Genomic DNA, 64,581 nt, shown 5'->3' with positions numbered 1-64,581 from the left:
GGGTCGCCGGGGTCGCCGGCGACCCCGCCGGGCCTGCGCCGCGCCCGCCGACCCCCCCCACCGGCGGTGGGCCGGCGGCCACAGGGGGAGGGGCGACCCTCCCGCTGTGTAAAGCCTTTTTTTTTTTAAATTATTTTTAATTATTATAAATCGGGAAAAAGAAAAAAAATAATAAAAAATTTTAAAATGTAAAATGACGAAAACACCCTTCAGGCCGGACCCTTTTTTGAAATTTAATAACCACTTCGGGCCCTCAATTGAAACGGATCATGTCACTTCGGGCCTTTTTTTAAAATAGTGTTCACTTTGGGCCCTTATTTGAGAAATTATGCAGACTTCGGGCCCTTTTTTGGATTTTTCCCAAAAAAAAGGGGGGGACAAAAACAGAAGAAAAACAAAAATAAGGTTGTCGTGTTTTTCTTTTCCTCTTTTGCACGAAATTTTTTCCTTGGAGGATTCCGAACTTTATATTGCCTTTTTCTAATCTAGTAACTGAATCTTGATCTCAATCACCTAATCAATAGAAATTTCATATATATATCATCCTATGTCAAAACAAATATGAAACAAACATTAACTATATCGTTTGAGGCACATCGCTTTCCTTGTGTTTTTGTATTATTTTAATTTTAGGATTTACTTGTTTGTCAAAAAATGAATGATGTGAAAAAATATCTTTTTTCAAAAGTTGATTATTTGCGTCACTTATAAAAATGAAAGAATGAAAAATATTTTCATCATATACAAAATTATTTTTGATAAACAAAAAATTTTACTTGGCTAATTAATAATTAATAAGTGGAAATCTAAAAAAATATACAAAAAAAAAAATGAAGATACAGCCCACCATCACCAGGAAGGGTCGACTACAATGGGGGAATGGTCTTTGGGGCCGACGACCCTCACCTGGAGCCAAGATCTAGACGAGTGTGGTAGCCCTCGACCGGATCAAGCAATGGTCATCGACTCTCAGCCAAGCCTAGGCGAGGACTATGAGCCCCTAGTTGGGGAGCAAGGGCCCCCGTGACTATTCCTACACTGTTGCTGGCCCTTCCAGGCTAGGGTGGGGCGCTTGTATCTTCCCCTTTTTTTAAAAACAAAAATTGCATATTTTGAAAATATTTAAATAAAATTTAGACTAAAAATTAGATTTTGACTAAAATGACGTTGTTTTAATGTTATGTTTCATGTTTCAACCACGTCAAATCACGTAGTATATATAAAATAAATAAATAAAAAGCCACTTCACCCAAATTGGACGGAGTTAATCGATGAGCTCAATTGCACTAATTTGACAAGTTTTAGAATTGGATTACATTTTTTACAAGTTTTAGGACTCATTTACACTTACGTAATGAATTTTAGGACTTTCAAGATATTTATCCCAAATTTAAATGATTTAAGAAATTTTTTCTTAAAAAGAATTATCACTTCTAACACTTGCAATAGCTAGTCAATAGAATATGTTTCCATTACCAACAATAATTTATATTTAATCATTTTTGTGAATTATAATAATATTATTATTTTATTTATTTTCGTGAACGATACAAACGGTCATTTTTCAAAAAATGTATTCCAAATCTTTTTTTTTTTCAGCTAAAACAATCGCACCCCTTATTTATCGATAGTTTTTTCTTTTTTACAATTTAATTTGAAGCTTTGTTTGTTTCACGAAAAATGAATAAGTTGAAAAATATTTTCCTAAAAATGATGGTTTGTATGCTTGAAATAATTAATTAAATTAAAAATATTTTCATTATTCAATAATAATTTATGTTTAAACATTTTCCCCAATGATGAAAACATTTTTCATTCATTCATTTTTGCAAGTGAAGCCATAATTTTTGAAATAATTTTTTCAAATTATTCATTTTCACAAAACAAACAAAGTCTCAAAACTTGCAGCTTTCACACATTGACTTTTCATTAATTCAAAATCACTTGAAACTTTCATTATATATAAGATTTCAGATTTTGGCTGAAAGTTTTCTATTTCCTGAAAAAACATAAACAAATATGTTATAATATGTCTGAGCCGTAAAAATTGATAAAAAAAAATTAAAACTTGAAAGTAATTCGAGACACACGCTACCAATTTACAGAAAAGAAGATGATAACTAGCATACTAACATTATGTAAATAGAGTCAAAAGTTGTCCGCATGGTACTACTACTAGCCTTCAAGGCGGATGAATGAATAAGTCATATGCAATTAGATCGAATTAAGTCGTAAAATACATCTAGCTCCATTTATTTCTCGAAAAATAAATAATTAAAAAATATTTTCCAAATATGATCATATGTATCACTTGAAATAATGAAGACATTTTCATTGTCGACAATAATTTAAGACAAAATATTTTCATGGACAGTAAAATATTTGTCGTTCACTCATTTTCATCAAGAATACACATATTTATTTCTAGATAAATATTTTTCCAATTCATTAATTATGTACGAAAAAAATGGGGTTTAATTATGATGGTCACTAATTAAATATTTAAGCGTGGCAACTTTAGCAGTAAAGATGACATTCGATTGTAATCAAACTGTAAATGTGCTAGCCTTAAATTTTTCGACATGCAGTTATTTATTCTTGAAGTTATTGAGCTCGGTGGTAGGTGGAGACTTGGCATAGTGAGTGAATCTGAAAATTTTTCAAAATGTCGGTAGGCTTTAAAAAACCGTGACTGTGAGAATGACATATGCCTATTGCTAATTTTCTTTCTTTATTCGCATCTCTACGTTGTTCCCATTTGAAATTTCACAAATGAAACATTACGATCGAAAAGAGATGATTGGGTTATAATTATCCAATCAACTCCAAACATTAGACGGCTGTCAATTTAGTCATAAATATTTATTAGAAATTTCAATCTAGTCATTTCGATAAATTTTCGTCGAAAATCGCTGACGTGGCGATGTACCATGTAGGACGGCTAATGATTAATGGACTTCCGCCAGCGGATTTTGGGATAAATTTATCAGAAGAACTATATTTCAATGCGTCATAATACTACTAAGGTAGAGAAATACTATCTTTTAATATTTATGTCAAAAAATAAAATACTATCTAAATATTTTTTAAAAATTAAAGAATAATATATATGTGAATCTATTGTCAATGTTTACATTTTGTGAAAGTTTCAAACAACTGAGATTTGAGAATGTCAAAGTTGCGAGATTTGGATCAAGTCAATATCTACATTTTGGGAAAAAATAGATATCTTACGAAATAAATAATACTTGTCTTACCAAAAAAGATAAGAGAGAATGTAAATTTAAAACGGTTAAATACCACGAAAAATCCGAAACTGGTATATATGTAATAAATTTACTTCAACTTATTTTTTTACCACAAAAAGAATCCAAACCGGTACACGTGACAAATTTACTCAAAACTATTTTTTTTTATCAAAATAAACTTCAAACTGGTATACATGTGATAATTTTACCCGAAACATCAAACCGGTACACATGTGATAAATTTATCCCAAACTAATTTTTTCGCCACAAAAAATCATAAAATGATAAACTTGTAGTAAATTTACCCTTTATTAGTACCCATTAAATTGGGTTAATATAACGAAAACCCCAAACCGATACACATGACAAATAGTGGGTGAAAAACGCAAATTGATACACCCATCAACTGTCACATGTTATCCATCTCGATAATTTAAAGGTAAAATTTAATGAAAACTAACGGAGGATAAATTTGTCATTAGTGTTTGAAATTTTTATGGTAAAAAAAAAATTTTAAATTTTTCACAAGTGTACTACTGTGAGATTTTTCGTGATATTAATCCAATTTAAAATTAAAAATTCATTAGAAATTCATACCATTTCCCGTCCATATTTTGGGCAGAAAGTTAACGGAGCTCCAGATATATCACTTTCATTTATTTTAATAAACATGTGACGCCTCGTGTCTTAATTAATACTCTGTTTGTTTTGCGAAAAATGAATGATTTGAATAATATTTTATAAATATGATTGCTTAAATAAAATTTCTATTAAAAAAATTAGATTTAGATCAAAACGACGTCGTTTTGGCCACTTCAGCACCATGTAGGATAAAAGAAAAATAAGAACAAAGCCATGTAAGCATTTTTCGCTAATTAAATTGGATAGAATTAATAGAAGGACTCGATTGTATCAATTTGATAAGTTTTAGAATTTGATTGTATTTTTGACAGAGGGTCAATTGTATTTCCATGATAAGTTTTAGCACTTTCGGTGCACATATTTTTTATTTTTTTGCAAAATAGACACGTAAGCTTTATTTGCTTTATGGTAAGATATTTTATGGCAATTCCTCCTTGGTTCCAAAAGTTGACGATGAATTAGGCGCAAAGAGTCGAGCTGTCCTTTGGCGTGGACCCCCACAAAAGCTTGTGGGGCATGCTATTGGTGAAATGTTTGACTTGGTTGCATGCATTTCGCTATTCGCACCTGCAACTGCGGATTGTGATTGAGATCCAATCAAATTGAAAAAAAAAAATTTCCCGACAAATATTTATAATTAGAATAGAAAGAGAAATACAAATAAAAAGTAAGAAATCTTCCTACTTTATGTGGACAGCTGAGATTTTTTTTTTTTTGAATTGCTACAAATCGAGAAATTTTGTGTATCGCGATCTTAAGATCTTTGAATTCAATTTTTGGAGGCCCGTTTGAGGTCTAAAATCTCGATTATATCTAAAATTGTGTATATTATACATATAGATGTGATTTACAAAGAGTGGCGCTATTTTCACTAACATTTTTAGTTAAAACTAAGACACTCATTTTTTTCAATTAAACGATCAAAATACCATCTTCTCTTTTCAATTTATTGTTTCTTTTTATATTAAACTAATCGACAAAACTCCATTTATTTCTATCGTTTCGCTTGTCAATTTCACAATACAAATACTCAATTATACTCAGCGAGATATCATCTTATCTTGCATTTCGTTATCACTTTTTCTAGAGAGGGTTGTTAAATTTCATAAATAATCTCATATATTTAATCAAAAAGCGACATAAATTATTCTAAATTTCTATTTATGATGACTATATGACTTATCAACACACGATTAATGGCATATTTTTTCATCAAACAATTTGAGCAAAGATTAAATTAAAATTCAATCTATTTATCTAACCAATCTTGACCTTGTAGCTGTTTTTCCTCAATAAATTCGTCAATTTTTAAAGTTAAACATTGTTTTTGTTGTGCTTTATTTTGAGTTGCTTGCATTTTTATTTGAATTGAAAGAAGGGGGTTGAGAATCTTGTTACACATTCTGCACCTTTCAAGCTAACATCAAATTATTCCAAAGGAAAGTTTTAAGCATATTTTAACGTTTTGATCCACTTCCTATGAGGTCGAATCTACGATATTAATAACTTTCTTCATGGTAGGAGCAGAACCACAAGACCCTTTTTTTTTTTTTTGCCCTTTTTGCGCTTATGTTTTGTTTGTATGTAGATATGATCAAATCTTAAACATATTTGACATTTGATTATGTTTCTAACAAATTAACCTTTTGATATTTTGATCAATTTTTCTTTTCCATTGTTGATCAAGATTGGCTCAATAATTAGATTGAATTTTAATCTTCAACTTTGAAATATAGTCCCAAAATATTTGATGAAAAAATAAAATAATTGTGTTCTTGCAAGCCATCATATATAGAAAATTCTAATATTCTATGTTGCTTTTGGGATTAAAAAGATGAAAACATAAATTAAATTTAACAAGTTTCACTAGGCAAAGTGATAGCATGATGCATGATAAGATGATGTCTCGTTGAGTACAATGGAGCATTTGTATGGTGAAACTAACGAGAAATAATATAGAAATAAAGGTAATTTTTTGGTTAGCTGGATGAAAAAAAAAAAAGAAACAATAAATTGACGAAAGAAATGATGGTATTTCGATCATTTAACTAAAAAAAAGGAGTGTTTTAACCAAAATATGAGTGAAAATCGCGCCGCCCATTTACAAATGAACTGTTATACGTTTTTGAAAGGTTCTAGGTTTTTTGTCGCGGAATAAAGGTCAAAAAGTGTGTTTGCAAGATTTAGGAAGAGAATAAAAAGAAAAGAAGTCGATTATTGCCTTCTATTTTGTTCAATCAAATAAGCTATTACATGCCCAAGGAGTATTTATCCATACTTCTCTGTTTTTTTTAATTATTATTTACTTGATGACTGTTTGATTTCGACTTTGTTTTTTTTTTTTTGGTAAATCTATAGGGATGTAAAAATGACTTTGTTAATGCTTTGCTTCTTTAACAATTGGCATCTACTTGCAAAGCATATGCCACTTGATCCTTTCATTGAGCACATAGTAATATACCAAACCTACTATCTCTTTCGATTCTAACTAAGCAATAATTTGATATTATCCTCCACCAAGGAGAGATGCATTATGATTGGACCCTTCTTTATTTTATTTTATTTATTTTTCCAGCTTTATGAGCTTGATTATTAAGATATCAAACTTATTAGAATATTCACAAATTGTTAAAGGGGCACGCCCGAGCATGTTCTAGTGGGGAAAAGTCAAATGGTCCCCAACTTGACATGGACTTCACAATTCGAAATTCTTCTTTTTGCATTTCTTTCTTCTTCTTCTTCTTTTTATTGATTCCTCGAAAGATGAGTTGCCCTCGTTGCAAACCTGCCCTTTGTTAGTGGGACAACTCACGCATCTGGATGCAGAAGCGTGGCCCCCGGTTAATGTGCCAATCGATCAAACATGTGCACCAATTTCAATAATAGCACTAATGTATGAATAAGCTCCTAGTTTAATTGATGCTTTGATTAATTGGAAATTGTGATTCGAAGTAATTTCCAGCTCAATGTTGAGAGTACGGAATTTTTCGACAATTTGGTTTTGCGACAAATATGAGTCCGGTATTGATATAGAGAATCCAAAATGATCTCTTTTTCTAACCGGGAAAAAACCCACCTCGCACGTGTGCTAGTAAAACCTCCAAGAATGTGTTAGAGTGGCGTAATCTTCGCACATCGATGAAATTAAAAGGTAGGCCTTTATAAGCCAACAACTAATAGATGCCAAGATTCATCTAACATCGCTAATGTCTGTCATTAAATAAGATATGAGAATCTGAAAAGGACTTATTAGCCGAGGTCTCACTTATATCAAATTAATTAATGAGTTCATTGCATTAAAATCGGTCTAAGGATGGGGTTTCGAGGGTTGGGACCGAGCAATGGTTTTGACACCTCATTTGGACAACCAAATAAATAGGAAATTGGATTTTTCACACGACTTTATTCTTGCTTTCCCTAATTTCTTTAGCAAATATGTGAAATCCGCTACATGTGACTCTTTATCGATACAGTAACTCCGATTTCAATGGAATATTTCTAGATCGACTTAAATTTGGTGCGTGAAAAAGGGAGTCTACAAGATCGACGTTATCGTACCAATCTATACAAATCAAAGCTTCCACTAGTCTTGGTCTCGATGTTGGCAAAATTGGATTTGCGTGCCAAAATTAGAGGGGGCCTCTCGTCCTCGTAGGCCTTTGATTTTTCTTCCTTGTTTTTTTAACATGCTACTTGCCTAACTTCTCGTTGACTCCAACTTTGTCCGGCTTCTCTCTCGCCTGCCTCAGTCAGCACCCTCCACATGCTTTGACTTTTTCCAAGCCAACCCATAAAAATCATGATTAAGTCCTAATCCAGTGGAAAAATGCCTAACTTGGATAACACACTCGAATATTGTTGTTTTCCTCCGGTGTTACTTGCCCTTCGTTTGCCAATTTCAATGTGGAATCTTTTTGTGGACACAGTGCTTCTTAAGGATAATACAATGTGAGGGTGGACTTGGTACTTTAAAGATCCCAGTGGGTATATAGTTAGGGCTTCTGCATATGGTGTTATGCAAGTCAAAGGACCATAAGTGGTAGAGGAATACTAGGGGAAGTTGTAAAAAAAAAAAAAAATCTTAAACTTATTGCACTTTCGTAAATTCAGTTATATACTTTTAGTTGTGGCTTTAAACCTTTTCACCTTTTAATTGTACTAGTTAAGTCCATCTGGTCAATTTCAGCTTGAAATCGTTGACGTGAACATCGGACATTCTACGTAGCACGGCTAAAGCCGACGTGTGCAATTTTTTTAAAAATTTTCTTTATTTATTTTTATTTTCTTCTCTCGTCCTTTTTTTTTAATGTGACAAGCAAGGGTTGCCAGTCCCTCGCTGGTCATAATAAAGAAAAAGTTAGGAAGGGAAAAAGAAACAAATGAAAAATTGTCCATGTCGTTGTCGGTCGTATCATGTAAGACTGCCGACGTTTACGCTAGTAATTTTCCAGCCAAAATTGACTAGACGGACTCAATTTGGCAAAAAGTGAAAAAGGTTTAGGACTCAATCGGCGTAATTAAAAGGCTTATGACTGAATTTGCAAAAGTGCAATAAATTTATGACTTTTTTTAACAATTTTCCTCAAAAGAGTTAGTGACCCGGTCCGTGTCATCATGGACCAATTCTTTAAAACTACAATAAGATGTTGGTTCGGAGCAATGAAGAACGAGTCCATGTAAAAATCAAATATGGAGGCAATAATTTGAGAACTAACATTTTTAATTTCCCTAAGAGCGCTGGCCAAATGTGAAAATTGTCAAGTTCGTAAATTTGATGTTTGTTGATATACTTTGTAGTCATCTAGTTTCAAACTAATCTTTGAAAAAAAAATGTAGTGACATGTGGTCAGTGATCCTTTAGGGAGGGAATTACAAAGTATATTCCTTTTTGTTTGTTTGAAAAGAGATCATAGTAGAACAAATTCAATGAATTGAGTCGATCAACATAATTTTCTCATTTCCCTTTTGTCTGAAAATACATCTAGATTCATTCACTCGGAGATTAAAATCCGCAAAACTTCTCTCTTTTTTTATACATACTTAATAGTTTTTTTTTTTGTTTTTTTGATAATTCAGACATCCGAACTTGAAAATTATGGTATTTGAAAGTTTATTATGTACCCGCAAACCGCATGAACTGATTAAGTCCAGACATTTAACCCGTAAGGATAATCGTGAACCAGAATAGCTTGTACGCAATGAGTGAATTTCGAACGGTCATCTCGGATTTCATTTTTTTTTTTTTTTTGGTGTGTGTGTGAATACACCTAACCTCCATGGCGGCCTAAAGTTTACCCTTGGAAAGATGTGGTTTTACACTTTACACGCGTACATTTAAGTTAGGAAGTTCCTCCCATCTTACCTGCCTGCTTTGTCTTAAAATGGACGGCTCTAGCAAGATCTTGTTACCTACCCAATTTTTTTTTCAGGTGTTCCAAGTGTACGTGAGCTCAATGCTTCTCGATCCCTAATTTTTGAAAGTCATACGTGGACCCCGCATGATTTAAAGGTCAAGATGCACCGAGATCATATATGGTCGGAGGTGCACCCACGAATATCTCCGTGCCCACCAAACATAACATGCCCATCACAAAGGAAGCAACTTTAATGCTTCATAGTACGAATCTGATTTTTATTGTCCCTTATAAGTCTTAACAAAGTAATCACTCATCACCTAACTTCATATCATGGGTAGGGTGAATCAAATTGCATGTCTTTTTCAGCCATAACCACAAGCCAAATTTACGGAAAAATTATCAAAAAAATTCTTGAATCTATTAAAATCGTGCCAATTCAATTTTAATTTTTTTTTCAATTAAGTCATAAATCTTTTACAATTATATCAATTTAGTCTATTTTGCCGGTTGGGTAGCACTGACTTTGGTAAAATTTTAATATTGTTCTGATTTTGTTATTTTTATTTTATTTTTTTCTTTTCTTTTTGGGTTAAGGCCAGTAGGTTGCAGTCGATCACCAATCGAGGGCTAGTGAGGACACGCGGCCCTAGCCTAGATCTAGGCGAGGGCCGCAAGCCCTCTCCCGGCGTGACGAGGGTCTTGAGTCCTTGCTCGCAGCTGGGTAAGGGTTGCGACCCTCACCAGCAACCGACGATGGTTTCAGGCCTTGACACCAAAAACAAAAATAAAACAAAAAAAGACCGAAAAAATAATAATAAAATGATTAAAAATTCGATAAAATATGAAAAGATTGTTAAAAATTTGACATGTTAGTGTTGACCGGCTAAATGAACTAAATTGAAACAATTGCGAAAAGTTTGGGATTTAATTGGCCAAAGAAAAAGTATATGACTGAATTGATACAATTACAATATGTTTACAACTTTTTTGGTTATTTTTTCCCCAAATTCACATTCTTGCAAACCCAACTTCTTTTGGGTACTGTGGATTCGACTTACGTTGATCAACTTCACACGGGTCGTTGACTCGGATGAAACTTACGACCGGGTTAGTATTGATCGCAACAGCATAATAATATTCCATCTCCGCAACCGTGTGAATCATGCCAGTCTCCACCGATCCTCAAAGCAGGTGGCGTTAGGAAAAACACGAGGCGAAATGTCAATGTCAAGGGTTGAGTTTTGGCATGTTCTAAATGTTCCGACGAAGGACCTTTCATTAGGTGCGAAACCATCCAGGATCGGCTAAATAAACTGAATTGAAACAAACGCAATTGAAAATTGAGGGTAGGTTCTTGAAACAAAAGGTAATGGAGAGAGGAGGCTTGATTAATTCTTGCAATTCAGCGGTGTCGGTGGACGATAATTTTCAGAGGGCGTCTTCTTCCATCAGTCCGGTCCAGTCCCAGTCCCGGTCCGATGTGTTCCGCCAATGGGGAAGAGAGCCTTTTATGAGCGCTTTGTCCCCACCAAGATGGACCAATGATTGGTCCCCACGTTTTTGTCCAAGCAGCTAGGCACGGCCAATGCCTAGAACAAGTCAATAATCGACATGTGGACCGGCATCATAAATTTTTGTTCTTGGATTGGTAATGGTACATATCACTTTAAATATGTTTTTAAATTTGTTGCCGTCCTAACATGGACCGATCGAGGCTCTAATTTCCTCTTTTTCTTCCTGTTTTTTTTCCTCGACAAAGAATTCAAACTCGATCATATTAACTCGATAAGTTCTAAAGCGACACCCTTTCTTTAGATTCGCCACAAATCCGATTTGCCTTACGGATCACTTTGATCCGACGACCCTCTTGAGCTCATCGCCGTCTGCCCGATTGACGAACATGTGCTCGTTATGCGTGCATGCTTTAGGCCTATCCGAAGGGCATTTTGGTTCAAAAGCCTTTTATTCGCTTTGTCGCGTACTTTTTGCACATAGGAAAGCGCCTTGTTGGGTTCTCTTCGTTCCACGACTATCTCATTACGGCTATCCTCCCACAACTTCAACGATTCTCCAATTATAACTTTTCAATCTATGTTAAAGTTCGACCAAAAAAAAAAAAACTCTATGCTAAAGAAACTCTAGCCCTTTCTTTTTTATCTCTAGAGTTGGGGACGTGCAACTACCGTTCATTGGTTTGCCGTTAATTGCTATGAGCTCATGAGGGCTATTGAGTCAAAGTGATCTCAAGAAGGGATGTTTAGAACTAAAGTCAATTCTCCCACATCGAAGGTAGAATACTTTGGTTTGAGATTTTTATATGAAAGATCCTTTTATTTCGTGAAAAATAAATGATTTGAAAAATATTTTAAAGCCAATGATCATTTGTATCTCTTGCAATGACTAGTCGACGAAATATATGGATTTCTAAATATTTTCGTGGAAGATTGAATTTTTTTCCTTTCGCTCGTTTTTTATTAATGATATAAGTGATTATTTTTTGAGTTTTTTTTTCAAGTCATTCAGTTTTGGAGAAACAAACACATTCAGGGTCTCCATTCTTGATAGGATAGCTAATATAATGGAGTGTGATTCTCTCAAGATCCAAACCAAAACACTCAAGAAAGTTACTGTAGTTGGGCCATTGACATTTTGCTCACCATAGACCATCATAGACTTCCTTATTGAATGTATACACAGTACAGGTGATCAAGCGGGGCAGCCCAATGGGCCTGGGAGGCCCGCTCATCATGAAGAGGGAAAGAGATCATCCCTTCTTTCCCCCCAAACATGAACTCCCATCCCAAAATCAAATGATGAAACGGAAATGAGTGGATCCGGATAATGTCCTACCGCAGTAAAGGAAAGTTACTTACATTCGGAGTCAGAGAAATGCAATCCCAGGATCTTTGGAAGAGAAATGCGGTATCGATTTGGAGTACGTGACCGATGCAGAATATCTGAAACAAGAAGAGACTCGGCTCTCGACGGTCCAGAAATCAATGTCTTATTAGATATCCACAAAATGTCGGCGACGAATTACAATCCTGATAGCATGCAATACGCTATGATCTAAACGGTTTGCACTGAGATGTGCTCAACCAGTTACCATTGAGAGCCCCCAACTTCAAAATTCAATGCTATTTACTTGGAATAAATCACTGTATATATAGAACATTATAGACTATAAAGCATTACTTTTTCCATCATTTTACCCTCAGAAATTCTTTACAAGACATCAGTAGAGTCTGCAAGACTACGCTTGACGAGTCCTCCGAGGCCAGATGAAGTGCAGCATCATGCATCAATCCCACAAGACTTTCCCCCCGTATCCTGTGAGCATTGTGCTTGAACAGCTTTAACCATGAAATCCTGGAGAATCCTTGCGATTCACTAGCTGCATGGTTGATGAGGCAAGAAAGAGCAGCAGGATAGTCGTCCTTCTCCAACATCAGGCAGAAGCGCTCTTTTATGAGAGGAAGAGGCAGCAACCGATCCGCCTGAACTAAGTGATTCCAAGTTGTTTCCAGTAGTCCATACTGCCAGCAAGCAATAAATAATTAGTGACGATTAGCTTTAGTTGAAAGGCGCTAGGACAAGTAGAAGCATCATCAATTATGTTACTATTTCAACTTGTAGTTTAGTCCTAGAAGTCTATTACAAGTCTTCTTATTTCATTTGAAAAAAGTTCATTGAATTGCAGCAAATTCTTTTATTTCAATTGTGACATGCAATTCTTCTCTAAGTGTGATGCTTAAGAAAGCCTTGGTGTGATGCTCAGGTAAATTTGAGCCTGATTTGATGAGAACTTGAAGAGAGGTCACAATACTCAAAACTAGTAAATTCCTCTGCATCAAACGTAAAGCTTGCTAAGCATCAAACTTGAGAAAAAGAACTGCATCTTGGAATTCAAAAGCAAAGACATATCGAAAATCAACCATCTCCATTCACTAGGAACGGAAAGGACTACACTCGTTATGAAGACTTTTCCAATAATCTACTCCAAGTTCATGTAGGAAACCTCAAGAGGAAACAAAATTGAAAAAAGAAGTCACCAAACAAGAATCATCATCAAAATAGGGCACCTGTAAACAAACACCATAATGTCCTACTCAGAATAGACAAATGAAACTTACTAGACTCCAGATTTAACAAAGAAAAAATTATATTCATTACCTGAGCCTTAATTCCTAATTCAAATGAATTAAGTCTTAAAACCATGTATCTGGGATTCTCATTGTTTTATCTGTCTCCTATTTCATTCCTTCAATTTTCTTTTCCTCTTCTATTATCCCAACATCAAACGAACATTTTGGAAGTATTACGCATAGAGCACATGAGAAACATTTATCTACTTGATGAATACCCAAATATATGTAAATCTCGTCAAGGAAGAATCTTCGACTAGGTTCTAGAATAAATATTCTGCCGACGCGATTTACGAATGGAACATCGACGGCGTTTCAGAAGCAAATCTGATTCAAGTTTTAAACCAAATGGTAATGTTAGCAACAACTTACAAAACCATTCCAGACACAACAGACCAGCAAATTGCTTTTATGATTATAGCCGGTTTTTCAGGAACTTTAAAAGGATGGTGGGATAATTATCTCACTTAAGACCAACGAAATCAGATTTTGAATGCTGTCAAAACAGAAGAAAACAGTCAAAATATTTTTGATGACCAAGGCCAAGTGGTCCAAGACGCTGTTTCAACTTTGATTTATTCTATTTCTCAGCATTTCATTGGTGATCCTTCCGTTGTTCGTGACCACAACCAGGATTTTCTTTCAAATTTAAAATGTAGATCCTTAGGTGAGTTCCGACAATACAAAGACGAATTCTTCCAACGTGTTTGGCTCCGACTAGATTACAACCAACCATTCCGGAAAAAGAAATTCCTTGCCGGTCTTCCTATCCTTATCGGAAACCAAGTCCGAAAGCGTATATGTGAGCAGTTCGGCGAAGAAATACCTTTTAACATCCTTTCTTATGGTGAACTAATTACTCCTCTCCCTTGGCTCTGATACCATAAGGGGACTTAGATCGATAGACACTTGCATAAAATCAAAATAGATGAGGAGAATGATGAAAGTATACAGAAGAAAACAAGATATGAAAAGTAAGTCTGAAATGAGTGGTCGGAATATTAAGAACGAATCTCGCCGAAGTTAATCAAAGCGAGGGGAGGGCTCCCAGCGGACTCCGCACTCTGTTCACTTAATATTCAGATCGGTCAAAATCAGAATTTTAGGCCATCGGCGGGAGGCACGGCACTACCAATTCCGGGGCTTACAATCGTCGTTGTTTATGGAACCGTCTAAACGAAGGGCTGTATTCGTTATAAATGTTTAAAAGTTCACAAAGATTACAGATTATAGTTATCAAAATGTCGATACTTGTCGGTAATATTATAACGAATTAGATAATCATAAGTAAAACCACCAAGTATGAGGCACGGCCTTCTGATATAGGGTATAGCAATATAAAGTACAAAAATCAAAATGCAGAATATAAAAGGCAAAGCTTGAAACGCCACAAGTAGGAGGCAGAGCCTACCGCGATCTGTGGGTATGAAGCTGGAAATGAGAAAACTTCACAATGTATAACACGAAATTAAAAGATTACAAAGAAAGATCCATAGATCTGTGCATAAAAACTCCAAAAACAGAAAGATCCGGAGTAGATTTGAGAAGAAAAGAAGACTGTCAAAACAGATCGGGGATAGATCCGGGTACTTACTGGAAAAATCTCCGGGAAGTCGGAAAGGGTGTCTTCAAGGCGTAAGGGTTAGCTCTTCTCTAGAGTCGGCTAAGGAAGATCTCAAAAGGTTAGAAGGGAAGAGAGGAGGGTTTCGGGCTCTCAAGGAGTGGGGAAATCCTCGGAAGGGTGTTGGATGGGAGAGAAAACGTTATGTCTGCAACGTCCTTCGTCTGTCTATTTAAACACAAAAAGTTACTGTAGCTACGGTGTCACGGTTTAAAAATTAAAAAGCCGCTACGATGTACGATGTACATTATACGGTATTAAGATACATCAAAATTTTGAGTTTGACGCCAAGTCTTCAGCATCTTCTTCCTCTTCGTCCGCAACATTTGCCCAATTAATCTCAGGTAAAATTCCATAGCGATTATCTTCATTGGTGTTACCGCTGTGATGGGATTCTGCTTGGGAATTTCTGGAATCTTCATAGTCTTCGATTGCTTGTCTCATCATTTGTTAGAAGTCCGCTTCGGTAGATGCCCCTACTAATTTTGAGACTGCGATCGATCGATTATGTAGAAAAGTCGTATTTGGAGCCGATGTATTGGATTTAACCTGTCGCGATTGAATCCATCCCCGTACACCGGCTATAGAACATTTATCCCGGAAGGTAAAACCATCCCACCATTTGATTTTAAACCTTCTGGATAGAATCACAAAGGTAGACCCAGGTGTGTCTACTTGATATTCAAAATCCCAGGCCAGCACTCAAGAGATCCGGAAAGTGATCGAGAAAAGTAGAAAAGCTGGATATGTCTTTTCTACGAGAGTCGGTGTATAAGAAAATTTAAAAATGCGGTATGATTCAAAAATGGTTTGGGGGAGTATGTCAGTAAGTGGTCCAACATGATCCCACCACCGTACAAACCAAGTATGGCGGTTTGTAATATCAAAATTGTCTTCAAAATAGAACAACCATGTGTGTGTTCTATTGGGATTTTGTCTGAAAAAGGCATTCCACCAAGCTTGTTGATAGTCAAAATAGGTAAAAGTAGGTATATGAGAAAGAATTTCAGTTAACTTGGTGTTAAATTTGATAGAGGTCCGGGGGGAAAGATCGCAATCGGAAGGGTGAATGACCCTTGTAATCTTTGCAAGAGAGTAGTTTATAATGTCTGGATTCTGATTATCGGCAAAATGTCTAAATTTTACTGACTTTGTTTGCGTCAAAATCCTTTCATAAAAATCAATTGTCTTCAGATTGTCATAAGGGGTATATAAATGATTTTCTCCAAACATATTTTTTGCAAAAATATAAGGGTCCTTATGGTAAAAACCTTTTTCAATCATCAAAATTTTCTCCAAATGTTTGGGGAACCATTTAGATTTAGTCTTAACAGTCTTTTGAGGAGTTGGCGATGCCGGAAGAACCACCTCACTTAAAATATTTTTTGGTTTTAAAGGTGAGGGAGACTGTACCTCTTCCGGTATTGCAACTTCGTATCCTAGTTGCTTCAAAAATTCTGGAGGAAGCATGGCAAGTTTGTCAAAAGGGATAAGGGCTGAAGATGATTCTCCCGAGCCTGTTGGTTTTAGAAATTTTTTTGAGGATGATTGTCCTGGTCCGGAAGGTAATTTTGTTTGTGGTTGTGTCACAATCTTTTCCGAAGACCGGGTGGCTTCAAGCCGGCTCCTCAAAAGACTGTTAAGACTAAATCTAAATGGTTCTCCAAACACTTGCAGAAAATTTTGACAGTTGAAAAGGGTTTTTACCACAAGGACCCTTATATTTTTGCAAAAAATATATTTGGAGAAAACCATTTTTATACCCCTTATGACAATCTGAAGACAATTGATTTTTATGAAAGGATTTTGACGCAAAATGAGTCGATAAAATTTAGACATTTTGCTGATAATCGGAATCCAGACATTATAAACTACTCTACTACAAAGATTACAAGGGTCATTCACCCTTCCGATTGGGATTTTTCCCCCCGGACCTCTATCAAATTTAACATCAAGTTGACTGAAATTCTTTCTCATAGACCTACTTTTACCTATTTTGACTATCAACAAACTTGGTGGAATGCCTTTTTCAGACAAAATCCCAATAGAACACACATATGGTTGTTCTATTTTGAAGACAATTTTGACATTACAAAACCGCCATACTGGTTTGTACGGTGGTGGGATCATTTTGGACCACTTACCGACATACTCCCACAAACCATTTTTGAATCATACCGCATTTTTAAATCTTCCTATACACCGACTCTCGTAGAAAAGACGTATCCAGCTTTTCTACTTTTCTCGATCACTTTCCGGATCTCTTGGGTACCGGCCTGGGATTTTGAATATCAAGTAGACACACCTGGGTCTACATTTGTGATTCTATCCGGAAGGTTTAAAATCAAATGGTGGGATGGTTTTACCTTCTGGGATAAATGTTCTATAGCCAGTGTACGGGGATGGATTCAATCGCGACAGGTTAAATCCAATACATCGGCTCCAAATACGACTTTTCTACATGACCGATCGATCGCAGCCTCAAAATTAGTAGGGGCATCTACCGAAGTAGACTTCTGGCAAATGATGAGACAAGCAGCCGAAGACTATGAAGATTCCAGAAATTCCCAAGCGTAATCCCATCACAGCAGTAACACCAATGAAGATGACTGCTATGGAATTTTACCTGGGATTAATTAGGCAAATGTTGCGCACGAAGAGGAAGAAGATGCTAAAGACTTGGCGTCAGACTCATAAAATTTTGATGTATCTTAATACCGTATAATGTACAATGTACACTGTAGACTTTCACCGTACACTGTACACCGTAGCGGCTTTTTAATTTTTAAACCGTAGCATTATAGCTACAGTAACTTTTTGTGTTTAAAAAGACAGATGAAGGACGTTGCGCATGTAACGTTTTCTCTCCCATCCAAGAACCCTTCCGAGGATTTCCCCACTCCTTGAGAGCTCGAAACCCTCCTCTCTTCCCTTCTAACCTTTTGAGATCTTCCCTAGCCGACTCTAGAGAAGAGCTAACCCTTCCGCCTTGAAGACACCCTTTCCGACTTCCCGGAGATTTTTCCAAGAAGTACCCGGATCTATCCCCGATCTGTTTTGACAGTCTTCTTTTCTTCTCAAATCTACTCCGGATCTTTCTGTTTTTGGAGTTTTTATGCACAGATCTACGGATCTTTCTTTGTAATCTTTTGACTTCGTGTTATACATTGTGAAGTTTTCTCATTTCCAGCTTCATACCCACAGACTGCGGTAAGCTCCGCCTCCTACTTCCGGCGTTTCAAGCTTTGCCTTTTATATTCTGCAGTTTATTTTCTGCATTTTGATTTTTGTATTTTATATTGCTATACCCCGGATCGGAAGGCCGTGCCTCCTACTTGGTGGTTTTACTTATGATTATCCAATTCGTTATAATATTACCGACAAGTATCGACATTTTGATAACTATAATCTGTAATCTTTGTGAACTTTTAAACATTTATAACGAATACAGCCCTTCGTTTAGACGGTTCCATAAACAACAACAATTGTAAGCCCCGCAATTGGTAGTGCCGTGCCTCCCGCCGGTGGCCTAAAATTCTGATTTTGACCGATTTGAATATTAAGTGAACAGAGTGCGAAGTCCGCTGGGAGCCCTCCCCTCGCTTTGATTAACTTCGGCGAGATTCGTTCTTAATATTCCAACCACTCATTTCAAACTTACTTTTTCATATCTTGTTTTCTTCCGTATACTTTCATCATTCTCCTCATCTATTTTAATTTTATGCAAGTGTCTATCGATCTAAGTCCCCTTATGGTCCCCTTATATATATATATATATAAAGAAAAAGAATACCCAAATATGCATAAACTTGGCACTTGCAGAAAATTCGAGTTGGCATTCAATTGCTCTGAAAAGTTATCCACTTACCAAATGCAAAAAGCAATGATCTTATTGAAGAGGTGTAAGATTTCAAGTACCTGTCTGGCTCTTGAAGAATCCAATACTATCCGAAGATGGCGTTTCTCATTGAAGTGGTGCCCATGTTGCAACATCTTTTGATAGACAAATTGTAAATCATCCCACCTCTTCCCTTCAAAACATGCATCCAGTATGGTGTTGAATGTATAGGTATCTGGTATTACCCGGAACTTGTAATCAGATTTACTTTTAATATGATTGGCATCGTCCAGCATCCTGCTAAAGAGCTGTTTTGCTTCCTCAAACATCCCATGGTCAAGGTAAGCTTTTAACATAATGTTGCAAGTGACAAGATTGGGGGAGCAGTATTCCTCCATCTGCTTAAAGATGAAACTCCCACTTTCAATGTTCCTGGCTTCCAAACATGCTTGAATTAAGCCGGTGTATGTCACCACTAGAGGCTTATTAGCCACCTTGCATATCTTCTCAACCTGTCATGTGAGCACAATGTCAAGCCACCCATGTGTATTCCATGAAACATATAGATAAACTGCTCCCTAATGAAGACTTCACTAAGCAGTCTCCATGAAAATTCTGACAGGATAAACTGCTCCCTAAATTTCAGTAGTGACAGAAAAAGAACTGCCAAAAAGACTGCAAACTGACTATTTATCTCCTTGCAGGTGCTTTCATCGGAGATCCACCATAACTGGTCTATAAAGGAAAAATCTAGGTCGTCAGCAAGAAATTCTCTACTGGTCATGTGTTTTAGACTTAACCACTGCTCTCTATGCTACAGTAAGACAGTGATACGTATCAAATGAGATGTTCAAAACCTAGGCCAAGCATACTGAAGTGAGATCTCACCACATTCAGAAATTACATTTTCGAACTTCATCACATTTAGGAGATTGTTGCTCGGATTGTAATATGTTCGGATTTCTACTTTATCCTTGTTCTATAAGTAATAAGGTAAACTGTTTATAGAAACACATGGATGAGATCAATGAATTCAGAAAGAACTTCATTTCAATAGTAGAAGTTGGATGTTATCTTAATACAGACACGTAGAGAAGAAGAAAAGTTTGTGGAGTTAAAGAAGATGAAAAGAAAAAAGAGACAACAAATGTTAGTAAAGGGAAATGCAAGAGGAAGTTAAGTGTGGCAGATCGATGACCTCTTACCAGAGAAATTCTAAGTGCTCCAAATGTAGTACATTCATTTGCGATCGTGCATATGGTAAGTGCAATCTCAAATGAGCGAAACATGTGTCAGACGAGACACGCGACATTGGACAACGTTTTTTATTCATGCTATGCAAATGAGGAAGTCAGAGTTTAAGACTGAATTTCTTGAGATGCTTGGCGGTTCATTTATAATGCATCATCTTGCATCGACTCTGGTGTGATGGAGTATTCACGACGTAGGTAATGTCGCGTATCTAACTGAAGCAACAAGCGACTCAACCTTTTTTAAGGATAAGATTCCCTCTTCATCATTGATATCATGACTAAAAAATGAGTCCAATGTCATGTGTCCGGTCTAACATAACTTTGGCAATATGTTTGAGATTACTTCTATCACATAATCAAAATGTACATCATTCCACATTTCTTGACTTACATCTAGTGTTTTTGGAAATTTTCTCTCGACTGCCACAACAGAGATGTCAACTTCTTATTGTGCCTCCCTTACCTAACATTTTATTTGCGTCCTTTAATACCCTGCAGTTGTTCAACCCCACAACATCATATGCCAATATAAAAGATTTCCAGGTGGTAACAATCAATTCAGTTTAAGTTGAGATTTCCTGATCTCATCCATCTGGGACAATGGTATTTAACATTGAGAAAATGGATACAGCGCCGTATTTCACCACAACCGAAAATCAATGACAAGATATAACACTTTAAAGTCTTATCACACTAAAGGGCATGCCCTTACTCCATTCAATCAGCTAGGAGGAAAGCCAGCAAGAAAATTAATCAACTACGCCATCAAAATAACTACATTAAAATGAATGTCTCAAACTCTTGACCATTTTCCTTTTGCATGAAAGAAAGTAAATTGTCTCAAACTGCACGAATCTGCATCAATAGAATTTTTTAAGGTAAAGGAATATGTAGTAGCAAACAAAGCAGGTGTCCATACAACTCTGCTAAAATGCAAGGAGGTAGAGGACTAATTTGTACATCATAAAATTGAAGAATAAAAAGGGTAGTTCAAGCATTAAAGAATTACCAGCCTCAATGATTCCTGGCACCTTCCAGCACTACAAAGACAGCGAGCAAGATCATAATAGAGAGCAGCAGAACCTACTATTCCTCGTTTCTCCATTTCCTGAACAGCTAACACAGCCTCATCCGTTTTTCCCTCTCTCCAGAGTGTATTCACAAGAACTGTAAATCACCAAACTTCAAGATCAAACCAGCATCAAGATCCAAGCCATGCAGGAGATTTAATTTATGGCATATTTTGACACGAGAAAACTTCATAATGACCAATAAACAGGACAGACAGAACAACTATGTACGTCTGTTGGTCAAATGAGGTCTATAAACTGACGGTCTAATATACACTAATTGACCAATCTCATCTCAGCAAAAAACAGAAAAGAAGGGAACTTGATTAATCTTACAACACATGCTCTGGATATGACAAATCTTCAAGCCCTCTTTGTATCAAATATGACAGTAACTTTCTAGAACAAGAATTGGTTTAATATAGTGCAACAAATTAGCTTCACATACACTTGTAGCTTGACTACTTGATTAACTAGCTATTTCATACCTCTTTCATGATTTGTTGCTTACTAATCGTTTGTTTTTTCTGCTTTTTGCTTAATCCAAATTTCAAAACTAAGGCACTATTACTTTGTTTAAATCCGGTACTCTTGAAACCTTCACAATACTAAAATGTTATCATGTAAATTCACATATAATTTTTTCATAATTTTTGGAAATTTGAATAATATTCTAAAGTTTGGCAGAAAAGTGTAAAAATACTTCTCATTTTTGCTTAACTGTAAACAAACATTCTCTATATTATCTTTATCCTTCGATAAATAAATATTGCCAACAACTATTGAGTATTACCAAGGTTCTAATTCTAATGTGTCTTGTCCAAAGGTGGATGTTAATTGAACGCCCCACTTTAAGTTTGTTTGATTATAAGCATTTTGGTCTAAAACTTAACTCTTGAAATTAAACAAATTCCTCCCAAGCAAAATTTAAATCATTATATTGTTCTTCTGGCTTGGAATCACATAATTTTTTTCTTTTTGTTTCTCGTTTAGGCATATATATGTATACTTGTTTTTGGCAACTTTTCTTTGGCCATAAGGTATACATGTGGCAAGTTTGTCTAAAGAATGTAGGTGCTACTGCAAACTTTACAATGGTTTTATCTTATCATTCAAGTAAACAACTACGAAATTAATAGTGAGTGTTACCTTGTTAACTGCCATTTCGATTCAATTTTGATTCTGTTGTGAGCTTTTATTTGTGTACGGGATGACAATTTAAGACTCCAATTGCGACATAAACTCTAATTACAATCATTTGGTTTTCAGTCATGTATTCTCTTGACTTCCATTACATTTTTCGAACGGGAAATGTAACTTTTTATTGATGGTTTGAGTACTTCATTTTCAACTGAAAGATCAGAAGATAGCCTCTAATTTTTTGTTGCCTCTTTTTTGGCCATCTGACACTAGATCATTGAATAAAGTTGTACACTTTACCTTTCAAGAGATCACCGCTTGTCATCATCTGATGAAAGTTGTCAAACCTTCTAATCACTCTATTAAGATGATGTGAGTCCACAAGTAGGATGAAAGAATTACTTGGAAGAGTACCTTTGTATGTCAAGGCATTTGGAATGCACGAGCGCTGGACCTTCCTGAATAATTCATGGACCAAATTGTACTTCTCACATGCAAACATCACCTGCCAAGGAATAATTATGGACAATGATATAAGTCAGCCTAAAGAATAAGCCCCATTCCTCCAATCCTAACAAAAATATAAGGAATTAAAAAGCAATCTGAAAAATACTTCATGAGAATATATTATAAGTCACTAATCTGAAATTTACATCTGAAGTATAAGTCAGACATGCCATGGACATATGAAATGGACCAGCCAACCTTCTGCAGTTTGTTGCAACTTGGAAGCATATCAAGCCAAAGGGCGGTCAAGCTGTGACTCTATTTCAAAGTAGCTCTAGGAAAACATTTTCTTGGTTTACTATAGTAGAGCAAGCTAGTCGAGAAAAATATTTTCCCTATAACAGAGGTCTAGTTATATTTCTAAGAAAATAGTTAATATGTTTGTGTCATTTTCTAGGTGAAGGTTCTCAAGATATGGTGGGATTTATTGACAAATAAGGTTTTGGCCTTGTAGTGTTCCAACCATCCACGATGCAATAGGGACAGACCCCATCTTTCCTCCTGTCGATACTTGTAAAAAAAAAAAAAAACTAACAAATGGTAGTTATATACTCCAGAACATCCCTTTTCCACAACCAATTACAAAGTTTAAATGTAAAAGAATATGGGACAATTTTCAGTCCACAAATGTGCAACTCCTTTTCCATAGTCTTTCTGTCAGCATTGATACACGGGGAGTTATATCTTCAAAAATTAACTAACTCTTCAAATCAATGGCGATAGAGATGGCCTGTTAAAGTAAAGAAACAGTTCGTACAAAAATATATCCAATATAAGCTAAAATAGGATGGAAAGAAAAGTCTTTTCTCTCTCAATTTAATGTTGATCTTTGTAAAATTATCTATTCTCTTTTACAACACGAACACTTCATTGACAGTTGCCATATTCCCAGTCAGTTCTCAGGCCCAAAATTTAGCAAGGGTAAATTAGCCCAGAGGATCACACTAAATTTCCAACCAATAGTAGAAGTTCTTTGAAATCCTACCCTTTATTTAAAAATAGACATATTTCTTCCAACAAGAAATATACAAAAACCAGAAAGAAGTTACCTCCATGACAAGTCCATAAGTTATAGAAGATGGGTGCTGGCCATGCTGCTTTAACTGTTGTAAAACCCAGAATGCCCCTTCCCATTGTTTTCGTTTGACACATGCATTAAGCACCTACATTCATCAACCATATTTAGGACTTGACTACTTTCACATTTGCAGATTCGTAGACCCCAATAAGATGACAAAGGAGTAATACTTTCTTGAAAGAAGAAGGAACTGCTTGGTCTTAATGACCTGTATACACAAGTGAGACGAAGTACTGGCATGGCTATTTCCAGTTTCGCAGATGTCACTAAGATTGTAAAGAAGTAATTTCTCTAAATAGGAGTAAAGAACCCCTAGAACCCCTCAGTATAGTCTCTGATAGTGCGTAACACAAATTATCCAACCTAAGTCAAAGGCTTATCCATAAGCAATTCAGAGTTATGATTGCTAGATCAGCAAGTCAGTCTCGGAACAGAACAGAACAGTCATAAAACAGCATGCATTGAACACTTTGGGACAATTTTCCTCCAAGACAGGTAACATCCACAGAAAATCGTATAATAGTCTCAGTATTTTATTCTGCTGACCATTGTTTCAATAATTCCTTCTTTTCCCACTAAGTCAGGCATGCTACATGACTCCTATGTCATGACACTTTGTCCTGTATCCAGTTATCAAAGCAAGATAGTAGCCAAGAACAGTGTTGAGACTCCCCTCTACTTCTCTTTAGATCTTCCTTCATCCACTTTAACCAGCATATGATGGAGTCCCATGTTCTCATTGGAGCTTTCTAAAGCTGTTCATGTGTCTAAATATCAAATGAGCTTCTCTCATCTGATTCTCAATTGAACCCGAACCAATTATGCATTCATTTTTCATCCTTGCTTTTCCTAGCAAATCCGGAATCTTTACAACTTCACCATATGCACATGTTGATGACTGATTGCCTAGACTTTCATGCATAAACAATCTAGAATCTTATTTTGATTGCATGGAATGACTCTTAAGCCCAAATAACATCCAGTAATTACAGAGGATAATAGACATGGCACTCCAACCTATCCATCCTGCTTGTATCCCATAGGTAATATCTCAATTCAGTACTCATACTTTTGCAACATGTATCCAAGATACCGGAATTTCTATTTCAGTAGTACTTGTCTCCAATTCTCACCATGCCTTCAGTTGGACCTCCTTTACTGAATCTATACTCCACAGGCCCCATGCTTAAAATTCTTAAATTAAAACCTTCAAAATTGCCATGTTTCCCTTCGCAATCGAGGTTCATATCTAGTGATGCTATCCAGAAGTATAATTAGTATGACTTACTTTATTATAATACTTTCATCTGCCATGAGTAATCTTCGATAATGCATTACTCATGAGTATTGAGGCATAGTATTTAGATCATATTCATAATTGGAACAACATCTTATTAATCATCACACTTATACACGAGAGTTTCACCGTCGCGAAAGACACACATATAACAGGAATAACACTGCATATGAAAAAATTGGAAGATGATTAGTAAAAACACATCAGAGTGAAGCTGCATATACGGGACATCCACCTAAACTGGATCAATAGCATATATAACTCACAGCATTGTAGACAATAATATCCGGTTCCAACTGTGGGTCCCACTTCACCAAGGTCATTGTTTTAAGCTTTTTCTTTGGAGGAGATCGCATAGTGTCAATGACATCAAAAAGTTCCTTCATGTGCCCTGCTTGTCCAAGAGTCACAGCAATGGAGCGATAGGCTACCAAATCAGGATAAGTGGACATCTGATTCTGGAGAGAGAGAGAGAGAGAGAGAGATTCAGTCAAGGTTTCCAGCACCCCAACGTTTACATAGAACAAGTGCAAATAATATCATGTGACTACTATACCTACTTCCGTCCCCAAAGAAGAAGAAGAAAAACAACCCAAAATAAAAGATTAAGCACATTACTTGCATCAAATGAAACAAGTTTAGCGCTTCAACAGGCCTCCTTGCCTTCCCAAGTACATCCAGTGCAGCGGTGTAAATGTGCCTGAAGATGACGGAGTGATTAGTTCGACAATTTTATGCTCAATCCAGGTAAGTAAAAAGGTTTATAGAAACAAGACAGAATTTCCTTCTGCCTTTGTGTATCAAAGTAGAAAAAGCTTATTATGGCCCCTAAGTTGCAAAAATCAATCAGGAAAGAAGTTTCTACATCATTTAAAATTCGACAGATAATTCATCAACAAAATATATCTAAGTATATATGCATACCATATCTAACTTTCAAATTACCTGAATGCTGAAAATTCTTTTCAATGCAGAGAAGTAGAAGAGCATTAATATAGAAAAAGACAAGGTCAATGAAAATGAGGAACCATCCCAAAGGTGCCACATGAAGTCAGTTCTTTCAAATCAAGAGTAATTGGCATGGTTTTGAACTGCCTAATAATATGCATCTTTCCTGAGGGGGCCACCTACTAGAAAGGATCAATCACACGAACTTGTTTCACTGCTACTATGTTGAAAAGTATCGAACAATTGTTCAATTTAGTTTTATTGCATGGTTAAATGAGGAGCCATAAAATCCAAATTTTACTATGAGAGCAGCATATTAAACCGTGAAAGAGATTGCAGCAGAGATACCTCTTCATAGAACTTAGGACAAAGAAGCAAGACAGCGAAGCTAAAATTTGTGGCCATCAAGGCAACAACACCACCATAGGAGGGCATCAAGTCAACCCCCACCATCGAGCTAGTTATTTCCATTCATGCAACTCCTTTACAACCAACACCACATTACTGCCATTATCTCCACCATACAACTATGCGCTGACTAGACAACTCAAGAAATTTAGTTTTCTTATGAGTTACTAATCTATAGATTATCTCATCTTTTTGCAGCATCTACTTTTACCTCTAAAATGCCATAGCAGTAACTAGTGGGAACTTGGAGATAAACAACAAAGGCCTAATTGCTATGATTACCAATCAAACAAAGAGAATGGTAGCACGATTTTGCACCAGCGTCAAAGGTGAAGTCAGCACCTGAGCTTGTTTGACTTGAAGCGCTCACGCATTTGAAGCCACTCTATGACTTGTAGTACTCGCCTCCAGTTTCCTAGTTTCCCAAGTATCTGGATAACCCTCAAAACAGAATAATCACAAAATTTGATTTTTGCACTCCGCATAATTTTAGAGAACATCCACTCCGGCATGTCAATGTCTGCACCATTCAACCTGTTAAATTAAAATATCTAAACTGAATCCAACAATAAAAACAACAACTCAATAAGACGACTCATAATAATTAGTAAAGAGACATGACAGATACGCTGAAAAAGATACAGCAACATGCCACTCCAGTTATAATCCATGGCATCACAGGAAGAGGACATCATTTATGAGCTTATAAAGCATATTAACCATGGACATGCAACAAACAACAGAGGATGAGGCAAATTAAACAAAGAAGAAATTGACTCTCCAATGGTACCCAAACCCGAATGCGAACATACAAGAATTTCTTTATCTTGCTAATAAACTTCAAGGAAGATTTCCCACACATCTTCTTAACCGAGTGATTAATTCAAGCACTCAATGCATGTTCACTATTCGGCTCTGTTAGTATTGTCCCACATTATTTGTTCACGGGATTTTACCATGGCCTTTGTATGTAATCTCCTCCTACCATAGCTTAGACTTTTGGGTTGGATATGCTATCACGGTATCAGAGCCAAGTTCCAATCCGCCATTTAACATTTAAGTTTATTTCTCATGTGATTTTCTGTTCTTCATTTCGGCATGCATTCTTTATACTGCTACAGTCCGGGTTGCATGTGAGAGAGAGTGTCAAAGCGTTATCTCAGATCACTGGTTTACAGGATACATCATGCCCTAATATGCATGTAGTCTCCCTCCATTTGTTTAGCTTAAGTTTTGAGTTAGACATGCTAAAAAGTTCAAATGGAAAACAAGATCAAGTCAAATCTGTTTATTCAGATTTGTTCTGCTTTAATACATGAGGGACCCTGTGGAACTTATCTAGCATCTACTATTACTCTTCCACAAACACAAGGCACATATAAGTTCAGTTCTTGCATTATGTAGGACATTAGTTTTTAGAGGATATGAAAGCACTAAAATGAACCAAAAAGCTTGGATCTCAGATTTCCAAACCAAACCAACATGCTGGTCAAAGTGAACAAAACAAAAGCATGGGCACTAATAGCATTAGTCATCATATGAGAGGGTACAAAGAAGAAGTGACCGTCCAAGGTTTTACCAACCAAATCTTTGTTATTCCAGTGATTTAGATGAAGTGAAGTCGACAGAGGATTGTGATAAAGGTATTGTCCCCTCCTATAATGACATTATCTCAAAGGAGTCCCCAGGATTGTCAGTACAGAACCAACGCACCTAAACTTTAAGCATGTCCACTAATACATGTGCATGTGATCATGTTTTCATATTGACTGCTCCTTAGATGGCCATTTTTTTTTTTACCTTTTTCAGCCAGTCGCCTTGGATGTCCATATGGATCATCCTAAGAGCAATGGTAACCTATCAAAACCAAAAAAAGCAGACAAACAGACCATCATTTCTCTTTTACGTCCACCTCAGGACTAGCACTATACTCACTAATGCTCTGCAAGACTTCATAAATTTACAACATGAAAGCTCGGTCTCACTTCACAGTCAGCATAAAGACAGGTCCAGCGACAAAAGCAGCAAACACTAATATATGGCGATTTAGTAGGAGAGCCGAAGAGGAAGTAGACTACTAACCATTTTGCTAGCTTCTGGATTCTATCCTCCATTTCCATCCGCGAAACTTTTGGCTTATCCACAATATCACTGAATTCATCCAAGGTCCTGAATGCAGCTCTTTCTTCACCGAAATACTCATCATCTTTCTTATAGTTCAAAGCCCTCGTGCTTTTCATAAGCGTGGCGCTTCGTCGATTAATTTTGTCATCACTACTTTTCTCAACTCGTTCATCTTTCCTCAATTTGTTGGGTACTTTACTGTTTTCAAAACCACCTTTACGTCTCAAATCAATAAGTTTATCATCTTTAGTTATATCGCGACTGCCCAATACTACAATGCTAGCTTTCGTTCCGCGAGCCTTCGAATCCTTATTCAAAATTTGCTTCTTCTTAATAGCTATATCTCCTTGAACCTCCCTCTTCCCCTTGCCATCCGCGCGACCCTCTTTGCTCTCCAATTTATGCCCTCTCTTCCTCATTCCATCTCGACTCAATCCATCTTTACCTATACTCGAAGCTATTTCTCGGCTTGAATCACCATCAAGTTTCTCCCCTTTCACATTCGGCTGATCTGCTTCCGGTTCTCTACTCAAACTATCGTCCAATCCACTCGAATTGTGCGAGCGCCTTTTCTCCCTAACGGACTTGACAGACTCCATAGCCTTCAAGTATTCGTCGAAGGAAGGCTTAAACTCGAACTCCTCCGCGAGCAAACTGCGCCCATCTGATTTTCTCAAGGACTCTTCTTTCAACAGGGCGTTGATTCTTCTGTAACGAGCCTTGGTCCGGCTCAACACGCGAGGCATCGACCGCCGAGACTCGGGAAACCCGCATGGGCAAAACCCTTTCTTGGTTTGAGGCGAGCAGTGGGAAATCGCATTCCTCTCGACGGAAGAGATGCAAATTTGCTGATTCGCCAGAATTACCCCATACATTTTTCAGTGGACAACCCCTTCAGCTTCAGAGAGAAACCCAGAGAGCATCCCCGCGCAAGCTACTGGCAACTCTCGCCAAAGAAGAAGAGAAGAAGAAGTGACGATCTACTGCATAAGCAAAACGAGTGACTGTACTGTTGAAGAATCGGTGACGACGGGACAGGGTTTTAGCCATGCGACGCCGTTTGCTTCCAGATGTCGGGAGAACTCATTTCAATGAGAATATCTTCATAAATTTAATCTTTTTCTTTTTTGGACGGAATCTTCATAAATATAATCTACGACGGTAAGTTTGTTTGAAACGTCATGAAAAAAGGAAAATTATTTTTCTTAAAAACAGTTTTTTTATTTGGTAGTATGCGATCAAAAAAATATTTCCTGGTATTTGAATTTCATTTGATGAATAATTTCAATCTCATGCTTCAATGCAAAAAAAAAAAAATCAAATTTTAAATTTCTTTTGTATATTTTGTTATTTTTATTGGAAGAAGAAAAACAAAAAATATTAAAAATTTGAGATAAGTAATTTTGAAAGGTATTTTTATCTTGTTAGATTTAGTTAATTTTATGCATGAATTTTTTGTTGATCGGAAAGTATTTTCTTTTGCCTAAGCCTATGTCGATTAACCAAACGGGAGAAAGTTTGGAAAATCAATTTTCGAAATATAGTTCCATTCAAACAAATGCACCTTAAGAGTGATTAGCTTTAGTATATATAGGTTACAGGTCAAGAACCCAAAACTTCTTGTTAAGGCCAATTTTCAAATTTTGGAATTGAGAATCGAATGAGCCAACCTAGAACCGGCCGGCAATTGAATCGGCCAGTTCCAAGCTGGTTTAGGGTCGATTGACAAAAGTGGCAAGAAAAATATTAAGTAATAAATTTAGGATCACTTTGTTTGACGTAAAACAAACTTCAACTAAAGCAATATTGAAAAGCAAATTCATGTCATATTATTATGCTAAAAGTTCTGCCCATGAAATCAAAAAACCAGTTGAACAAACACCAGCCTCTCGAGCTCAAAGTAAAGCAATAATGGAGTGAGCCTCGAAGCTTCTAGAGACCTTTCTTGAGTACTCTAGAACTTTTTTGAGGGCAATATAGGTAATGTATACAAGGGCATTCTAGAAGATTCGTTGTGTAAAACGAAAAATATACTTATATTCTAAACATTTCTCATCAATCTCAACCGTTAAATGGATCAATGGTTGTAATCATAGTGGCTTCGTATAAATAGGGGTCTTATCTCTTATTTGTACTCATTCAGAAATACCATGATAAATTTAGACCGACTTTAGAAGAAATTCAAAACGAACCTACTAATATGACGGACCGTCATTTACTATAAATGAAAGGTGCCATAACGAGCACAAGTTCCCATTTGTGAGGATTAGGTGGGAAAGTTATAAAGATTTTGAAGTTCATAACTAAAGCAATTTTTTTTGTCAGATACAACTAAAGCAATATTGAAAAGCAATTTCATGCCATATTGTTATTCTAAAAGTTCTGCCCATGAAATTAGAAAACCAGATGAACAAACACCAGCCTCTCAAGCTCAAAGTAAAGCAGTAAAATCAACAACCGGGAGAACGAAGCAAGAGTGTAGAGCAATCTGTCATGGCTACTCCTAGCGCAGAAACTGTTTTGCCCTCTAGTTAACACCCTCCTCGTCTTCCAGAGTTTCATGCAAGTGTATTGGGTTCTTGGCATGCTGTAATAGCATATGATGCTTGTGTATGCCTTTCCCTCAATGCATGGGTAGGGGCTGCACGGAGGCTCCTATGTTTGTGGAAAATGACTGCCTGCTGCTAAGTGATGCATTGGACTTGTAGAAGTTCTCCAGCAATCAGAGGAGGGACTCTTGTCGAAGTGATCAACTGAGCTTGCAAGTGAGAAAGATGCGCCAAGACCCTAGAAAATTATTCGCAAGATGAAGGTTCAAGTAAGGAAAGTTAAAATGGTCCTGAATTCCTATCGGATGCCATTGCTAAAAATGGAATTTCTATGACATAACTTCTCCAACATCCAGTCAACCCTGTCCTCTAAATGGCAAGCTCTTGGAAATGTCAAGACAATGCCCAAAATTGCAATAAAGGGTTCCTTCTTACTCCAGAGCTTAGCATAGGTGAATGTCTTTTATAATAAATATGGTTAGATATGTCTGTTATCCTTAAATATTACAAACATCATCAACTATTTCTTAAACTCATGACTATTTCATTACATAAACACGTCATGTCAAGAGATGGATTATCATTTGAAGCACTCACCCCCTCATGTATAGCATCACGGTCAACTGAATATCCATACTCGAGTTATATATCTTACTGCCTCCGTCAATTGCTTCACTTCTGCCTCTGTGAGCTTCGATCAACGCTGAGCAAATCCTGTCTTCAGCTCCTCATAGGTGATTATTCCACTCTTGTCCATGTCCATATTTGCGAATATTGCTTTCATCCCTTAAATATCTGCTTTAGATATGATTTTCAGCAATTAGCTATTTTCAGTTTGCAATAGCAAAGTCATTAGTATGAAATGATTACCTAATCAATCTCTGTACTAAATTAAGACTTGGAAATAGCATTTTGAACTAAACATATTGTCAATCAATTAGCTAAGGAAAACAATTTGAATTGGGAGACATGGTAAACACTCCCATCCAAAAACAATCTCTTCAGTTACACTTGTATACTCTTTCACCAAATACAAATACGGAAAATAAGAAACAAGATGCACTCTAATAATGTAGGGACTAACCTTCAGTGCGAGTTTCTTCAACTTGTTCATTGCTATGAACTGCTTCATTCTTGAGAGGACAACATTGTCTATTGGCTTGTCTGATGCATCTCCACCTTCCTTAATCCAATGATGCTCTAAATGAGACAAAAATACCAGGGGGCTGATCAGAAGAGAATACAAGCTTCCAATGTACTAGCAAGTTCGACAATTGGACTATATCTAGAGAAGGGAAATTTTTCACGAAGAAGGGCAGAAAATGCCCTCATTTTCTCAAATAAGGGCATAAAGTGGATATTATTTCAAATAAGGGCACAAAGTGAACATTATTTCAAATAAGGGTTTGATTGGCCATATCGGTCTCAACAAGGGCCTAGACTCACCAGCTAGTTTGGGGCATTTTCGTTATGTACTTTTTTATATTTTTTTTTATTTGTTCCTTTTTCTATTTCTTTAAAAGTAAAAGAAAAAGAGATACATGCGGGAGGCTCCACCTAGGTTTCCGGCGACCCCGCTGGCCAATGATGCCATCCCGCCAGTTCTTTTTTGTTTTAACTTTTCATATTTTTATTTTTTAATTTGATGTACCTAAGAATTATGTTCAAATTGTATTTTGACTAAACCGCCCTTGACCGGCCGGAATATTTGGTAGGCCATCTAGGTTAAGCCCTTTATTTGAAACTTTCATGCCACTTTAGATCCTTATTTGAAACAAGATCCACTTTGGATCCTCGCTTCGAGATCTTATTTGGAATTTTTCCCTAGAGAAATAACATGCTAGAAGAGGACTATTGTTTAGTAGAAGTAGAAATAATCTCACTAGTCATAAAGCCAAGCGTAGATACTAGAGCTAGCATTTCTCATACTTCACATATTCCGAAATAATCATATCCCTGATAGAGTAACATGAATGCTTCCAAGTCAAAAGGATTCCTACAAAAATGACCGACGTCAAACATTTCTAAGAGCATGCATCTTGTAAGGCAGAAGTAACATCACCTAGAACCTGTGCAGAATTAATCCTTTTCTTGGGGGTCCTTCATTAACATTTTCAAAAGAACAAGTGAGCTACTTAAGATAGGCCCAAGCTATCCATAAGAAAGCTCTAAACTGGCAAACCTACATCAACTTGGCAGAGCACGAACCCTAAATTGAAGTGTTTGTAGTCACATAGGGTCATCCAGAAATTGAAGTGACGCCAAATCAAGATGAACCAGTAAGGCATGAATCAAAGTGGAATCGTAAAAACATTCATGCTCAACAAGAAGTTATCCGGATATCGTAAAAACCAGCATATCAAAAAGTCCAGAAATCGTCAGGCCATCAGGGAAAAGAGGCGAAGTGGTGAGCGGTGTCGAGAGCAAAGAGTCGAAGAGAGATAAGTCAGGCCAGAGCGAAGGGAAGGATAGAGCGGAAGAGAGAGGAGAGTTTTTAAGGGTTTTTTTAAAGGGGTAAAAATGGAAGTACATATGATAAATGATGGCAAAATGGGAAGTCTTGACATTTTCATTGAACCACGGCTCAGCATTCAAAAAAATGCAACTTCTCAAAGCACCTCCAACTCTATATTCGGCTAAAGTCCTTTTTGGAGAGCATTGGAGATGCAATTACATCTTTCCATAGTGAGTGAAAAAACCGTCAACGCTATTTGTATTTGGGCAAGGGACTTTAGAGCTCTAAAGCCCATTCCATATGTTGAACCAAATGGGGCTCTACTAGGGCGACAGTAAAGATCTGGGCCGTTGAAAGCTTTACACAAACGAAAGGTGTAGGCGTTTGGTTGGGCACTTCAAGACTTAAGGACACTTGCTATTCTCAAAGAAGTTGGCTTATTTATCCTCTTTCCTCATATGGCAACAAGCAAGGAACTGTGTTTGTTGTTGAGCCTTTTGTTGATCATATGATGAAAAAGAATAAACATTTCTCTCTGAAACTATTCTGCTAGATGAGACATGTCACGGTAGGAAGCTCACTGCAGAAAAATATCGGGTGGAACTCATTCAAAAGAATTCTAGTAGGTAGATGGGAGAGCTCCATACAATGCTAGATCCGGTGAACTTTCTATTGTTTGAATTTTGCATGAATGGTCAATAATGTCTCTTGAACTTTCTTGGGGAAATGCCTTTCTTTGTTATAAGCACGAATAAAGATAAAATTGTTCTTGACATTCTCTTAACTTTTTCCTTTTTTGTTTTTGAATTTGGAGAAATATTGTGTACCCAGGCTGTGCCAAGTCAGGAATGCCCACGTCTACTCATTGTGCATGTGGCATAGCAAACCCGTCTGTCAAAGGAAATTCGAACTCTTCTTGCTCTCTCTCTCTCTCTCTCTCTCTCTCTCTCTCTCTCTCTCTCTCTCTCTCTCTCTCTCTCTCTCTCTCTCTCATGTCTTCTCAAGCGAACGCGCTCTTTTCACTTTTCACACTCCGCCCTCTCCTCCTCCTTACTTGCGACCGAGCTCTGCTCTCTCCTATCCGACGAAACACACCACCACTTCCGCCTTGTTCGTTGCCTCCCCCGTCACCAAATCGCCGCTCATCTCTCTTTCTCCTTCTTCATCCCTCTCGACTCGCAACCGAGAAGCCCTATCTCTGCTCTCCCTCCCCTGTCTCACGTCTCCCTCCTAAATCAACTTATGACCTAGCAAAGAGAGCTCTCGACCGACGAACTCTGCAACAGCCGTTGCTAAATCTTAATCGACAAATATCTCATTAGTTTAAATATTTAAGTGAATGTTGGGTCCAACAAGATAGCTTAATAATCTCATACTTGGGTTCCCTCTTGGCTATTGAACTATGCATTAGTGTTGGGTAAATATGTGACATAACTTTTCAACTGTGAGGCAAGTGAGCATATGAGACTTGACTAATAGAATTAAACACCCACTAAAGCGAAGATTGTTCTCACCAATAAATGACATGCTTAGGAGCCGAGATATCACCCCTGCAAGAGCGCTGAACAAAACAAAAAGTCATAGATTGTCCGATTATCCATAAAAACCGTACAATGGTGCTCCTATATTTAAATTACTTGATCTTCCAATAAAAGCAAAGTACCCCATTTGTAGATGATGGCAGAGGAACAACATTAGAGAGGAAAACATCAAAATGCAACCCACTTCATCTTCATCAATCATGCATGATGCAAGCAGTTAAGATTTTCATGCCATAATCAGTGAATTTTCCCATCAACTTGATAAATTGAAAAAATCACAAAAAGGGGTAAGTTTTCTATGATCCGAACATTGGGAAAAGGAAAATGCTTCCCCGATAGTCCGACAAGATTTTCGGTTGTTTCTGACCATAGATCTACGCATCGTCACGTCGTGTTTTGCTAAAAACACTCACTAATTAGAACATCATGGACTTAGAAATAATGACAGATCTGTCGGACTGTCAAGTTAGAGGTTTCTTTAGAAAAATTACCAAAAAAGTCCTAAACATATTATAATTATGCCTATTCAATTCTAAACTTTTTTTTCGATACAATCCTAAACCTTTTGTAATTGTGCCAATTCAATTGTTCGGCCAATTTTGCCCGGCGGGCACTAATGTGGACGTTGACCGACAACGGCCGTTTGGTGACATAATATTTGATATTTTTTAAATTTTTTTGAATTTTTTTATTTTCTATTTCATTTTTTTCCTTTTTTTTCTTTCCACTTCTTCTTCCTCTAGCCAAAGGTGATGGCAAGGCTCGCCCTCGCCAGTGGCCGATGGACATGAGCTTCGCTTGAGGCTAGCATTGCCTCCGGCCGATTCTTGACCAAAGAAAAAAGAAAGAAAGAAAAAGAAATGAAAAAGAAAATAATTTTTTTAAAAAAATATATGTTGTAAAATATTATGTGATCAGACGGCCAACAAAATTGATTGAATGGACTTAATTAACACAATTGTAAAAGATTTATATGATTGAATCGGTAAAAAAAAATTAGTATTAAATTGACACAATTACAGTAAATTTATGACTTTTTTGGTAATTTTTCCTACGAACAGCCACAAAGGTGGAAAAAAAAAATCACAACCGCGTAGAGTAAAAGCTAAACAAAAGATGCAGATATTTGGCACAATTCATTGTAGGCTGAAAATCAGGAATCACTGTGCCACAACCCCAATCTCCACCTGCTTCTGCTTTCAAGCCAAGGACGAGGTTGATAGAGAAGACGACGAGACATGGCATTTAGAAAGGGCATAACAATCTTGTACCGGATAGTCTCGTAATAGTGAGGAATGGTCTAGTCAGTGATGTAAAAGCAGAGATTTCAACGAAGCGGGATTATTGCTTGGGGCAATGACGCAACTAGTGAGGTACTAACTGATGCACGACTATTGCTAGTTGAAAACTATTTCCAGTCCCCTGGCCTGGGTTTTGAGAATTTCTGGGAGGACTCCCTCCTCGGTAAAGCTCTACTAATCTTCCCATGGGTTTACAGTTGTTGAATTTCAGACTTCTTGCAGTATGAGTTGGTAAATGTGTGAGTTGTAGTTTTGGCAGAGGATGTTCTGATCGATCAGAGTTGTAATTCTGGGACCTTGGTTTGTCGGGCGAAGGCACAGACGATTAGCACGCATCTTCGCGGACAATCACCAACTGGAACAAAACGTCAAATGTGGGATTGCTATCTTCATTTTTTGTCCAATAACATTCATACGGCTGAACGATGTGCAATTCTCTCCCGGGGACATTGCATTTGATAGGAACATCAAATAATCTAAAATGCTCGAACGGCTTGGAAAATGGAAGTTATGCAGATGACTGTGATGAAGCATCTCGCCTAAGTCCACTAAGCTTGTTAGATTCAAATCCATACGCCCGGGCAAGCTCTAACAATACTTGCTCTCGGCTCAAAACTCTTGATGCTTTGCAGCAAATTAGAAGACAGTAATTCTGTGCCATCTCAACTACAGTAGAAACGAAAGCCAATGCCCGGAGATGCTGGTGAGTGTCGAGTTAAAGCAGAGGCCATTCCCTCTCTACGACCAGCCAAAACACCTGAAATGAGGAAATCCCTATACCTCACCATTTATCAGCCATGTAGGAAAGCCTTCTATTCCAACATAAGCACATTGCTTGTCCATTTTAGTTCACGAGGGTTTTGGGGGAGCAGCAAAAATCCCATTGTGGAACTCGAATTGTTGGCACCGAAAGGCTCAACGATGAGGGAGGGCTGTCTCAAAGAGCGATCAAACTTAGGATGATATGTAAAACTCAAGGCGAAGCAGCATTAGCCTTGAATCAAATTCTAAAGCATCTATTTAAACACCCCCCTAACATTTACAAGGAACAAAAAAACAATACACTCTTCGAAACACCCGAGACACGTTACTTGCAACACCACTTTTGGACTAAGTAGCACCGACACCGACATGCGACACGACACACCGACACGTCATTTATATAAAAAAAATAGAGAATTCTGACACCTTAGGACACGTTATATATTAAATGTATATTTTTATATATACATGATAAATTTATTAGGGATTCACAATTATATTTTATTTTTTGCTACCTTGGTATATTAATTTTGGAATGGCTGAGTATATTGACCTAAATATATATATTTGATCCCTAATTTACTGAAAATGTTTAAAATTGATCCCGTGAGTATCGAAATGGTGTGTTAGGATGCAAGACTAGTGTGTCGCTGGCGTGTCCAGAGCACCGACCACTTGTCGGTCACATGTCACAGAGTGTCGGAGAGAGCCGGACACGATACGACACAACATGGAGGCCCTCAAAGAGTGTCGATGCTTCCTAGCTTTTGGATGCGTAATCATCGGGCGATTCTCTAAATTTGCGCAAGGCGGAAGTAAAGCGACAAAATCAGGTTCTAGCATTCGTACTAGCACGAGTATGATCTACTTTAATTGAGAATATCGGACTATATGTCGAGAGTTAAAGTTTGGTTTCTCAACTACTATTCTAAATCGAGAGTTAAAGTTTGGTTTCTCAACCACTATTCTAAATTGAAATCCTATGAACTTCACTCTAGCCACACTTTGTCTCGCACGCATCACCGTCCTAACATGATTCATTTGGAACATAGAAATCACATATTTTAGCTTGTTATCACAAGTAAAGTCTCAGAAAGGCCAAAAAAGGGTGTTGAATGCTTCCTCCAAATTGAAGAAATTCTGAGGCATCGAGTCAATTGCTTCAATTCCAATAGACAAGCATATTATTTCCTTGAACAATAATCTCTGTATTAAATCCATGAATGAAGTCGTTGTTGCGATCTACCTTTCCCTTCTGCTGGGGGTCCGACGGGTTTAGAGGTATTGCCATCGGTCAATGGGGCAAACTCTCCCAAGTCCTACCTTGTGTGATGTTGGATTTTATTTTCATGATTAACAACATAAAAGGTTACTAGGAGTCGATACTAACCTATTGGGGGTCAGCTAGAAACCAATCAAGACATGGGAGTTTTGTCTCGATTCCTACGTGTCAACACTACGCAATCGGTGTTTCTAGGTCTCGGGACTTGTTTATGCTAACTAGATAATTAGCGCCTTTCGGTACCTAACCAGTCAATATCCCCCAAGGTAACCACACATTTTGCCTATCATTCAAAGCCTACCAAGTATATGACCAGTGCTAGATGATCATGCATAATGATTTTATGCCATTTTCATGCAATTATCTATTTAATCATTAACCTAGTACCTAGGAAAGCTATTAACAAGCAATTTATAGAAAGACAGTCTTGTAGTAAAACACTTAATCAGGTAAAACACCCTAAATATAAGTTTGGAATGAACACATGCAAACTATATCTATACTGGCAATATTTGAAATCAATTTTGGTACGAAGATCGAGTATATAGAAATTAGATCGGACTAGACACACTGGTCTTCAAACAATGCCAATCTAGAGCCTAAAAATTCAATTAGGCTAAAGAGGCAATAAAAATCATTTTTCTAGTTTTCTAAAATTTTCAGATTTTAAAAAAAAAATTAATAAGAAAAGTAAAAACGGCGCCGTTTCAGGTTCACTGTGCAGAACCCAAAACGGCGTTACGCAGAGAGGACCAAAAACAGCATCGCATAGTAGAACGAGAAACGGAGATTTTCTGGCCTCTCGAGTCTTACATCGAAATGACGTCGTTGTCCGGGTCTTCACCCACGAACAAAATGATTTCACACTTGGCCTCTGCCCAATGATGTCGCATGGTTCGTGCGGGAAGACTCCAAAACGTCTTCACTTTGACTCCTGCTTGGAACGATGCCACTCGTCCCTTCAGACTTGAACTCCGTGAGACCGTTGGGACCTATTTGATCCAATCGGCATCTCGCCGACGATCGCAAGATCAAATTAACCCATGGGCTAGGAGCGCACAATCCTTGTGCTCCCTAGGGAGACGACGACTGATGCCGCCAACCCCTCCTCCAATCTAGACAAATCTTCAAAGCTTAACCTCTCTCCGGCGCCGTCACCTGTCGGGACCAATTTGGTCCTGCCGGTGGCGCCCCTGTTGTCATCAGTCCAAACCAACCCATGGGCCCGGAGCGTGAGAACGACTCGAACATTGAGCGGTCGACAATTGGTGTCGTCAACCCCTTTGGTGACCTAGAGAATTCGCCAAAGCTCCCCACTCCCAGGCGACCTTGACCTCACAACGTCACTTCGCTTGCTCCTCTATGAGGCCCAAATGACATCGCATCATGGGCCAAGGGGAAACAATGTTGTTTTCTGGTTTTCATCACCAACCAAAAAACGACGACGTACTGACTCGACCCGACCACCCTTATTCAAAGTGGAAAAGGCGTAGGAGGGACCTTTGGAGCCTTATTTGGCTTCACTGGAGCTCCTCGAAAAATTGCCGGATCTGGCCGACCCAAGGGCCAAGAGTGGAAAGTTCGTGCGACCACTAAGATGGCAGTAATCGACTTCGACAATCCCCATGGTGGTTTGGACAATTTCACGAAGGGCCGATATAACTTGCACTTGATGATTGCCTCAAATTCAGCGGAAATTGACCAAATTTGGTCTTCAACATCAAAGAATAAGGCAAGGGCAGAAATATAACAGCCAAAACTCACTACCACATGCATATTTTAGGTCCTTTTTTAAGCGAAAATGATCAGCTCAGTGAGGGGGCTCCGGAGACCTAAATAGGGGATGGGGGAGTTCGAGACTTCACCGACACAAATGGGACCAAATCGAACCGCGACAACAACAAGAGTTTATAGTTAGTAGGTAGTTATGGCAACTATTCGGACAGATCATTGGATCAAGGAAATGACTGGTCTCGACTCGGCGAACTCTTGGCTCAAAAATAGAGCACGCAAAAGGGAGGAGAAGGACCAACCAGGTTTGAAGCCTCTCCGGCAACCTACGACGACTACTTGGCAACTGGGCACTTCATGAGCCAAAGGAAATGAGGCGACCGTGTAGAAACGGCCTTGACTTATTAAAAGAGGAAAATATGCGACCGTGTAGAAATAGCCTGACGAGGAAATAGGACGATCGTGTAAAAACGATCTTGACCTAACAAGGGGGTAGGGCAACCATGCAAAAACAACCTTGACTTGCTAGCATTGAAAAAAGTGAGACAAGCTTTAATGTAGAAACGGCCTTAACCTGTTGAAAAAAGGAAACAGGCGACCGTGTAGAAACGGCCTTGACCTAATGAGGAAACAGAACGACCGTGTAAAAACGGCCTTGACCTGACAAAGGGGCAGGACAACTATGTACAAACGGCCTTGACCAGCCAAGATTAGCTCATTGGGAAAAAATGATCTTTGAATGATGATCAACCTAGAAGGGAAATACCAAATTTCGAACATTTAATGATGTTAGTGAATTAATTTGATTGCACTCGGAAAGAATATCCGAGCGTGGTTCGCTGGGAAAATTGCTTCTTGGTTTGTGGTTTTCTGCAGCTTACAGGTTGGCATCACTTGGGGAAAATGCAACTCCAGAGCTGAACTCACACTTCGGCCTTTGGATTACATTCTTTGGATTGCATTTGCTCTAGGCTGTGTTAGGCCTCACAAACTGAGGAAGCTTGTCATGGAACTGGTCTCGAGACGCTAAAGTTCACCTTACTCATCCAAACAAGGTTAGCTCAAACAAATACAACTACTAACTATTAACTAGGATAGGTCCCTACTCAACTTGGGACTTATCACGGACACTTAGACTATCGACAACGAAGTCTGTCGTCACACCCGATACATGCACAACTCGAACCTTGATCAGCATGCTGACGTCAATGAACTCTGTAGTCACAATTGACCCATGCACAATTTGAACCTTGACGTCACTTAGCATTGTATTTGCTCTAGGTTGTTAGGCTCGCCATACTTGAGAATACTTGCTCGGGGAATGAGTTTCGGGCTATTGAAGGCTCTCCGTACCTGCTCGGGCAAGATTATGTCGGATAAATATTGATACCGTTAGTTATATATGATAGGTCCCTAAACAACTCAAAACTTACCACAAACACTTGAATTACCATTAACGAAGTCTGTCATCACACTTGACAATGCACGACTTGAAACTTGACGTCACTTAGCATCGTACTTGCTCTGGGCTATTAGGCTTGCCGGACTTGAGAATACTTGCTCGGGGAACGGGTTTCGCACTGTTAAAGGCTCTCCGTACTTGCTCGGGTAAGGTTATATCGAACAAATATCGATGTCATCGGGGAAATAGCAGTAAATGCATGTGCAGATAAAGCTAAATCTACCGGCTTGGGAGACTACTTGGCATTATATGATATGACAAACTTCTCTTCAAGTTTAAATGACATCATTGACCGCTAAACTCCATGGGGAAAACCAATTCATGGGGAAAACGACTACTCCTAAAAATGATTTTTGGATGAAAACTTTGGTTCATGAAAAGCAATTTTAATTCATGGAAAGGGTTTATTGAGCATGTCAAGCTAAAGTACCTTATCCGAAAGGGCTTCTCACATACTCTCTCCGGGGATAAATACTCTTGTCACTTCGGGTACTTCATGCCTAAGGTTTCGGACATATTCACAATGCATACAATCTTGGTCAAAGGAACCATAATGTTGGCTTGGTCATGGGTTTACACAAAGGGTTTTCCTGCTTTGAGATCATGTTGGGGAAAATATTTTGATCATTACCTTCACCGGGTTTATAGGCCAAGAACCTAGAAGATAAGACAAGTAATAGTTGGCTCCACTCCTTTAAATAGTAACTTCTTTGTAAAGTCTTCATGTCAAGTCGAAACATCCCAATCGAAAGAAACCTCGAATGGATTGTAATGTCGGTGTGGGAAGGCTTTCAATGCTCGGTTTTCTTTTGGGGTTTTACGAGTTGGTGACTATCCTGGTGTTATTACCAATCTTGCTTCGCTTGAGGAAAGTATATGGCTCAGGGGATACAAATATCTCGAGAGTCCATCGGCTGTCCATTTCTCTTTGGCAAGAAAAGATTTTTACTCTAATATTCACAAAGTTTTTTATTTGAGGTAAGCTTTATGCTTTTCTACATTTAGCTTTCTCCTCACTCTCTAGGTATTGGCATTGCTTTTACTAGGCACACTGCTTTTTTAACCCTTTATTTTTCTCTCTTTTTCTCTTTTTTGCTTTTATCACAAGCTTTCTGGATTCTCAAGACATTTCACATGAACTGGTCTTCCGGTGAATCATGCTCTTCGTCGTAGCATGGGGAGATAATCACCACTCGGGTTTTAGAAATGAATGATTTCTAGTTCAACTTGATTAAGCAAAGGATAATCGGTGTTTGAGTAGAGAAATAAATGCTCTTCTTCATTTCGGGATGCTTCGACCTTCCATGAAGATTCACATGAAATTACCACACAAAGGTTAACGCAAGTGAAAACAATTATATCTTTCTTACCTTTTCTCTTTCTGATTTTCAACTATGGCCTCCTGTATCTACTCCAATGTGGAGTGGTTCTTGACATGGGTATTTTGGACATTCTCCTTACTCAAGCTTAAAGTGACTAACAAGGAACATCTTGTGTATGGAGAAAAGAAGGAACTACCATTCGTCATTTCGGCCCATGTACACGTTGTGAATGAATCTTCTAACCTAAGACACGAATCTTGTTTGCACTTCAATAAATTATCCACGTCGGCGTCGGCGGTGCCATGTAGGACCCTAGTGTCCACTTCATCATGGATTGAATTAGCAAAAGTGTGAAAGGTTTAGGACTCTTTTTTTTTTTATCATTTTTCCTCAACTGCATCTTATAGATTTATACATACAAAAGTGGGTTTTTGAACATTGGGGAGGTGGGAGGTTTTGCAATTAGTATTTATCATAATAGTATTTTCTTCTTCTTCTTCTTTTTATTATTGCCAACATTGTTGTTGCTATTACTACTACTACTACTACTACTACTACTATTATTATTATTATTATAAGATGAGAGGGTTTTATTCATTAATGATGTGCACTTAATTGATTTATTTTTTTCTATGTACTATACAAGCCCGTTATGTTATCATGATAGTAATAATTATTATTATTGTGTTATTATCGCCACTACTATTAATGCTATCATCATCTTCTGTAAAAGTGGGTTTTTGCATATTGACCATTCAAATCCTTCCTTTCTTCATCGACACCCGTTGAGAAACTAAAGGGACAATGGCCACCAATGATTGCATCATGTGGATAGTCATTGCTTCTTCTTCATATAGCAGTACATTACCATTTGGAGGCATTCTAGGTAAACTTGACCTTCGTGCATGGAAAATAAATCTTCGATTTAATAGTGGAGACATTAAATACATTTTTTTTGTTATGTCTTTAGTAAAATTAAGCCATTTCGTTTTGTTTCGACGGTTCACCGTTTGGAATGAAAAGTTGGATTTGGTGATATGAATATATTTTGTGCAAGTTCTAGTTTGGGAATCATTCGGCACCTCTACTTTAGTCATAATCAATTTAGATAACTAATTCACACGAATTGAATTTAGAAAATCCGAAATTGATTTTGGTTATACATTTTTTAAAAAAAATTAAAGACGAATCCATGCAAAGCTTTGATAAATGTCATTTTTGGGAAGACTCTTCAAAATTGGGTCCTCAGGGCTTGTTTGTTTAAGATGCATTAGAACAGGTGCACATGCTTTGCGTGTATCCATGAAAGTGACATTTTAAAAATCATTTAAAATCATACTATTGAGAAATATTTGAGAATTCGACAAAAAAAAAAGGAATATTTGTGACAAAGAAACGAATGGAAATACAACACGAAAATTGTGATATTATACACACGCGCGCTACACAAGACACACACATATATATATTTATATATATGATGCAAAGTGAAAATCATTTCAAAAATCAATTTTTTGAAGGTTGTACTAATACCGAAAGTACAAAAATATATAAAAATAAAGAATGCGAGTGATAATATAATATCACAATTTTGCGCATTTGTCAAAGGACAAAAGACTTGTTAAATAAGTGGAAGGAGGACATTTGAAAGAAAATAAAATGATTCATATCCCATAAAAGTTGGATGCCCTCTTTACCTCTTTTATATTATAGATATAGATAAAGGGAAAACATTTTTCACCAAAAATTCATAATAATATCTAATTTGACAACAAGTGAACAAGTTATAGGCAAAAATGTGCCTGTCAACATCTACATGCATTTCCTCTGACCCCCCCAAAAAAAAAAAACATCTACATGAATTTTCGATGCTTTCCACAAAGAAAAAGTTTACGCAGGCACTTTGCAATGTTCATTCCCTTTATTTGAGACGATTTAAGCACTTGAGGCATTATTTGGAATAGCAAAGAAAGTAAAGGATAAAAATACACTTTAATCGGGTCATTTTTTGAAATGATTTAAGCACTTGAGACATTATTTGGAATAATATTCACTTCAAACCTTTATTTGAGAAAATGGGGACTCTTCAAGTGTTTATTTGAAATTTTTCCAAAAATAAATGGTTTCTTAAACTTGATTATAAACAAACAAACTCTAAGGCTTCATTCGTTTCGCGAAAAATAAATAATTTAAAAAATATTTTTAAAAAAAGAATTGCGTGTGTTGTTTACAAAAATTAGTGAAGAAAAAATATTTCCGTCATTCATATATTTAAATATATTCTGTTATCAATATTTTTATTAATTAATTATTTTTAATTGCACAAATGATCAGTTTAAGAGAATTATTTGTTTTTCGCAAAAAAAAAAAGAGGATAAAAAAATATGCAGAAAATAAATATCAGTCAGCGTGCTTTTTCGAACTAAAAAACCCACACACAGCCAGTGTGGGCCCCCGGCACGGAAATCGACCGTTGCTTCCGCACCTTGCTCCTCCCTCGGACGCCCCCATTCAAATTCGAAAATTCGAAAGGACACGACCTGCTCTGCAATAAAGGAAAAAGTTGCCACCTTTCTCGCTTATTGTCTTCTTGAAATCGCAGCTTCTGTCTGTAAAATTTTCTCCCTTTTCCAGGATGAATCCGCGACGACCACTCGTTTGTGCTCGCTCATCAGAAATAGATTAGACCCCGCTTGTCTGAACAAGCTCATGATGATTCTGCTGAATCTGATTGGCCGTTCTTGATTTGAATACCCAGCTTGATCTTATGTTGGAGTTCATTTTTTAATCGCTTTTTATGTTTCCAGAATATCGAGTTGCGACTCTCTTCCTCTGCTTTAGTTTGAACTTCACCCAAGCTTAGAGCTTTCTTGGATCGCAACGTTCATGATGAGAGAGGAGAACCCATTGGAGAACCCCGCGAAGGTCCTGCGATTTGCCGACCAGAATCAGATGCCGAGGGCTCAAAACGCCAGGGGGAATGGCCATTCTTCGAAACTTCGGTCTGCCTCTTCGTGGGGTTCGCACATAGTGAAAGGTCTCACTGCTGACAAGAAAACCAAGGTCTTGACCACCACTGTTCATACGAAAAAAGTGCCTCTCTCAGGCTCCGACGTCTCCAACCAGAAGAATCAGAGCTCGGTCTCACATTCTCGGGTCAAACGGTCTCTGATCGGTGACTTGTCCTGCTCGTCGAATTCGGCTCAGGTCTATCCGCAGCTGCATCAGACTCACCGCAGGCAGGGCTCGCGCGACCTGTTCCTTGAATTGGACCAACTGAGGGGCTTGCTTCAAGAGTCCAAGGAAAGGGAGTTCAAGCTTCAGGCAGAGTTGACAGAGTGTAAGAGGAACCCAAGGGTATTGGACCTCGAAAGGGAAGTGGAAGTGAAGAAGAGCGAAATTGATGAGTTTAGGAGGAGAGTTGAGTTGTTGGAGTGTGAGAAACGAAACTTATCGGGGCAACTGTCGTCAGTTCCTGTGGAAGAGGCTTTGAGGCGAGAGGACCGCGAGAGTTCAGCCATTTTGTCATGTCCGCATGATCTGGGAATGGAAGTTTTGGAACTGAGACGGTTGAATAAGGAATTGCAGCTTCAGAAGAGGAGTCTTGCTTGTAGGCTTTCCACTGTGGAATCTCAGCTGGCTACCCTTGCTAAGGGTTCAGAGGTAATTATCATGAATCAAACCTGTTTTGTCTCTTGATTTGACATTGGTTAGAATGTGTTCTTTTTTTTATGAATGGATGTCGCAATTGCCGATGGATTCTACTATTTGAGTGCCCCTGAATAACGATATTCACAGATAAGGCTACTTTACCTGGGTATAAAGAGGAAGTAAGCAATAGACTCACAAGGCAAACTTCTAAAGTGAACCCAGTCCTTACGCCGAACGTGTTCCGTTTCTCTAGCCTCGGTCGAATGTTGGTATAAATACAGGATGGTGCAGTTTTTCTAATTAGGAAAAGAATCTTTTATATTGCCATTTTTGCTTGTGTTTGCCCTACTGATCATCTGTTACAAGTACAGAGCTTTGCTTCTTTTTGCTTCTTTCTGTGCTTATCATGCTCTTGTTGGTTTATCTAGAGTGACATAGTGGCAAAGATTAAAGCAGAGGCTTCTTTACTTAGACATACAAACGAAGACCTGTGTAAACAAGTGGAAGGTTTACAAATGAGTCGGTTAAATGAAGTTGAGGAATTAGCCTATTTGAGATGGGTAAATTCCTGTTTACGAAACGAGCTGCGCAACACTGGGGCAGAGGTTATTTCTGATAGAGCATCAAGCCCGGACTCCGGTGAAACAGATAACGATTCTATAAGCTCATTATCATGTCAAAGCAGTGAGTCTATAGAGTACAGTAATGCCAGAAGGGTGAGTATAATAAAAAAGTTGAAGAAATGGCCTCTTACTGATGAGGACTTGTCAAATCGGGAGTGCCCTGCTAACAATTTACAAGAAAATTGGTTCCCCTTGGAAGAAGAAAGAAGCCCCAGAAGGCATTCCATAAGTGGGCTGAAATGCAGTGCAGAAGATATTGTGCTGACCAAGAGGAGGCAATCTGATGGGTTCATGTGCTCAAAAGAAAATGAAAAGGGCATGGAGCCACTTATGCCGACAATATGTGAATGGGGTCTCTCACAAAGACCACAGTTGTATACAAATTGTCAAGAAACAAGTAAATTAGTTGTTCCTTTTGAAGTTGAGAAAAGGACTTTGCGTATTCCAAATCCCCCGCCAAGGCCTTCGTGTACTTTTTCCACTGAATCTAAGAAAGATTGCACTGTCCCAATTCCAGTGCCTCCACCGCCTCCGCCTCCGCCACTGCCGTCCAAGTTATTTGGTAAAGGAACTGCTGGAACAGTGAAGCGGGCTCCTCAAGTAGTTGAGTTTTACCATTCACTAATGAAGAGAGATTCCAGGAAGGATTCTTTGAGTGGAGGAGCCTGTGATGCTTCAGATGTTGCAAATGTTCGCAGCAGCATGATTGGAGAAATCGAAAACCGTTCCTCACATTTGCTTGCTGTAAGTAGCTTTTGAACAACAATTTGTTTTCAGTTTTGTCACAGTGAAATGGAAGAGCAAAGAACCCTCTTTTCGTTGCAGTTGCCTCCAGCGTATGAGTCTTTTTTTATATAAAGAATCTAACAGAAACATATCATGCCTTATTTTGGTTAGCATTGCTTATATATGAAATTATTTGGGTCATACTGGGCATAATTAAGGGCTGTCTTGTTATATTCAGATAAAGGCAGACGTGGAGATCCAAGGAGAATTTGTCAATTCTTTGATAAGAGAGGTGAATAATGCAGTTTATAAGAACATTGAAGACGTTGTGGCCTTTGTGAAGTGGCTTGACGATGAGCTTTGCTTTCTTGTAAGTTGATTGTACTCGAGATGTATCGCTCAAAATAATCTATTATTGTAATCTTCTGTTGGGTCATATTTATTGACGCATTTGTTGGCATTTTTTAGGAAGTCTTTTGAGATAATATGTCTCCCCAAAATGTTGTTGTATTTGATGAATTTTATATATAATAAACAACTTCAAATACACAAAGTAAATAATGCACACATTAGGCATATTGAGTGCTTAAAAAGTTGAGAATGTAGACTCTCATGAGGTTATGGGTAAAGTGGTTCTGATAGTTCTTGCTGTGTACTCGAATAAGGTTGATGAGAGGGCTGTTCTAAAGCATTTTGATTGGCCTGAGAAGAAAGCTGATACATTAAGAGAAGCAGCCTTTGGCTACAGAGACCTCAAGAAGCTGGAGTCAGAAGTGTGTCATTACAAAGATGACTTGCGGATCCCATGTGATGTTGCATTGAAGAAAATGGTTAATATGTCTGAGAAGTACGAACTACATGCATTTGAACATTTTCTTTCTTGAGATCCTACTGTTGTCCTATGTAGTTATGGTTGCTATATCTGCTTTGCCACTGCCAGGATGGAGCGTACTATTTACAACCTTCTCCGAACACGAGAGTTTTTGATGCGGAATTGCAAGGAATGTCAAATTCCAGTTGACTGGATGCTGGACAATGGAATCATATCCAAGGTACAACTTGTGAAGTCATCGTGCTTTTTTCCCGTTTTCTGTAGGAAGATGAGTGTATTGAGATATAATTCAATGAGACACTCCTTCAAATTTTCAGTTTCTTCATTTTCGTATTATATTTGCTCCAATCAATCAAAATGTGGTGCTATACGTGGACAGAGACAGTTAAGCCAGTAGAGCACATCTCAATTGTATAGCCTCTACTTTCCCCACTATCTCTTAATTGATCTGGTGATTTTTAGTTTATACTCACAGAAAAAATTTGAGATGCATGGATGATGAATCTCATAAACGTCTTTCTGATATTAGAGATGAATATAGTGCTGAGAATTCATAAGGTACAATTTCCTTAAATGTGGAGTTTGTTTCATGAACCTCTCAACAAAAGTTCCATTGGTGTTCGTTATTGGTTGTGAGTCATGCTCATAAAGCATGAGGGGATGCAATGCAACAGTAACTTTAAGACGTGATCAACTTCCTAGACTTCCATGTCTACACATCTCTAGTCTTTGTTCATCCAGCGAACTCAAAGAATATGATGATTAAGTGAGAATGAGCAATCCATTTTATGTCGTAGATAAAGATTGGCTCGGTCAAGTTGGCTCAGAAGTACATGAAGAGAGTGGCCATGGAACTTCAGCTTAAGGCTACAGCTGATAAAGATCCTGCAATGGACTACATGCTACTCCAAGGAGTGAGATTTGCTTTCAGAATTCATCAGGTTTAACAAATTAATTTCTCTTGCCCAACATTAGCATTTCAATTTGCAATGCATCTGTGGTTTGCATTCTTATTGCTTCCTGTCCAAATTCACTTGTGTTGTTGCTGCGATTCATAACACTTGAGAATTCAGTCACAGTTGCTGAACAGGTGTAATGACATAACAATATTTATGCAACCGGTTGCATTTAGTGGGCAAAATGAATCAATTGTTATTGTTAGTGAGATCATGAACTATGAAGAGCAGAGACCTTGTTTGTTAGAATATATGTTCTTTTTGTGTGTGGATTCCCCTAGATTTGAATAAGGTTCAATCTGAACAAATAATTGGGTTAAGGTTGGTTTCTAATGACAATGTGTTGAGGTGTATATTACGTGGTGAAAAAGAAAGTCCACGTGTACTAAACTACATCAAGTGAAACCGACAAGGGGCTACATAACTTTGAGACGAACTGTCAGATCAATGTCCGAAGATCTCCCATACAAGGATGATCAGCGTCCGTAGATTGCGCCCGTGCATGGATTGAGAGCTCTAGTCCCAGTTTCTTGTATTTGTATGTGGAACTAGCATGTTAATACGGTTTTGTGCTGACTGATGTATAAGCTTCATATCACTTAAAATCCTTTGCATTTTTCTCCCAACGACAAGCTTTACATTGCGATCTATCGTGCTTATAAACAGTTAGGAATTTACCAGTTTCCGTCGAAAACTTCAGCAAAAACTAATTCCTCAGTAGTTTGCTATCACATGTGCCATAAATAACTAGTCGTCGGATGTAGAAGAATGATGTCTGTTTCATTTCTGTCCTTATGCAGTTTGCAGGCGGATTTGATTCGGAGACAATGCAAGCATTCGAGGAGCTCCGCAACCTTGCCAACTTACTGAACAAGAAGTGAAAAGGGGGCTGGATGATGAGGGCGCATTATGCACCGGATCGCTGTATGCAAAAGGACTCCATACATGGGCTTACCTTCTCAGTAAGCCTGCAAAGGCACACATTGTCCGAGTCAATACTTTTAGATTCTGCAAGATTTTTGTGGGAGAAGTGGGTTTGTGGTCCGAGTTTGCTTGTGTTTAGATAGAATAATGTCTGAAAAGGTTTGGTGTGAGGTCGGAAAGAGTAGCTTTTCTGTGTGATTGTAAACCATATTGAATGATGGGATGGCAAAGCATTTAGATTGCGACCCATTTGACACCAGACTGAAAACGGCACGGGGCATAACGTGAAATACAGAGAAAATGATCAACGTACACCTATTCAACGATGAAAATGGAAAAGGAGTTGCATTGGAGGTAGGCTGGCTATACTTAGAGGCGACCTTGCAACACCAAATGACAGTGACACAAGGAATTGCATGGAATATACGTTTGTTTTGTAAAAAATGAATGATTTGGAAAATATTTTTTCACAAATGATAACGTGTGCCACTTGAAATAATTAGCCAATAAAAAATATTTTCATTATAGACAGCAGTTTATGTTTAATCATTTGTGTAGATAATAAGACTTTCTACCTTCATTCATTTTGTGAGGGATATGAGATACCATCTTTTGAAAAATATATTTCAAATCATCCTTTTTTCGTGAAATAAATGGAATCATGGTAAAAAAGAAATCTACACACAACATTGCACGACTTGATATGATGCATACAAATACTATATTGATGTGATTGAATATATTTACCTTGGGAGAATATCGATTCACTTATAAAATAAAATAACAAACTATGGTACATGATATTTTCCCAACTTAGATATATTTACTAAAGCAATTTCACAAAAAAAAAATATAGGGCTTGACATTTGGAAAATCCTTTTAAAGAGGATGTGCCTTTGGGAATGGCTTTTGTTAGTTATGTAATTAGATGTTAGGTAAAGTCCTACACCGAGTCCTACTCACTAGCTTAGTTGCCATCAATTGAGTTTGGAACCCGGAACAAACTGCGAGTGCTAAGTTAAAGGAAGTTGAGGATGACATCAAGTGCTACAACAATCGGATGGCCGAGACAAGGGGTCATGATTTTTGTGGCTAAGCTACCTTAAAAAATCCATCCTCAATTTGGATCACAGGATGCAGCTCACTTGTATGAAACTAGAATCGCTAGAAATTGCTAATCGGCCATGCGACGGTGAATTCATTCCAAGCCTGGTACACATTAACCGTATCACTATGGGAGTTGACCATGGATGAAGTTGTTACACTAAGGAGGATGCCGAAGGCAGAGACGAAAGTTATCTAAAAAAATCCTAACCCTATTGTACGTAAGCCAATTCGGCTTTAAACCTTTCAATTCTTTCAATTTACTCTCGGACCTTATAACAACTTGTTAATTTACTCACAAACCTTTCATCGTGCCAATTTAATCTTTAAATTTTTTGATGATTTACAAAATTTAGTCCTATAACATTCTAACCTTTCGGTGTAGATCGTGCCCCGTAAGACGACTAACTTGACTAGATCGCCACATCGCCTATTTACAACCAAAATTAGTCGAAAGGACCGAATTGATAAATTGATAAAATGACTAAATCGAAAAATCATTAAAAAGGTTTATGACTGAATTGACATAACTGAAAGTGTTGTGACTAGATTGGTAAGCTATCAAAAGCTTTAGAATTACATCAGCACAATTGTACGATTCCCAACTAAATTAGCTGCCGTATAATAAATTTAGGACGTTTTGGACAAATTTTCCAAAGACAGAGCTGTTGATTGGAGCAAAATCATAAAAATGTGGGCATCAGAAGATGCAGCCCCATCACCTCTTTTTCAAATGCTTGTTGAGTATTTTGCTTTGACATTACTTCACATAAGAAAAGCAAAATACCTCTCAGTTCAACTTAGAGATTGAGCTCAAAAAATTATAGGAAACTTAAAATAGCAAGTGATATAATGACTTGAGCAAGTATTTAACTTCTAAATTTTTTTCAATCGAGCTTTCATGGCTTTTCACATAAGCATGATCAACAATGGTGAATTCCATTAATTTTATGTTCAGACAGTGTGTGAATACGACATGAACTAGCACCCTGAAGTTTAATGTAATAGAAGTTTTTTTTTTTTTTTGAGAGGGGGGGTTTCAAAATGTTATAGACGCTTGGCACCTCTAAAAATATGCAGTTTTGGGTGGTTAAATAAAAATGCAAAAACAAAATTAAAATAAAATGGAGCAATTGAGAGCCTAATTGGAATTGAGAAGAAGTGGAGAGTAAAATTACAATCATACCCTCTCATTTGTGAGGTCAATGGAAAAGTCAATTATGAGAATAAGTCCGACTTTCATTTTAATTGAAAATTCAGTTGTTTTATAGAACCGCACTGTTTCACTTGGAATTATAAGAGGTCAATGACTACGTCAAGGAAATAGAAAATTTTCGATTTTACTTCCACTTATATTTTAAATGGAAAGCAAATGAATTGTAAGTTTATGTTATTTATCAGTTTTGTATTTATAATAGGATTAATACCACAAAAAATCTCAAATTGATACATTTATAAAAAATTTACTTCAAATTATTTTTTTTTACCATAAAAAATATAAACTGGTACATTTGTGGTAAATTTATCCTAAACTAGACACACCGTGACAAATTTATCTCAAACTGGTACACTTGTGACAAATTTACCATCCGTTAATTTTAGTTAAATTTAGCCTCACGTGGTAGTTGACAAGTATATTAATTTGAGGTTTTTATCCTATATTTGTCGTATGTTTATTAAATTGAGATTTTTTTTATATTAACTCAATTTAACGAAGGGTAAATTTGTCACGGATGCATCAATTTGGGGTATTTCGTAATCAAAAGAATTAATTTATGGTAAATCTATCACATGCGTACCAGGTAAAGGTTTTTTGTGGTGAAAAAAATAGTTTGAGGTAAATTTATCACATGTGTATCAATTTAAGATTTTTCGTGGTCAAAAAATAGTTTGGGGTAAATTTATCATAGGTGTGCTGGTTTAGGATTTTTTTTTAATGGTATTAACCCTTTATAAATATTAATCTCTGAGAGGGTATTTTTGTACTTCCACTCCCTTTGTTCTTTGGCACGAGCCAATATTCTTCTTTTCTTCTTTTGTATTTTCTTTTCCCCAAATAATGTTTGTTCTGTTACTCGAGAAACAACTGACGACCTGCGATTGATCTTTCTGTCTTTCCCGGTTCTAGGGTTTCCTTCCCCCTTCGTCTTCTTCCTCTTCGCTTCGTCGATCGACTTCGACCCCCCACAGCCACAGAGGCAGCTTCGTCGCTCCCCCCCCACCGAACAGACGAGTCCAAGTTGCAATCTTTGCAAAATCCTGCGCAGATCCCGTGATTCCTCGCCGGGGTCGCATAGTGTCGGAGGAAAAAAAATTGGCGAGCCCGAGCAAGACGGCCCAGAAATGGGAAGCATGTTGATCGCCCAGGAGGGATCGGGCACAACGGCGAGAGCCTGATTTTGGTTTCCCAAGTGGGAGAATTTTTGGATGCATGAGGCTGTTCAGGGGATATAATGAGGGGTGTCTGGCGGCCCGAAGACGGCAATAATCTTTCGACCTCGAGTTCTTCTTCGCAGCGCAATCAACAGCAGACGCATGCGCTTCGAGCTATTTCTGGGCACGCTGCAAGTCATCCGAGGTGAAATTGAGCTCGATTGTTTAATCCGTCGCGCGCTTTGTTTCTCTTTTGGATTCTTGGTGATGCCCATTCAGGATATGGACGATTTTTCAAATGTGGTGCATGTTGAGCTCCTGAGATATTGTGGGCATTGTATGATCTGGATGTGCTTTAATTTACGTGGTAGGATCTGAGCGTGAGGAATTGGATCTGTCTATGTGATTTAGTCCGTAGCTTGGTGTCATTACCAAATTTTCTGGCCTGAGCAGGAGGGTCTCTTCTCAATTGATCCAAATTCTTCGGAAGAATTGTTTCTCTTGATCATTTGGGAAATTATCGCTGATCTCTTCTTCTTTTTTGTTATAATTCTGCAAAGTGAGTCTTGAGTCAAGAGGCTTGTGTCTCTCTGTTGGAAATGGTAATATTATCATTGAAGCAATCTTGCCATTCTATTGAATCGCGCATTCGAGCCCTTTTTCACCATTTTCAATTCAGTGTGCATCTCGTTAGCCAAACATTCGACTCTTGTATGGTACGTATCTTGTAGCTTAGGATTTCAACAACTATGCATGCGTGTATTTTGTAAGTATGTAGTTGTTCATCAGCATGTCTTACCACCTAGATTAATTTATTACAGATAAGGATGGCACGGATTATATTCATTTTGACAATTTCAAAAACAAGGACCTTTTTTTTCATGGTTGGCTTTCGCTTTTGAAGCTCTTGTGCATGGGGTTGGCACCCTGTTGATTTTTTTTTTTTTTTTGTAATTTATAGAATTAGTATTCTTTTATAGTAATTAATTCATTTAAAAGACACCAAGGGTATGCCAAACCATTTTCAAATCCCAGTACCGTAGAGGATTCTAGTTGGGCAGGATGGTATTTACATCAGGACTCATTCTGTGTTCATACCAAATATCCAAAGTAAAAAGCCAAGAGTCCTTAATTTTTGCAAAATCGCTCTCCGAATCATAAAAAATTATCTTGATTCTCTCCCTCCAAGTCAGCCAAAAATCTCCAGAGGGATCATCTGAATCTTCTTTCTCTTTTCTTTGCATTGACCCATTCAATGCCTACGCTGGACCAAGCCAAATTTGAAAGCATTCTTGACCAACTACATTGTAGCAATAAATGGTCAATAGTTTCCACCACCTCTTTACAGAGCCACTGCCTCTCTGCCAAGGTTTTACCTTGGTTTTGCATGTTATTGAGAGTTAGTATTCTTCCTCAAGACACATTCCACGTGATAAAAGGGAATCCTTGTTGGTGCTCTTCTTCCAAAGTTGAGGTACTTTCCATTATTCATGTTCGGGTGAAAATGAAAAGCATTTTGATTGAATCTTTGAATCGGTTAATCTCTCATTGCTTCTTAGCATTTATTTTGAGAAGAAAGGGCATCAATCTAAACTTGATGGTCCCGAGTGTAAAAATTCTTATTTATGTCAGGAAGAAAAGTACACCTATTATTGTTGCAGAATGGCCAGATTTTTCTGGTCAAGGCCCAGTGGTTTAGGTATGATAATTTCCCTTAGCAATGATGTTTTTACATGTCTCTTAATTTGTAGAGGAACCTTTCATTTGCATCAAATAACGATTTCACCGATGGAGAGATAATCGCTCTCTCCCAGTCCCTCTGTTTTTTGATCTTGGAATAATTGAGTAAGTTGCTAAGAGACTGCATAGCATGATAGCCAACCTGCTTTGGGCAACTAAGCAAATGAAATTCCCCAACTACAATAGATCAGGCTTTGGTGATTGGACATGGAAATTTTCTTACTGAGCAATTCAGTGCTTGTTATGCCTTATTTTTCTAACTCTATCCTTATGATTATACCAAGTCATTCTTTTCTTTTCTGTTCAGTATTGCTGCACATATCTTCTGATATATATTTCTTATTTCCAGCACTAGCAATGTCTTTAAACTCCTAGTGCAAAGAGAGGTCTCTCCACGATCAAAACATTCATCGAAGAAGTTGTGGAGAGAAGCTTCCAAGTGCCAGCCCTATCCATTCCAGCAAAGTTGTGAAGCAGTGAGAGATGTGAGACAGGGTCTCATATCATGGTATTTTCTCGGACTTATGATGTGATTTTATTTGAAACATGGGTTCCGGTATAATTTTTTTGTCCTTATTATTTTTTTTTCTAACGATGAATGAGAATCTGTAGCAGACAGCCTTTTTGCCATTATTTTATTGACTGTTTTGAGCATGATTATTTTGGCAGGGTGGAGGCAGTATCACTGCGGCATTTGTCTGCCAAATATTGTCCACTTGTGCCCCCTCCAAGATCAACAATTGCAGCTGCCTTTAGCCCTGATGGAAAAATACTTGCTTCTACTCAGTGAGTTGAAGATCCTTATGTGTTTGGATAATGGCGGTCACTGTTAATGTTGAGTGCTATTCTGACTTAGAGCAGTGTATGTGCCATTTATCAAGTCGGATTGTTTTTCTTTGTCGCAGTGGAGATCATACAGTGAAACTTATTGATTCTCAGACAGGAAGTTGCTCGAAGGTGTTAAGGGGTCATCGGAGGACACCGTGGGTGGTGAGTCTCTGTTATAGGGCTCCTTGAGTATGCTAAGTATGATTTAGCGCTCTATTTTAGCTTTATCTTAGTTATTTCTCAAATTTGCAGGTAAGATTTCATCCCCTGTATCCGGAGATCCTTGCAAGTGGAAGTCTGGATCATGAAGTTCGCCTGTGGGATGCAAATACTGCAGAGTGCATAGGATCACGCAATTTTTGTAATTGTCGTTCTGATTTCCCTTCCCTGACATATCTTAAGAAACTATGTGGATTGTGGGACTTGTGAAGAAGATTTTTCTGTGCTGTCTTTTCTACAGACCGCCCTATTGCATCAATTGCATTCCATGCTCGAGGAGAGCTTCTTGCTGTTGCATCTGGTCACAAGGTGGGGATTTTACTTTGAATTCTGGTGGATTGCTAAGTTTGGATTAGTTTTGGAGGCTTTGACATTGTATTTCCTATTAGTTGTACATATGGCACTACAATAGGAGAGGAGAGACATCATCACCAGCTATTGTCCTGAGGACGCTGCGATCTCTTAGAGCTGTGCATTTCCACCCGCACGCAGCTCCTTTTCTTTTAACAGCTGAGGTGAAGTCTATATCATTAGCACTTTCTTCCTTCAACCATAGCTTCTGTTAATGTTAGCAATTTGTTTATCTGCAGGTCAATGACCTTGACTCGGCAGATTCAGCTATGACTCTTGCAACTTCTCCTGGTTATTTGCACTACCCTCCTCCTACTCTATATTTTACCGATGCTCATTCTCATGAAAGATCTAGGTTGGCGGATGAACTGCCCCTCATGCCTTTACCATTACTGATGTGGCCTTCCTTTGCTCGAGATGATGGAAGAGTACCTTTGCAGCGCATAGATGGGGATGTTGGTCTTAATGGACAGCAAAGGGTTGATTCATCTTCTTCAGTGCGCCTTTTGAACTATTCAACGCCATCAGGGCAGTATGAACTCCTTCTGTCTCCAGTTGAAAGTGGTAACTCTCCTTCCATGCCTGAAGAGACAGGAAATAATGCCCTCTCAAGTGCAATGGAAACTGAAGTAAGTCAATCTGCGGTGGATACTGCGGAGGATATGGAAGTGCAACCTGAAGAGAGAAATACTCAAATTTTCTCTTTTAGCGACCCGAGATTTTGGGAGCTACCTTTATTGCACGGATGGTTCGTTGGTCAGACCCAAGCTGGTCCCCGAGCTGTACGTCAATCAAGTCCTGGAGATATTGAAACTCAATCTTCTTTTGGTGAGGTTGCAAGTGTTTCACCACTCACATCTGGAGCGATGCCAAGTGGCATGGACCCATCCCGGTTTGGTGGAAGAACTGGGTCTAGATTACGCCCTCCTGGATCTCGTGGGATGCACACAACTGGACTTAATAATGATGGACCACGAGATGAAAACGATCCTCAATCTGTTGTTAGTAAACTCAGGTCTGAACTTGCGGCCTCACTGGCTGCAGCAGCATCTACAGAGTTGCCCTGCACAGTGAAGCTTAGAATATGGCCACATGACATGAAAGATCCTTGTGCACAGCTTGATTTAGAAAGTTGCCGCTTAACTATTCCACATGCAGTTCTATGCAGGTATATCATGTAACTTAGATCTAGACGGTGCTATTAGGTTTCAATTACAGCAATTATAGGCAATGAACTATCTTTTGTACTCTTCCTTTTATTGTTTGTTTTGTTGTTTTTTTTTGGGGGGGTTGGGAGGGGGGGGGAGGGGAAGGATGGAGAGGGAGAGGGAGGGTGTTTGGAGGCAAATGGAGGGACTTTGGGAGGTAGGAATTAAACTAAAAACCTCTTGGGTCTTTGTAACGACCACTTATTACTAGGCGGATCTTTTGTTCCTGAGAAATAATGCTTTTATTGGTGTCCTGTGTAAAGCTGTACACTCGCCTTAACTGGCTAAGTTCGTTTTGAATTTGTTGCAGTGAAATGGGAGCCCATTTTTCTCCATGTGGGAGATTTTTAGCTGCCTGTGTGGCATGTGTGCTGCCTCATTTGGAATCTGAACCCGGATTACATAGTCAAGTCAATCAGGATGTCACAGGAGTGGCAACCTCACCTACGAGACACCCAATTTCTGCTCATCAAATCATGTATGAGCTTAGGATCTATTCCTTGGAGGAGGCAACGTAATGCTCTGATCTTTCACCTTCATTGTGTTGCCCGTTATTTTCGTTAACCTGTGATGCGGAATTTGATATGCTTCACTTGTCCAGATTTGGAACGGTGCTTGCTTCACGACCAGTAAGGGCCGCTCATTGTTTAACCTCCATTCAGGTTAGTATCTTCTGCTCTTGTTTGGGTTTCACAAGATTGTCTGATTACTGTTGTGATTATTCGTAAAATATTTTATGCCATCCCTTCGAATTCTATCCAAGTTTCCTCTATTTCTAACGTTAAGTATTTTCATATCACTCTTGCCATTTGTTTTTAATTTTTTGACTTAGAAGTTTTGTTAGTTATCTGTCAATGTGCCCATGCAGAAGTATTGTCCCTATTCATTTGTCATGGAATTACTAACAACCTCAACAGTAACTTTGGGGCTTTTAATCTGCTGTCTTCATGGGAATAGGAAAGGCTATGATATGTTTCTTTCATTGGCAGATTCTTTGTTTCCCGGGCACACTTCTTCGCTAGCATTTTAAACAAGTAATGTATGGAAAGTTTGCAAAACCTTGTCAATGCCTATTGATTCAAGTTAATTCATGATTGTGCAGTTCTCTCCGACATCTGAACACTTGTTACTTGCCTATGGCCGTCGCCATAATTCACTTCTTAAGAGTATTGTCATCGATGGAGAGAATACGGTGCCTATTTACACCATTTTGGAGGTACAAGTTTATGGTTGTTCCATAGTCAGTTTTGAGTTTCTGCTTTCATTTTGGGTTCAGTTCATCCCTTAATTGGCCATTTTTGTTGAAGTATAATGGGCCATTATTTTTCTTTTCTATGGCGTGAATTAATTCTCTGCTATTGATGTATTTGGGTCATGCGTGTTTGATCCTATTGCAGCCAAATACCTATTTTTTTCGCTATTGTTGGTATCTCTGAACTCTGTTCTGCTATCTTTTTATCAGATTGAATGTGTAACTATACAACATAAGAATGCGTTGTATATTAAATCTATTAGGTTCCATTCTCCCCAGTGGATGTATCTGCTTTGAGCCCATTCCGTCTCTTTATTTGATTTTGTTGAATTTAAATGAACATGCTAGGAGGAATAATACTCGACTCCCACCTACCAAATAGGATTGTAAAGTGGGAAAGTAACTAAATGATAAAACGTGTGCAAGGAGAAATCTGCGAAACAAAAAGTGGGAGAGATGCTGCATCCTTTTTCCTGCAACAAAATTATCTCTTCTTTCGTATGAGTCCTCAAACTGGTGATCAGTAGAAATTCCAATTTGATTAATGCTTTTGGAAGAAATACGAGAATGGTATGCTCATCTGGTAGCTATTTGGCATGAGACATGATGAGGAAACTCAGAGCAGGGACCGGAATTGACCCAGTTAGATTGCTTTGTAATTTGAAATATTCTACAGTTACATCATCTTTGAAACAGCATTATAACGACGTGAAATACTTGAGTTTAAACTGTGATGTACGTCGTTTACTGAAAAATGCACTTAGTGGTGTCCACTTGTAAACATGTTACATTGCTTCCCCAGTGTCATAGATTATAGAAAAACATCTTTGATTGTTAACATATCATATGACCTTACAGTTTGGGCCAATCAAAGTCAATATCTCATGCACTAAGCATATGTCCCGTGATTTTTTGCCTCTATCTGAATTTTAACCGCCAATTTTACCTAAGGTACCAAAACTTCCGTTTCTTTTTGGAGTAACCAAATTCCAGAATCCAAAATCTAAGATGTCATTCCTAATTTTCGACAAAGTCAAGGTGGATATCTTGTTTGCATGCATAGCCTGAATAAGAAACTGGAAGCACAACCGGGGACATCATCCCTAGAGACATTACACTTCTAACTCCATTTCTTTTTCCAGACGAAAAAATTATAATTTCATCAGTTTCAATCATCCGTAACTTTCCTTCAAAGTGTTGTACTGCCCTGCCTCTCATCTCTCAACAATAACATATGATGTTCCCTAATTACTGAAGATATCACAAAGCAGGTAAAGCAGACAAATTGTTACTTGGCACAGTGCCGAGTGGAAGGATGACATATTGCATCAGAAATAACAGTCACTGACATGATTGAGCTGCAAAAGAAGCAGCAGATGTCACGGGAAAGAGGCGAAAGTGTCTTTTTATATTTTATATGCTTTACCTGGTGTTGTGCTTCCAGTTTCTTTTTATATTTTATATGTTTTACCTGATGTTGCCATCTATTTCCGAAAACATATCTGCTTAACGACTTCAATTGCTTGCAACACAGTTTATTGCATGTTAAATGGGAGTAATGTGTGTGTTCAATTTTGTACTTGCTAAAACCTGGCATAAAACTTATCCATATCTATAAAGCATGCCCTCTTTTGGTTGATGAGCGAGATGATAAAATAATCCATACAGCCATGAGAAATGGTGTCATATATACAAGTTTTTACTCTTGATCTCCATTTATCTTCTGGGAAATGCATGGTGGCTATTGTCACTCAGCTAAGTATAATGGACAAATCACCTAATCTCAGTGGCACTGATATTATTGGTATTGGTTGCATGTAATGTTGGAGTAACCTTGTATTGCCTTAAAAATTAATGACATGAACTGTTGAGTGTTGCTTGATGAGCAGCTTTTCACAATCATATATATGTACATTTGAGACAGGTTATTGTCCGTCTTGATTGTTTTGTTCGTATCGCCTCCATCACAAATTTGTTATCCATTAGCTCATATAGGGCATGATATACCTGGAAGGTACTCTAAAAGCAGTGTATCATCATGTGAAGTGCTATTACGTACTGCCGTGAGTTTATGCATTTCTCTCTCTAACTCATTTACTTTTACACAGGTCTACAGAGTTTCTGACATGGAACTTGTGAGAGTTCTTCCGAGTGCGGAGGATGAAGTCAATGTTGCATGCTTTCACCCGTCGGTTGGAGGTGGCCTCATTTATGGAACGAAGGTGAGTGCATGTGATCCAGGATGACTGAATGATCATGTGACTAGGCTTACAAGCTTTTCTTTTACACTTGCATTTCTTTGTCTGAAATTCAGGAAGGCAAGTTGAGGATTCTCCATTATGACAGCTCTCGTGGCTTGAATCTAAAGTCATCTGGTTTTCTTGATGAAAACATGCCAGAGGTGAACAAAGATCTGTTCTTAATCAGTGTTTGCTTATGCATATACAGTTGTCCACGAAATAATGCTGGTCCTTTTGTTTATTGTTGAGCTTTTATTTGTAGAACTACTCTAGTATGTTCTTCATTGGATTTTTTTTTTTTTTTTTTTGTATGTGGTGATTGGGACAGACCTAAAGGAGGTTAAATGGACAACGAACAATCCATAGCAAGTGCGTGGTATTTAAAGACTACTAAACCCTACTTCAAGATGAGATAGGAAACTCTTAATTGTGATCCTAATATCCTAATTCTATTAAACTTCGAAATGTAATATTCAATTCCAAATAGGTAAAGGGAACTTAATAAAATCCTAATGCACTCCAAATTCTAAAAAAAGACTCCTCTCTTAATAAGGGAAAAACCTCTAATCGAGGGATACAATTAGTTCTTGATCTGTCTCTCTTTTTCAAATGATGTTGCCACGTATCACCATCATGGCTGTGTATACTGTTTGGAATGTATAGGTGGGCAACTGTCAGTACTTTGATGTGTTCTTTTCTTTTGGTCCTACAGTGTTGGAACTGAAATTAGCTTTCACTCTCTTTCTTTTCAAATGTCTCTGGAAGGAAGTGTGCCCTCATGATACATTAACTTGGTTCTCTTGGTAGTTCTCGCATGATGTTCCCACCATTGTATCCATTTCTCTTGGTTACTTTATTAAACTGATTAAGGTACCAGCGTTTCACTATGTACTTGAGGAAGTTTTTGGTAGCTGGAGCTGAAAGAAGTTAATTATGCTATGCGGGAGAATCAGTGTATTTTGCATGTTTAGGTCGCTTTATCAGCTTACCTCATTGTTTTTCTTTTACAGGTGCAGACCTATGCTTTGGAATGTTAGTAGCCAACAACTGCAATACGTTTGCGATATGTACTGCTCAACCTTGAAGGTTAGTTCTTTTGAAGTTTCTGTAGTTGGGCATAATTCCCAGTTGTTGGTCAAGATTATTTTATTATCATGATAGGTTATTTGGTGATAGTGATGTGTCCGACGGTGTTGAGGTCGCAACTAGAGTTTCGGATTGGCATAGCCAATATAGTGACTATTGAGTAATCTGCTTTTGTACTCAAAAAGCAGCTGGCTTGCATGAATAGCCCAAAAATGGCGGAGCCATGCGCATATTATGTGGAAATGAATTTCGATCTCCTATATATATAATTTCCCTTTGGTCCAATCAGCCGTAACTGTTCCGTGTAATGTTGAAGTGCTATTTTGAGTACTTGCCTCCATGGAAACATGTAGCCTGTGTCGTTTTAGGAGGTAATAATTGGATATAGCTTTAGCACAGTGTACAATGTGTTCTCAATAAAGTTAATAAGAAAACTGGGATATTTTCTTGCCAAAATAAAAAGATTTCTAGCCCAGTTCGGAAGTGGCACCGGGTCTCGTGTTGGGCTCAGGGTTGAAGTTTCTTCTCTGGGGGCACTTTTCTGAAGCATATTGCACCGAAACGGGGAAAAAGTTCCTAGGGTTTACTATGTTCTCAGATGCTGATCTGAGTTGTTACTATGTGGATGATGATGCAACCTCATGGTCAATTCCAATGCAGATCTTGGCTCAAGTGCAGCTGTATCTATATCTCCACGACGGTAGACCCGTCTGTAGCCACTCTTGGTTCCTCAATCAATTACTAGTCAAAGGCTATTCTGTACCAACTACCATTCTTTGCTGTTTGTGAGGATGTATGTTATCAATCGCAAGAGCATTAGGAAGTTCATCTAACTTGAGATAGATGGGTTAGTGCGAGTCAGAAGTGTCGGGATTCGTGTTGTATATTTGTTTGTCCGCTTTGATATTTACGGACTTATGTAAAAAAGAAAAAAAAGGAGAGAAAAGGAGAAAATTGATGGATGGAAGTTTTAACATTGGGAGATTTGCTGGGTTCTGTTGTTTCTCATCTTTGTAAGGATGCTGTTTATAATCAAATGAAAAGTATGTTTCTCTCGTTTGTTGTTGTGCAAGTGAAGTTGCCTCTCTGTGTTGGCTTTCTACTCACAAGATGAGCCCCGATGTGTCTTTTGCATTATTGCTGTACTGAAACCTTAGTGCTTTCCTATCGTTGATCAATTCTGTGTGGTACCTATAGAAGTCAGGTTTCAGTGTCCCTGTCTATACGTGAAAATGATTAACGTTGGAGTTACCACTAGAAAATGATGATAGGACGACGTCACAATCAATTGTTACCTCGCTAGTATTCAATACCTCGTCTCACCTTTCTTCTTTCTCATTTGGGCCCTCTATCAATCCTCGCGAATCAGTATAAAGCAAAACTCCAG

The 64,581-nt window shown here is 37.9% G+C and overlaps 3 protein-coding genes and 1 non-coding gene across 5 annotated transcripts; 3 read left to right on the top strand and 1 right to left on the bottom strand.

Annotated features, from left to right (window-relative positions):
• Positions 1–12,370: 12,370 nt before the first annotated feature.
• LOC115756013 (pentatricopeptide repeat-containing protein At1g30610, chloroplastic) lies at positions 12,371–29,643 on the bottom strand. Its single transcript, XM_030695683.2, has 9 exons — positions 28,635–29,643; positions 26,895–27,086; positions 25,815–25,896; positions 25,463–25,654; positions 23,871–23,984; positions 22,729–22,819; positions 21,114–21,271; positions 18,932–19,363; positions 12,371–12,783 (listed from the first exon to the last, which is right to left on the bottom strand). Exons 1-9 carry the CDS (start codon positions 29,549–29,551, stop codon positions 12,451–12,453), a joined length of 2,511 nt encoding a protein of 836 aa, XP_030551543.1. The 5' UTR covers positions 29,552–29,643; the 3' UTR covers positions 12,371–12,450.
• Positions 29,644–36,559: 6,916 nt separating this feature from the next.
• LOC115756043 lies at positions 36,560–36,684 on the top strand. Its single transcript, XR_004017199.1, has one exon. It is a non-coding gene; the product is annotated as a U4 spliceosomal RNA (small nuclear RNA).
• A 9,049-nt stretch (positions 36,685–45,733) lies between these two features.
• On the top strand, positions 45,734–50,984 carry LOC115756014 (protein CHUP1, chloroplastic-like). Its single transcript, XM_030695685.1, has 7 exons — positions 45,734–46,744; positions 47,161–48,099; positions 48,320–48,451; positions 48,747–48,928; positions 49,022–49,133; positions 49,711–49,854; positions 50,670–50,984. The coding sequence occupies exons 1-7, from the start codon at positions 45,968–45,970 to the stop codon at positions 50,748–50,750; spliced, it is 2,367 nt and encodes a 788-aa protein (XP_030551545.1). The 5' UTR covers positions 45,734–45,967; the 3' UTR covers positions 50,751–50,984.
• Positions 50,985–53,954: 2,970 nt separating this feature from the next.
• LOC115756015 lies at positions 53,955–64,250 on the top strand. Of its 2 annotated transcripts, XR_007199655.1 has the most exons (16): positions 53,955–54,475; positions 56,360–56,518; positions 56,680–56,796; positions 56,916–57,000; positions 57,091–57,199; positions 57,299–57,366; positions 57,447–57,572; positions 57,648–57,972; positions 58,054–58,576; positions 58,927–59,130; positions 59,218–59,278; positions 59,719–59,832; positions 61,977–62,090; positions 62,183–62,269; positions 63,119–63,195; positions 63,855–64,250. XR_007199655.1 is itself a non-coding variant. In XM_030695686.2 (15 exons), the coding sequence occupies exons 1-14, from the start codon at positions 54,351–54,353 to the stop codon at positions 63,143–63,145; spliced, it is 2,325 nt and encodes a 774-aa protein (XP_030551546.1). In that variant the 5' UTR covers positions 53,955–54,350; the 3' UTR covers positions 63,146–63,194; positions 63,855–64,250. The 2 variants fall into 2 exon arrangements, 1 of the variants encoding a protein (XP_030551546.1); XM_030695686.2 differs by having other exon boundaries at positions 57,648–58,576; positions 63,119–63,194.
• The last annotated feature ends 331 nt before the right edge of the window (positions 64,251–64,581 follow it).

The sequence above is a fragment of the Rhodamnia argentea genome, chromosome 9 (genome assembly GCF_020921035.1).
Source record: "Rhodamnia argentea isolate NSW1041297 chromosome 9, ASM2092103v1, whole genome shotgun sequence".
NCBI lineage: Eukaryota > Viridiplantae > Streptophyta > Magnoliopsida > Myrtales > Myrtaceae > Rhodamnia > Rhodamnia argentea.
The sequence above is the reverse complement of the archived record's forward strand: the minus strand, read 5'-3'. Positions and strand labels throughout refer to the sequence as shown.

What these genes read in the sequence shown, in the direction of transcription:
- LOC115756013 (XM_030695683.2), bottom strand. Translation starts at nt 29,551, where the DNA reads ATGTATGGGGTAATTCTGGCGAATCAGCAAATTTGCATCTCTTCCGTC. An exon ending in ACTTGTTTCATTTGATGCAA is followed by an intron (nt 25,655 to 25,814) that starts GTAATGTGCTTA and finishes CTCTCTCTCCAG; the next exon opens with AATCAGATGTCCACTTATCC. An exon ending in GCCAGGAATCATTGAGGCTG is followed by an intron (nt 19,364 to 21,113) that starts GTAATTCTTTAA and finishes CTCACATGACAG; the next exon opens with GTTGAGAAGATATGCAAGGT.
- LOC115756014 (XM_030695685.1), top strand. Translation starts at nt 45,968, where the DNA reads ATGATGAGAGAGGAGAACCCATTGGAGAACCCCGCGAAGGTCCTGCGA. An exon ending in GTTCCTCACATTTGCTTGCT is followed by an intron (nt 48,100 to 48,319) that starts GTAAGTAGCTTT and finishes TGTTATATTCAG; the next exon opens with ATAAAGGCAGACGTGGAGAT. An exon ending in ACGATGAGCTTTGCTTTCTT is followed by an intron (nt 48,452 to 48,746) that starts GTAAGTTGATTG and finishes TACTCGAATAAG; the next exon opens with GTTGATGAGAGGGCTGTTCT.
- LOC115756015 (XM_030695686.2), top strand. Translation starts at nt 54,351, where the DNA reads ATGAGGGGTGTCTGGCGGCCCGAAGACGGCAATAATCTTTCGACCTCG. An exon ending in ATTGTTTAACCTCCATTCAG is followed by an intron (nt 59,279 to 59,718) that starts GTTAGTATCTTC and finishes ATGATTGTGCAG; the next exon opens with TTCTCTCCGACATCTGAACA. An exon ending in GCCTCATTTATGGAACGAAG is followed by an intron (nt 62,091 to 62,182) that starts GTGAGTGCATGT and finishes TCTGAAATTCAG; the next exon opens with GAAGGCAAGTTGAGGATTCT.